This window comes from Vigna umbellata, chromosome 8 (assembly GCF_029865625.1).
Source record: "Vigna umbellata cultivar VRB3 chromosome 8, Vumbellata_1.0, whole genome shotgun sequence".
NCBI lineage: Eukaryota > Viridiplantae > Streptophyta > Magnoliopsida > Fabales > Fabaceae > Vigna > Vigna umbellata.
In genome coordinates this window covers 9,510,682-9,582,770 of record NC_142172.1, presented here as the reverse complement: position 1 = coordinate 9,582,770, position 72,089 = coordinate 9,510,682, and the positions used below count along the sequence as shown (strand labels likewise).

General features: G+C 34.0%; 3 protein-coding genes across 7 annotated transcripts; 1 reads left to right on the top strand and 2 right to left on the bottom strand.

Moving 5' to 3' along the window:
* Window positions 1–24,120: 24,120 nt before the first annotated feature.
* LOC148193999 (glutamate decarboxylase 3-like) lies at window positions 24,121–26,843 on the bottom strand. Of its 3 annotated transcripts, XM_088095871.1 has the most exons (5): window positions 26,291–26,843; window positions 25,605–25,662; window positions 24,885–24,920; window positions 24,485–24,746; window positions 24,121–24,357 (listed from the first exon to the last, which is right to left on the bottom strand). In XM_088095871.1, the coding sequence occupies exons 1-5, from the start codon at window positions 26,326–26,328 to the stop codon at window positions 24,347–24,349; spliced, it is 405 nt and encodes a 134-aa protein (XP_087951997.1). In that variant the 5' UTR covers window positions 26,329–26,843; the 3' UTR covers window positions 24,121–24,346. The 3 variants fall into 3 exon arrangements, with proteins under 3 accessions (XP_087951997.1, XP_087951996.1, XP_087951998.1); XM_088095870.1 differs by having other exon boundaries at window positions 24,121–24,746; window positions 26,291–26,842; XM_088095872.1 differs by lacking the exon at window positions 24,885–24,920 and having other exon boundaries at window positions 24,121–24,746.
* A 2,608-nt stretch (window positions 26,844–29,451) lies between these two features.
* On the top strand, window positions 29,452–32,352 carry LOC124822351 (protein trichome birefringence-like 8). Its single transcript, XM_088097085.1, has 4 exons — window positions 29,452–29,792; window positions 30,551–30,940; window positions 31,154–31,306; window positions 32,004–32,352. Exons 1-4 carry the CDS (start codon window positions 29,452–29,454, stop codon window positions 32,350–32,352), a joined length of 1,233 nt encoding a protein of 410 aa, XP_087953211.1.
* Window positions 32,353–32,396: 44 nt separating this feature from the next.
* On the bottom strand, window positions 32,397–67,208 carry LOC124822354 (LETM1-like protein). Of its 3 annotated transcripts, none has more exons than XM_088096771.1 (18): window positions 67,008–67,188; window positions 65,970–66,441; window positions 64,994–65,085; window positions 63,387–63,551; window positions 62,872–63,259; window positions 60,106–60,224; window positions 59,691–59,763; window positions 59,387–59,607; window positions 59,259–59,303; window positions 54,373–54,433; window positions 42,125–42,319; window positions 40,284–40,384; window positions 40,078–40,165; window positions 38,921–39,067; window positions 34,735–34,857; window positions 34,357–34,530; window positions 32,648–32,707; window positions 32,397–32,539 (listed from the first exon to the last, which is right to left on the bottom strand). In XM_088096771.1, the coding sequence occupies exons 1-18, from the start codon at window positions 67,049–67,051 to the stop codon at window positions 32,426–32,428; spliced, it is 2,682 nt and encodes an 893-aa protein (XP_087952897.1). In that variant the 5' UTR covers window positions 67,052–67,188; the 3' UTR covers window positions 32,397–32,425. The 3 variants fall into 3 exon arrangements, with proteins under 3 accessions (XP_087952897.1, XP_087952898.1, XP_087952899.1); XM_088096772.1 differs by having other exon boundaries at window positions 34,357–34,527; window positions 67,008–67,169; XM_088096773.1 differs by lacking the exons at window positions 34,357–34,530; window positions 34,735–34,857 and having other exon boundaries at window positions 67,008–67,208.
* Window positions 67,209–72,089: the final 4,881 nt, after the last annotated feature.

Sequence of the window (72,089 nt, the reverse complement as noted above, 5' to 3'; positions counted from 1 at the left end):
CGTTTGGTGTAAGGTTTAATATTTGATTAAGTTCTTTTTTTTGTTATTGTTAAGTTTGTGATTTCAGTTTTAATTGTGAAGGTGAATTTTTTTTCGAGTTTTCTATTGGAATTTCTCCACATAGCATTTGAAAATTTTAAACTGAATAGTATTCTTTTAATTTCGTACTGTTTTAAGTGTTATGGGAACATGTTAAATAAAGTTAAAAGATATTTTTTTTCATATGACTATTATTAAAAGCATTAAAGAAGGAGATTGCGACTCTGCAATTTTAGGGTTCGCATAGTGGTGGCGGCCCTAAGGTCTTGCCGTGTTGATGGCGGTGGTGACCTGAAACAGTGGTGGCAAGGTAGGCACTGCTTGTGATGTGAAGAAGAAGTGGTTTGTTGCTATTGCTGCTAGGTCGCGTTTCTAGGTTCTTTTCGTGTAGTTGTGTGTTGATGCTGGTGAGGTAGTGTCGCGACGGCGCTAGCAATGAAGGTGAGGTAGTATAAAAAAACACTTTCAAAATCAATAAATCCACCTCATTGTGTCTTAAGGTGTCCACGTGGGCAGTTAAATGTCATCTCATATGGGTTTTGCACAGTTGGATAGTTGGTCATTAACGATTTAAATGACATTTACAAAAAGAACTAAATTGAACACAAATTACAATCTTTAAGACTACATTGAACATTTTAAAAACAGTATGACCATTTTGAACAAACCTGACAAAAATTGGGACCATCAATGCTATTAAGCCTTTACTCTTTAACTGTTGTTGCCTTATGGGAATATTTAAACTAAACACATATGCAAAGTAATGATCCTCTAGTGTCCTAGTTAAAGGAAGCTATTTTTTCTTCCAACAAGGAACGATGACTATGTCTCAATATTTTTCTATGATAAAGAGTCTTTAGTAAGAAATGGGTGATTTCCAATCATCTCATTCTGCATTCTGAGCACATGATGCCTTTTTCCATGGATTTTAATACCAAATACTCTTATATTAATGTTCAGTTAATGGACTTTATTCCTTTCATAAGTCGTGTGTTTTCTTTAATAATTGACACAAAAAATTAAATAAATAAATAAATATCAATAATTAAAAATGTATATTAAAAAAATTACTAACATCACTTTCAATAATAAACAAAGATTTTACCGATGGATTTTAAAATTTAAATTACTGACAAATTTTCTCGCAGATTTTAAAATTTTAATTACCGACAAAAAATAATTAATAATACGTATTTTATTACCAATATATTTAAATATTTTGATAATATTTCAGTAATTAAAATTTTTAAATTCATCAATAATTTAAATATATCATCTGATTTATTTCTGTCAATAAAATTTAATGTATAATTTGAATATTTTTTATAATATTTAACCACTTTACTAAATATTTCTAATTTAATAAATAATGTTATCTATAATCTCATAATTTATAAACTAAAAGCTTATCACTATTTACTAAAAGAAAATTCACGATCATATAAAGTTTGATTTTTTAAAGGGATACAAATAATTTTCTTTTTTCGCTTTTGGGGTAGGGGTTTACATAGAGCTGTCAAAATGGATTACAACCCGCGAGCCAATTCAGTCCATTACGGGTTTAAGCCGTGTTGAGTTTGAAAAAATTGTATTTTTTTTATGCGGGTCAGATTTAAACCCGACTGATTTAAACTCAGCTCATGCGAGTTGAACCCGTGGTAGACTGGGTTGGTCCAACAACCCACTTATCTAATTTTATTTTATTAAAATTTATTTTTAATTTTATAAAAAAATATTTATTATTATTTTTTTGCTTGAAAAAATTATTTAAATTTCTTATTTTCAAAATTAATTAAGCACCCATGTTGGGAATGAAATTTGTTTAGATTTGAATTATAGAAAGTTTGTAAAAAAATTTTATTTAAAAAAATTGTAATTAAGTGAACTAGTGAGCCAACCCATTTACCACCAACTTGTGGTGGGTTAGACTAGGTTCGAATTTTTCTGTCTCACTAATAAATGAGCCGGGTTGGGTTGGCGAGGGTTACTCCCTCCACCACCACAGGTTGGTCCCGCACCTCCACAACTTTCTTTTATTTCCAAAATTGACCTTATTTAAATATTTATTTTTATTTTTAATTATTTTAATCTAAAATTCTAATCTATTCTTACTTCCTTTCATTCTTCATTGCCCTAGCTCCCACACCCCCACACCATAAAATATTCTCTTCTTTTTCTCTTCCTATTTCCCTTTTTCACTGTGGCAGCCCCACACTCCAACACCCTCGCAGAAACTTTATTTTTTTCTTTCACTTTCTTCTTCCTCTCCTCCTAATACTTTTCTTGTCTTTGATTTTCGTTTCCTCCTCTGTTTTTGATGCTTCCATTGTCACTAAGTTAGCTCCACAGATGGTTGGTTGCCTGAACGAATATGGGAGATCCGTTCGGTCTTGAATGGATCTTGATTTCCGTTGACGGAATCGCATATCCGTGAAAGGAATCCTCACTTGAAGTTGGAAGAGGAAGAAGAAGAAATGTCTGGTGTGAAGAGAGCGTTGAGGTAGTTTACGTTCGAAAGCGGCAAGACCACCGACCGCAACTCGTCAAGACGCATAACGTCGTTTCACAGAGGCGGCGGAGCTAAGCGGCTGCAACCAACCGTAGATCTCAAAAGGAACACCACTTCTTTCGTGGGTATCGTTGAATGGATCGAGTACGATCCTAATCGTTCTTCCGACATCGCACTCGTTCGCTGGCTACAAGGTGTCCACCACCGCCGTCGCGCCAGCGCTGGCCTCGCGGCCTGCTCATCCAAGCTCCTAGCCCTCAATCCCGCTGTCACTAACAGTGGCAACATTCGTGGCATGTCCGAGCTTAATTCGATTTTGCCACGCATTGGAACTTCCACTAGAGAGGTTTTCCTGTCTGCGTTCTCGTCCATGGCCAAGGGAAAGGATACGAAATCTGAATTGGAATCAGTTTCTTTGATCGGATTGTCGCGATGCGGTTGCTGCCTCGAGAGCTCCGTTCTTTGCGCCACGTGGGAAAGGGGAGGAGATGTTGGTGTAGGGAGATTCTCCAAATTCGGTGACGGATGAAAAGAAGTAGTTAGAATATGCTTCTAGTAGTTTGAATGAGAAGGTTGCTGAGAAAGAAAACCTATTGGAAATTTTGAGCGATGACTTAAATCTAACATAAGGTAAATTGCAAAGCACTGAAAGTGATCTCAGGGTTGTTGAATTGAGAGAGAGTGATATAATTGAGAAACTTAAAGCTTATGAAGAAAATCTTGTCATTAGAGGAAGAGATATAGAGGAAACTGCTACAAGACACTCGGAACTTCAATTGTTGCATGAGTCTCTAACGAGAGATGCATAACAGAAACTCCAAGAAGCTATAGAAAAATTCTTGAGAAAATTAAGATTTTGGAGAAACTGATTACACGGGGTGGGGAACAGTCTACATCCTTGAAGAATCAACTTGAATAAAGTATTTAAATTTTTTGGTTTTTTGATATATACAAATAAAAACCATTATTAAAATAAAGTCTAAAATAAAAACAATAAACTAAAATAACAAAAAAAATTAAAAGATGTAACCTTCTACGGATGTCAACATTCGTTCACGGATATCAACATCCGTTGAAGGTGAAACAGATGTTGATATCCATTTTACTAGAAGGGCAAATTTGGTATGGGATGGTGCAGGGAGCATTTGGTGGTGGTGGAGGGAGCAACACTTTGGGTTGGCTCACTAAATGACCAACCCATGGTCAGCCGAGCCGGGTCGGGACCGGATGACTCATTTTGAAAGCTCTAAGTTTACATTGTGTTAATAGCAGTTTTATTCGAAATAATATCTCTTTCAAAACAATCAGTTGCTTAGTTTTATTCAAGAATGAAGATCATAGTATTAGAAAAATCACAAAATCAAATTATCAACTATAGATATTAAATATAGGATTATTAATGGTGAAAATTAAATGAAATATATCATAAGGTTGTGAGTAATTAAATTTGATATTATAAATATTATACATTTATTATGACCACTTAAAATTGATATTATATATAAACACAGATAAGTCATAAGGAAGAGCTAATTACACAACTATTATATATATTTAAGTATTTTATAATTTTCTTTAATTACATTAATAATTTATTTTAGACACTTTATCACTTTTTTTTCTATATAATTTAATTTACGTATTGTTTTCTTTATTTTTTACTATTTCTTTATATGTTCAATAGATCTTATACTATTTTATTTATGAACCTAAGTATTTAAATCATGGGTTAAATATGTTTTTCGTTCCTTAGGTATCACATAATTTTTGTTTTAGTTCCTACTCGAAACTTTGATGGTTTTTAGTCCTCATAGTTTTAAAATTCTTACTGTTAGTACTTAAAATTGGATGACGTTAACTTTTGTTTGACGTGGCTAACGACCAGCCAACTTGTCATGCCACCTGACTACTTTTAATTGACGTGGCAGTAAAGGTGTGGTGGTCGGCCACTTGGTCTGGTGGTCAGCATGGTGGTCTTTGCCCATAACCGTTCGGTCTTTTCCCAACACCGTTCGGTCTTTTCATATATTGCACTTCACCCGTCACCATAACCGTTCGGTCTTTGCCCAACACCGTTCGGTCTTTCATATATTGAACTCCAACCGTCACCATAACTGTTTGGTCTTTGCCCAACACTGTTCGGTCTTTTATATAGTCCGTTTCTATTGCATTGTTCTGTTGATTGTAATAGGACCCACCAGGCCGATCGACCACCAGGCCGAGTGACCGACCACCCACCAGGCCGACCGACCACCACATCTTTATTGCCATGTCAATTAAAAGTAGTCAGGAAAGGTAACATCACACGTGGGTTGACCGTTAGCCACATCTACTAAAAGTTAATATCGTCCAATTTTAAGGACTAATAGTAAGAACTTTAAAACTATGAAGACTAAAAATCATCAAAGTTTCAAGTAGGGACTAAAATCAAAATCGTGTGATACTTAAAGACGAAAAACATATTTAACCTTTAAATTAATAATAATTTAACACATAAAGATATGATAACAAAGTTTACAGCATAAATGACAAAATGTATAAAAGAATACATATCCCTGTCCATACTTTTGATATTACATATTTTGTTGTTTTTACGGAAAACATATTGTTAATAGATTATTTTAATAAATTCCCAGTAACAAGATCAACCTTAGGTCAATTCCTTCCATGACCTGTAGTCTTTTGATAACAAAAACTTCCATGTATATATAGCTTTGGGCACCAGTCTTACTTTTTCTCCATAGAAATATGATTTTTTTTATAAGGCAATATATTTGTATGGAGGTTTACGATAAAATTTAGAATATAATTAAAATATATTAATAATGTTTTGTTCTTATAATAAAATATAATGATAAATGATGGTATAATAAATAGAATGAGTTTTGTAATTGATTAAGATAATAAGAAGCAGTAAAGAAGAAGAAGACGAAGAATGATGGAAGTGAGAAAGTGATGCAGCAGAAGATCCTTGAATAGAAAATGTGTGGATGTGAAGCAGATAAGAAAATCGCCGAGGATAAAGATATGTGGATGTGACATCGATGAATTGACCGAATTAAGAGAAAAGAAAATGGAAAGAGAATGAAAATCCCTGATTTTCATACCAAACTTTCACACAACACTGTTAAAGTAAAAGGCAAAAGAGGGTAAGTAATAAGTAAGTTGTGGCAGTGGGAAAAACAGCAGCAGCAGCAGCAACAGACCAGAGACACAAACAGAGAGACAGACAGAGAGAGTAGCTGCCGTAGGACCCATTCAGGAAACTCTCTGCCACACCAAATTCAAAATAACATATCACAAATTTTTACAATTCTTTAACTTTTATATACATTCTATTTTTCTAAAATAACAATTTAAATCAAATTAAAGTCTTTTTGTACTGTACCTACTGTTGTTTATCTTAATTGCTATGAGACTTTTTCAAAAATATATATTATTTTTATCAATCCAATAAAATTATATTACATTAATTTAAATTTAAATTTGATCCAGTGAAGTCATCTTGGAACCTTTCCTCTTACACTCTTTGTCTGCAAATGGCGCAGGTGGCATCTGTACATGTGCACAAATCTCATGCCTCACTTTCACCAATAATTCCAACTTCAAAAACCTCCTTTCACGTTAATTTCTTCTTCTAAGCTTTCATTATTTACCTTTTCTTCTTTGTACCGTGGGATCAAACCACCTCTTTCTTTTTTTATTCACAATGAAATATCTATAGAAAGAGTGAGATTATTTTAAGAAAATATTATATTTATTCCCAACCACATAAACTTTGTAAGAGTTGCGAAAAAGGATGTAATACATTTTTTTATTAATTAAAAAAATTACAAAATATTATGGGAGAAATGTTTTAGTAATTTAATTGTTTGAAAATAATTATATATATATATATATATATATATATATATATATATATATATATATATATATATATTAATAGACACAAGTGAGAGCATATATATTAATATGCGTAAATGAACATGTTAGAAATGAATTTGACTATATACAAATTTTGAGTGAATGATGGAGATGTGTTTATTTTAATCTGGCATGAGAGAGTGTTAACAACAGGCTATAAAGACCCATTTCCATTACATTGTTGTTCAATACGATTCTCATTTGTACATGTTGTAACCTTATGCATGTTTTGAATGGTTAAAGGATTTACCAATACAATATCACTAATATACAAGTCCAAACTTATATAAAGATTTATATTATTTTTAGTTTAAAATTAATGAGTTTATAGATTTTTTTCTTATATAAAACTTAAAAAAAGAGAATATGTTTATTGCATTTTTTTTAGTTGATCACCAAGATGAAGAATCAATTTTGATACCACTAATGAATATTTTCAAAGAAATTTATCAATTATATAACACTAATGAGACACAAGTTCAAATATTTTATTATATAAAAGATTGATGCTACTTTTATTATAAAACCTTAAAACAATACATTTATAAATTATTTATAATGTGTTTAATTTTTTCATCTTTACTTAATTTTTACTTAATCTCAGACTTAAACTCATACTTAAATTTTCAAGATGTTAAACTCACACTTAAATTTTCAAAATGTGTGGTAACCTCTTATGGATGATTAGCAGAGTGGGTGAGATAGTTTTGGACCACTTTCACACACACCAATTTCAACTCATACATGTTGGAATATTTTAAGAAAAGTAAAATTTGCTTAACAAAGAGTAGATAAAGATATGCTAATCTTGTTTAAAAGAGAAACATTACAATTTATAAAACTTAGGAATAACTTCCCACTAACAACATGGTTTTATAAATAAGCCATGAAAATAACAAATCAACTAAAATTGACTCCTTAAAACTTGGAAAACAATAACAACTAAAAATAACAAATTCTAAATGTAGACATGTTTCAGTTCTGAAACATTTTCCTAACACTCCTCCTTACTTTAGGAGGAGCAAACAACAATCTATTGTCTTAGAAGATCAAACCTACTGATTGGAAGTGGCTTTGTAAACAAAACAACAAGTTGATTTTTAGACTTACACTAAACCAACGTTATTAATCCCTTTTTCTATACTTTCTTAAGAAAAATAATTTGATGTTGAAATGCTTAGTTTTTTCATGAAACACAGGGTTATGAGAAATAACAATAGCAACTTAGTTGTCATAAACAATCTTGATACTTTTTTTCTGCTATAGATTTAGATCCATTAAAATCTTTCTCAGCCATAAAGTTTGATTAACAACAATTGTTGCTACAATAAATTTTACTTCAATAGTGGATTGAGCCGCAACTTCTTGTTTCTTTAAGCTCCATGAGAAAACACTAGATCTAAGAGTAAAACAATAGCCTAAAGTACTTTTCATGTTATTCATGGAGCCTCCTAAATCACTATTAGAGAAACCATCTAATTTAAAATTTTTACTCCATGTGAACTTAACACCAGAATCATTTGTGCCTTTAACATTCTCTTGGTAGCTCTAAGATGTAATTCACTTGCACAGTGCACAAACCTAGACAAAATGCTTACAACATTTAAAATATTAGGATGTTTTGTAGTAAGATACATTAAGCAACTAATTAAAGTTCTAAAGTATCCCTCATTCACTTTATCACTCCATCTTCCTTATTCAGTTTCTCCTTTTGGTTCATAAAAGTGTTGGCTTCTATGCATTCTTCAAATCTAAACTTCTTTAAAATCTCCTTGGCATACTTTTTCTGACAGATAAAGGTTTCATGTTTAACTTGCTTAATTTTCGCTCAAAGGAAGAAAGTCATTAACCTGAGATCTGTCATCTAAAAACCTTCATCATTTTTTGTTTTCTCAAAAACCTTTATCATTTCTTGTTTGAATTCCTGTATCATCCCTACATCATTTTTTTCATCAAAATTTCTTCAACATAAAGTGAAACTATAAAAACATCATTTGTTTGATGTTTAACATAAAAGGTGGCTTCATACTAGTTTTTCTTAAAATCAATGTTAAAAAAATGTTCATCTATCTTATTGTACTAAGCTCACTTAGATGATTTTAATCCATAAAGAGCCTTTTTTAGAAGATACACCTTGTCCTATTCTGCATTCTTCACAAAACCTTCAGGTTGTTCAATATAAATTTCTTCATATAAAATACCATTTAAAAATGTTGGTTTTACATCTAGTTGATACACTTTCCAATTTATTTGAGAAACTACAACAAGTAAAATCCTTATGGTGTTTAATCGAGCATTAGGCACAAAGGTTTCCGAGTAATCCACACTAAAGATTTAAACATAACATTTCACAACATGTCTTGCCTTGTGTTTGTTGATGGAACCATCAAAATTTAACTTGGTTTTGTACACTCATTTGACTTTTATCACCTTCTTATCTTGGTGTCGATCAACTAGATCCCATGTTCTATTTTTCTCAATCATAAACATTTCCTCCTTCATTGTAGCCATCTAATTTTGATCTTTCTTTACTGTTCATAACTCTACAAGTTCGCAAACAATAATGTTTCACCTTTCATAAACATCAGAGAGTGATCTGGTACCTCTCAGAAGTATCATTTACTCATTCATTATTCCAGTTTGACTATTCATCTTTTACAAATCACTGTCTAACATCTTTATCTGGAAATACCCAACAATTTGTTTGAATATTCATTGATGGTGTCAGATTCTTTCATGCTTTGAAGCTCTAATTCTCACCTTAAATCAAGCAACTTAACATCGAATTTTGTCAATATTCGACGTTAATCAATTTCTTTTGTTTTTTTTTAATTAATTATGATCCTTTTTATAACTCTACGAGACCTGAAAAGCAAAAAAATAACAAATTTCAGTGTTTGGTATTTTATAAAGCATGAACTATGAACATATAGTGCAGTATCAACAACAAACAATAATAACCAACAACAAACAAGTTCAATCAAATGACAACAACAACAATAAACAAGTTCAACTAAACAACAACAACAAACAAGTTCAACAAAAAACAACAAACAAGTTCAACAAATAAGTTTTTCAAAACGAAAACAAAAACGAAAACTAACCTTCAAAAGATGGGTTCGTCGGAATAAAGTTTTGTCACAGTGAGAGAGAAAGCAGAATGCGCCTATGAAGGACAAGAGCACGAAAATAATCGGTTAAAACAAACAAAAATAACACATAAAGTAATTAATTAACATGCATTTGTATCGAATGAAAAAAATATTACATGTGATGCTCGTCAAACTTCGTTCCAGAAAAGTTTAAGAAGAGAAGATGGTATCGCGCGCTAAGATAAAGCTAATGAATTTTCAATCTCCCGCTCAAATTTTTATTGAATTCACTAACCTTTTAACGTCGAATTTAAAAGTCATTCGACTTTTTATATCCTTTTGCGTCGAATTACAATTCTAAACGACGTTCAATAATTTCATTTATTTACAAAAATGCCACTGCTCATTTTTAACGTTGGTTATTTAGTGGTTGGACGTTGAACGCGTGACGTTATACACTGCTTTTGTACTAGTGCTCGCTTCTAAATCTGCTTATGAGATATGTTGTGATGTCATCAAAATCATTTGCTTTGTGAATGACTTGGTGATCAATGAACCCATAGACATCATTGTAGCCCAAGTCGTTACTGACACCAAACATATACCTGAAATCAAAAGTTACCTTTGATATAAGTATACTTGACATATAAATCAATTTTATATAAATAATTGCTCATAGACTTACATCACCCATAGCTGAATTAATGTAATATTCAACTCTTCTCTTCCCGACGCAAGCTCCCTGACATCTTGGCTATGCAGGTCTATTGGGACCTTAAAGCCTCTCCCAAATACATTAACATCATATTTAACCTTCATAGGCTCATCTCCAATGATGTCACAAAGTTGCTGCAATGCACCAACATGATTGTCCTCATATAAACGAATCTTCTCTTGTCCATGCATCTGCTGTTACATGGAAAAATAGGATAAGTTTCAACATCAATAACATGGAAAATTTAAAATTGACAAGTGTAAAGTAGAAGTTCATACCGGGGGGTCAGAAACCGAACCAACCAAGTGTTTAGACCAAGCGATAAAAGACTGGAATGCTTGTGCCATAGTGAAAATCTCATTTGTGGGCAGAGGAACTGAGGCATCTGGTATGATAATGTCGTCTACTGAGACCTTCACCTCATCCGTTGATAGCTCCATACCATGAACAACAATCGCTGCCTTAAACAATATTCCACGAGCTACCAACATCGTCCTGGTACCATCGAAAACGTATAGCAGACATGAACTAGCATTGTCCATGTCATCCCCTAGGACGGCTGGTGCTGAACAACTTCCTTTTTCGCTTCTCCTTGTCAAAGTAAAGGTTAGATTAAAAAAATAATAAATTATTGAACATAAATGTTTATTGATTTTACCTGTGGGAGACACAATAGGTTCTTGTACTGGAGATGGCTGCGGGCGCATCCCATAACTCTCAAATTGCTGTTGGAACTGGCGCATAACTTTCTTAGTCACTTCTGTAGTGCCTTCATCATACAATTTTGTCCTAAGCTCCGCCCTTAACTCCGTCCTAACCTCCGCCCTAAGTTTTTTTAAGATCTCTTGTGTCAACCTTTGTTCTTTTTCTTCATTGTATGCATATGAAGTCTGATGAAAAGAACTCCCTAAATAATCTCGAATGCCTATTTTAGTACCAACAGCACGCACATGTCCAGGGTACTTAGGTCGTCCAATTGCAATGGTAGGAATATCCTGGCGACCCTCTGGAGTGAATTGACCTTGGGAGCTCTACTCAACCAAGGAGTCCTGTAACATAAAAAAGCACCATTATTCTTTAAAACGTTTAATGTAGTAGGTATAATGAAACTATTATTGTTTTAGGAATAGTAATAACTTACAATTCTTTCAGATATTTGTCGTGCAGTCTCAGAAGAGTAGTCCCCTGATGATCTTAAACGAGCCAACTTCCACTTCTCATGCCGAGAAGGTGAAGAAGGAGGCTGGGGGTTACCACCCTTAGATGATGGTCTACCTTCTGCCTTTTGCTTGAGGATTTTCTCCTCAAGCTTCCTATACCCACCACGAGATAATAGGTGGGGGTTCTTATTTTGAGCACTTATTCCTTGTGCTTTGCTTCTTGTTGCCTGTCATATATATTGAATTAATTAGTTCATATGATATATATTTGTTAATTAGGAATTGAATAAACATCAACTATACTAACCTGTCATTCCTCTGATGTCCGACTCTGTACAAAGAGGTGCCAAGTCTCCTCATCAATGGCCTTATATTTTTTACATGGAGACTCATTTTTTTTTCCTCCAAATATATATCTCGAGGTGAACTTAGTCTTAAAAGCCCAAAATTTCTCAGCAATAGATGATAAACACTTATTTCTAAGTGTTGCGACATTTGGAATGTCAAATGTCGTATGCATAAACATAATAAAGTTGTATCAGTATAAAATTATCAATATAAACAAATGATATTAATTAACTTACCATAGATCGTTCCATATAATGTTTTGATCAACCTCGGACACATGTTCAAAAGATGGAGTAAGAATATTAATCTTATCACGGGCCAGTACTCCAAGGTATGATCTGAAGGAATCTGCATTTGGGCCAGATGCCACACCAGTAACGACATTAACATCCACAAGTGTCCTTTCACCACTATTTCTTCTGACCATCAGTTGTTTCAACCTGATGGCTCCTCTAGTAGGTCTGGATGAGGGAGCCTCATCTCCTGATGAATGTGGGTGGTAAGCCATATATCTGCCAAAATAAATAACAACATATTAATAAAAGACCTATGTAATAACATATAATTTAACAAAACATGTAATAGGGGTCATATGAAATACTAATAAAAGACTTATGTAATATTAATAAAAAACTTATACACAAATTTGAAATTCATACATAAATAAATCGACTAGTCATATGTATATCCCCTCATTATGATCTGACCGAATTGCATGTACATCGTCAAGTAAACGGTGGTCATCCAAATTTGTCGTTGTTTTCAATGAATGGTTGTGAGCAATATAAATATTAATCAGATTGACTTCATTAACTTCAATTTCTTTTTTGCCTTAAAGAGCGACATACCAACGATTAGACGCAAGATCTTTGACATAAAAAACCTGAGATACTTGATGTACCATGATAAATGGTTCGTCTCGATAACCCACCTTTTGAAAATCAACTAGTGTCATACCCGATTCATCTATTTTCACACCACTCTTATTGTCAAACCACTTACATTTGAACAATGGAACAAAAAACTTAGTGTAATCAACCTCCCATATCTCTTCTATTATACCATAATATTTCATTGATCCAAGTACATGATTTTGATCTTTTGATGTGGAAATTTGGAACGACTCAGTTTCTAGACTAACTCCACTATTTTGTACTGTGCTTTTATCATCCAAAGTTTTCGTATATAATGTGCAATTATTGATTTCATAACCTGTACAACATATGACATCAAACTTTAAACCATTTGCAAGCCACAACAAAGTCTGAAAAGAATGTGGCTCTTTGTCAACTTCAGATTTGAACCAAGACATAAATGTTCTATTATGCTCTATCAACTGTCATTTCTCTGATTGTCGTGGACTTTTATTCTTTACAATGACTTTGTGTGCTTCCAAAAAAGGGATCACCTTATATGTGTTGTTCAATATATAAAGATGTGCTTGTAATAATTCTTCACGGTCTTTGGTCACCACATTCACACTCCGGATGCTTTTACTTGTAGAACATTTATTCAACCATGATGTGCGAGGAACTTCTATTGGATTTTTTGAAGTCATGTAATTTGAACAAAACTCAATACTTTCTTCAGCAATATACCTTTCAATCATTGAACCTTCGGGGCGATACATATATTTAACGCACCCTTTCAAAATCTTCATATAACGCTCAATAGAATGCATCCATCTTAAGTATACCGGTACGCACAACTTGATTTCTCTAACCAAATGAACAAGTAAATGTACCATGATGTCAAAAAAGATGAAGGGAAAAACATCTCTAGTTGACACAAGATGATAACAATCTCGCCTTGAAGTTCATCTAACTTTGTAGGATCGATGACTTTACAACAAATATACGAGAAAAATGAACACAACCTATTTATGGTCTGCCTAACATTTTTGGGTAAAATTCCTCGAATAGTGTTAGCTGCAAAACCATAGGCAAGTGCACCGGTCGCAGCGTAGCAAGTGATAAATATCATTCTCTCCCAAGGGACTTATGCAACACATGACAACTCTTCCTTCCATAACTCATTTAGGCATCAAAGTGTACAAAAAACACAAGAAACTCTTTTTGGTATTTTTATCAAATAGTTGGTGTGCAAGGAATTTAACATAGAGTATTTACAATTTGTTAAGACTAGGATTCATCCATTTCATTCTCATGCATTCACAAACATCTCAATTCCATCCAATAGGTGTTCAATTTCAGTTCTAGGTTCAATTCATATTTCTCAATACATCAAGAACCAAAATTCATGCATGGGTGATCAATCCAAAGCAAGCATTAAGCATAGAAATTGAATACTAACATGAATTGGAAAAGCATATAGCATTAACATCACAAAATACATAAGAATTCCATATTTTACAACTAATCTCAACAAATAGGAAAAGCCCTCCATGGTGGAGAACTTAGGGTTCTACAAAATTGAAGAGATAGGGAAGAAATTGAAACCAAAGAGAGGATGCACAACCTTTCCCAAGGTCTTTGGCAGTTGCTGCATGCTCCATTTGTGCCTCCCCTTCGCATCCCCATCTCCAATTTGTGACCCATCTTCTTCCTCAACCCAAAAGGGGCAAAATCACCATTGATGAAGCTTGAAGACCCAAGGAGGAGTGAGAGAGCTTCCCAACACCCCTAAACACCCTCCAAGGGCCTCTCCCAGTCTCTCTAGGCGAAGAATGAAGTGTAGGAGGAGAAGAATGCTCAAAAGATCGCGATACCCATGTTTAAATAACCCATTTTGACACATCAACACCGTTCGTGCTCAGCCCCCTTCCTGGGACGTCCGACGTGAGAGTTGCACGAAGGCTGGCGCCCAGCCCCCTTTCCGTGGGCGCCCGATTCGAGCACAACAGAAATTAGCTTCTGTGCAGGTGGTGCTCAGCCCCCTGAACCAGGGGGGTCCGGCCTGATTTTTCTGCACTGTATCTTTTTCACTTTTTCTGCAAATATGCTTGCTCCAAAGGCGTCCAACATGGGTATTTGCTTCAAATTGATCTTTTATTGTCCCAAAACATGTTCTCTTGAGTTCTTGCTTGTTTTCCTCCACTAGAATTGCTTCCTATTCATTTATTTCACACACTCAAATAAAGAGATTAGAGGTAAAAGCAAGCATATACTAAATAAACCACTAGAAAACTAGAAAACACACTAAACTTGAGAATAAAACAAGGTAAAAGCTATGAAGGAGTTGATTTATTCACAAAATATATACACAAAAACACGTAAAATCAACCGTTATCAAATAACCACCGGTAACAATTGTTGCATTAACACGTGGAAATCGTGAGACTTCATGCAACCAAACTTTAAGTCTTGCATCGATACTAAACTTTTCATATTTGAAGAGTATCCTTGTGGTACCTGATACTCTTTAAACAAAGGCAAAAACTTATCTTCTTTTGTCTAGACATTGTGTAACATGCAGGAGGCAAATAAGTACGTTTATCAATCTCCCTAGGTGCCAACTCTTCTCGGATCTTCATGTAAACCAAATCCAAACGAGCATTCACTCCATCTTTTGTCTTTCCCTGAATGTTGAGCAGTGTACCAATCAAGCTATCACACACATTCTTCTTTACATGCATCACATCTGTGCAATGTCTAACATCTAACTTTAACTAGTATGGAAGATCAAAGAATATTGATTTCTTCTTCGAAGGGGTCGTTACAGATGACTTCTTGGAAGTTTTCCCAAATACATGACGTATTTTATTAACTTTTTCAAGGATTTGAAGGCTAGTAAGTGGATTTGGTGCTTCGTCCCTCTCTTGATGCTTTTTTTAACCTTCGATATGGATGATTACATTTTGAAAATCTCCAATGACGCAGATACACCGTCTTCCTTCCGTGTTTCAATTGCTGAGCTGCAGTGTTTTCTTCACATATAGGACATGCTTTATGACCGTTGACACTGTATCCTGACAAATTACCATAAGCTGGGAAGTCATTAATGGTGCAAAATAACATTCCACGCATCACAAAAGTTTTAGAAGCGAAGGCATCAAATATTTCAACCCCATCAACCCATAACAACTTCAAGTCTTCAACTAGTGGGCTTAGATAAACATCTATGTCATTTCCAGGCTGCTTTGGACCAGATATCATCATAGACAACATCATATACTTCCTCTTCATGCACAATGCAGGTGATAACTTGTAAATTATCAAAATAACTGACCAACAACTGTGTTTGGTACTTAAATTACCAAATGGATTCATTCCATCAGTTTTTAAACCAAGTCTAAGATTTCTACATTCTTGACCAAATTGGGGGAATTGTTGATCAATATTTTTCCATTGCTTTGAATCAGCTGGATAACGAAGCAGCCCGCCATTTTTTCTCTCATCTGCATGCCATCTAAGGTTTTTAGCATCTTTTGGAAGGTACCAAACTACTTTCAAAGCAGATCCATTTTTTTTTCTATCTGACCATTATCTTTATTATTGTTTTCTGACGTGTATCGTGATAACCCACATTTTGGACACTTTTTCAAAAATTCAAACTCTTTCCTATATAAAATGCAGTCATTGGGACAAGCATGTATCCTTTTATACTCCATACCCATCGGACAAAGAATTTTCTTCGCATCATAATTACGAGTGGGTAGTGTATTTCCTTCTAGAAGCATTTCATTCAACAACATCAACAATTCTCGAAAACTCTTATGAGTCCATCCATTGGTGGCCTTCAAATTCATGAGCTTTAACACCGTTGACAACCATGTGAACTTAGTTGAACCAACATACAAAGGTTTTTTCGCATCAATCGACATCGTCTCATACACATGAGCTTTGGCAAAATTTTCTATGCCAACATCGCGGATCATGTCCTCTAATTTGTCTTCATCCAATCGATCTACTTCCATGGAGAAATCAATAACATTTTCAGTTTGGGAGACAGTCAGAAAATGTATTTCTTCGCCGTGCCATATCCATGTTCTATAGCATCGTAGGAAACTATCATAGATAAGATGTTCCCTAATTTGAGTTGCATTCAACTTTCTTCCATTCAAACAGTTTACACAAGGACATCTAAACTTCATTTCATCATCACTTCTACCTTCATTACGTTGCGCAAATTGTATAAATTCCTCTACTCCTCTCTCATACCCAGCACTAATGCGTGATAAATTAATCGAATTTTGTTCCATACGATCCATACGTAAATATTCTGACTTATATTCTACAAAATTACAATACAAAAAAAAACTTTATTCACCATTTAACGGTAAATTAAGGTTAATTCAATTCAATCATACAATCATACAATAAAAAACATTGAAATAATCACATATTCAACATAAAAATTTTTAAAAATAACATTGTAAAATAAAAAAATTAAACTTTATAATCATACCTTCATACAAAATTATACAATCATACAAAATTATTCAATCATATAAAATTATATCATCATTCAATCACATAATCAATCATACAAAATTATACAATACTATTAAAAAGTAAACTTTAAACATTAATATAAGAACCTCATAGTGTGAAAAGCCAATACCGATAGACAACCCGCGATCAAAACGGTAGAAATTTCAACTCCACAAAATTCAAACCTACACAAATATACAAACAAATATTAGTTTCAGAAATAAAAACAAACAACAAAACACAATTTACCTCTAAGGGGAAGAATTGAAAAAATCAAATCAAAAAATCGTTTCGAACGATTTTGATCGGTTAAAAAGCTTCCTAAACATTGAAAATGGCCACGACACCAAACAAAAGCAAGTTTAAACGGTGAAAAGGATGGAAAATGGAAGCATTCCGTAATGGATGTCGCGTGCTAGAAGAGGAGGCTCTCTGAAACTGTTACGCGTGAGGAAGGCGATACTGTTCCTTTCGCGTTTTCTTTTTTTTAACCTACGAAACGTTATTACCCCGGTTCCCCACTTAACCGAGGCCTATTCTCCTAAAAAAATAAAATTGCATTTGAAATGAGAATATTAAAATTTTTTTCAAACTATATGCTTCGGTTCACCGCTAAACCGAGGATAAATCCTCTGTCAAAAATTACATTTTTATTTAATGTTTACAATTTGTTCAGATCAGGGAATAGGCCTCGGTTCCAAGGGGAACCGAGGCCTATTCCTTGACGGTCTAACTTCCAATTTAATGAAGGACTACATGTGGGAAGTATGTCAGAATTTGCAGGGACCTATGGCATCGGTTCTAAAGAGAACCGAAGCCTAAATATCTGACTGTTTCAACTGCCAACTTTCCATCAGACAACTGACTAGATTGTTAGCGTTTTGCAGGGTTTTCAGCTTCGATTTTGCCACAACCGAGACTTATACTATCCCTAAAATTTCAAAACCGTACCATATTATGCTTTAGTTTCTACTAAACCGAATCATAGTAGATGTGATAATAAGTTTTTTTTATTAGTGATAATATATTTATTTATATTTGAAATCATGTAAATAGTACTCATGAATTATTGAGACTAATCTTTCTATCTATCTATACAACTGCACAAAAGAAATATACGTTTTTTATAACTATTTGGATAATATTTTATATTGAGACCACTTTGTGTTTCAATGAATTAAAGTATTTTTTATTTAATATACTATTACTCTTTCTTCCTTTTATGCAAACAAATTATATTTCCTAATATAATTTCACTTTGGTAGTGTCGAAGAACTGCAGAAAAGGTAGAAGGGTAGAAGAATGATAAAATATTAGGAAGCATACATGAAAGAGAAAAATATATAAAATTTCAGACTTTGCATTCTTTTACAAAATCGAATAAGTCTTCAACTAAAATTCACACATTCAATTATATATTACGATGTAACTTACTAGTATTATTATATTTCATGTTATATAAATGATTATAAGTTTTTGTAATTTACAAAATAATTATAATAATTTTCTTATTTAAATCTTTTTTTTCTACTTTCACATATTTTACAATAGAATATTTCACTTATGTAAAATATAATATATTATTCTGTTTCATTAAGATGTGATGCATGAATAATGATTAATGGCACTGAAATACAAAAAGTATAGGGAACCTAAAAATAGCATCTCTGATGAAAAATGAAAAAGAAAGAATGATATAATGTAAACCAAACTCTGAGGACCCACTCCAACACCTTCCATACTCATATCATAATTAATCATGCAATAACATTACCATCTACACGGTGCTCTCATTAACCAATAAAAAAATAAATTATTACTTATATTTTATATATATTATTAATTTTAACGTCGAAAGTGTTTTTTCAAACCTCCCCACGTGCAAGGAAGATTTTAACACATTAATGGAAGACAATAGGAATCATTATATATAGTAGTTAGTTTTTGTGTTTAAAATAATAAATCATTAATGATAGATAAAGCTGAAATCTAACTTTAAATAACAAATTTCAAAATTTACACAGACCTCTTTGAAAGAAATCTAACTTCTTTGTTAGATTTACCAAAACATACTAAATTTGTTTAAAAAATATTATTTTGTATGGTAATTTATAATATTAAGTGATAATATGAATTTTTTTTTTGTGGTTTATGATGTCAGACTTATTGTATCTCTTATAGGAAAGGGTTAGAGCACCTCACAATTTTGTCGAGGTTATACATAAGAAAGAAAAAAAAAAGACAAAAAGAGTAAAAGAGATTTCTTATTTGCATATACGACAATAGCGTTACAATTTTTATTTTTATTCTATTATTAGGAAAAATAAAAAATTAATTCTATAAAAGACCAATAAAGTAATGGGAGAAGAACAATTATTTATTGGTGTGGGAAGCATGGCATAATTAATACATAAATTGATTTATACATTTTTCATGTAGTTTTTAAGAAATTTATTCTCAACTCGTATAAAAATTAATTTTAATTTGCGAAAAAGATAAAAAAATTTATTTAAGGGAAGTGCTGAGAAAATATGAAATGAATTAGTGGGAAGGGTATAAAATATATTGAGTGGGTGTGGAAGTGGGAAGGTCCCCATATGGTTGCTACTCATTATAGTCACAAATCAAACAAACACATTTGACTTCATCACTATGCAAAGTTCCATTGGATTTCCCTCTCTTAGAGCCTAAAATACTTTCTTACTTGTTATTATTCTTAATATTTTCAAAATTATAGCACTAGTTAGGTAAGAGGCAAGGAAATTGACATATAGCACTAGTTGGCACCAATAACAAACAAGTATATATGTCATGTCTTTGTGTAGCTTTTCTCTAACTTATTAGTTATTTTTATTGAAAATATAAGCTCTCTAGTGTATGTGGTATTTTTATTAGTTAGAAGGTGACTTTTAGGTTACATCCAATATTTCAATTCCTTTAATATATTGCTTCACTTGAGTTCTTAAATAAACCAATATTTAAATCAATTTGTATACTTGCATTCATCCTTAGGAAATAAAAGTGTTTGAGCTATAATTAATACCTCTAAATTAATCCACCAAAATACTTTGTATATATAATATATTATTATTATGTGTTGCTATTTGTTTTTGTTAATGTGTATTGAATTTATCAAATACCAACCCATCTTCCATTTGTATTGGCAGGCACCCTAGTCCATGATATTAACCTCAAATTAGTAATAAAAATTTGAATAAAAAAGATTTTTTTTTGTGGTTTTATAATGGTCTGTGTAGTTTTTTTTCCTTTTAGATAAAGGTCCAAAAGAAGGATACAACCAATGCTACCAATGAAACTTGTTGCCTTATAGTTCCTGAAAATGGGTATTTTCTTGTAATCTCCTATGTTAACTTATATGAAGATATTTGGTTTCTTACTTGATGTTACTAAAAAATTTATAAATTTATTGTTTTAAGATTTTATGATTGAAATTGGTGTCAATTTTGAAACTATTTCTCATTGATATATTGTATTTCTCAATTATCTTCTTGAAAGAAACATCACTTTGTGCAGGGACTGTTGACTTAGTTTATAAGCATTTGGTTAGAATTTGTGTCAACATCTTTATTTGTGGAGAGTGTGAAGCAGCTACTCCTTATTTCCCTTTCCTCTTCACTTGATAGGACTACACTATTATACTCAATTTATGAAGTTTTGAACTTTTCCAATTGTGCTAATTTCATGTCAGTTTCAAGAGATTGTTACTTAAGGGGAGGAATTTCTACTATATCCACATATTTCTTAAAGAAGATACTTTTGGTGAGAAACATTGTATTTATGTTAGATGTCAATATTCACACTTTTTTTAGTTCTTGTACTTATAATATTTTATTATTAAAAGAAAGTGGTCAAATCATTGTTTATAAAAATTTAGTTCTCAAAATATCTGTGTTTTGCTTTATATGCATTGTATTTGTAAAGTTTTCCTTTTAATGTTGAAGGGCGATGAATCTCTTCTACCTTTCTGGTTTTGCATCTCTTGGTGGCCTTTAAGCAAGAAAAAGTTGATGACTTTTGTATCATTTTTTTGTGTTAATATTTTATTTAGGATTGAAGAATAATTGGTTGGTTGTAAAATCTTGTTGACTTAGTGCAAAGGTTGGTTTTGAAATTAAAAAGATTTCAAGAGATTTGTGTGATTGTTGTTTTTGAAGAAAATACAATGCTAGAAGTGTGTGAGTGTACATTTGATTACTACAATGGTGAAAAGCTATAATGAAAAATTTAGATGAGTTTAAGGTTGTGTTTGTAACACCCCAAAAATTAAACATCTCACACACAAAATTATTTCATTAATAATATAAACATCGTATAGTATTACAATCATCCATTTAGGAGTAACATAGTTCACACTGGAAGTACATATTTTTTTTTAAAACATCATTAAAACATTCCTAAATTTATTTATTTTTTTTAAACTACTCTTCATTTTCCTGCTGCTTCCTATTGGTTCGGACGTCGTTCCAGCATCTGCTCCCGTATAACATAAACGTTATACGATCATCGCAAAAATAAGATTTTCCGGCACAAACAAACAAGTAAGGGTGAGCTACCATGCAAAATTCAAAGAAAAGCATTACACTATTATTATACGTAATACATTCACCATAAATTCTTGTAAGATGCAATTATCATACTAGACTCTATTATCCGAATATAATGTTGATGGAAGTCTCGGGTGGTCATGCACTTGTGGTGACATCTACAACACAGTTATGGCCAAATATAATATATCACATCACCCACAAGGTTAGTCCATTAACGTCTATGAACATAGACTAGGACCTCGTACTATTCTCACAACATAACACATCCTTCTCTAATTGAGACTGGACAATTATTAGAATTTTAGGATAACCACCAACAATAGGACCATCAACATCAACATATACACTAATACCATACTATTAGAGTCTCTCCCCGAGACTCATACTATATTTCAAATGCATAATTTCATATCAAACATCACAATATACATTCATAGTAGAATTCATACAAGATAATTATAAACAAATGAAATATTACTATAAATGGTCAGAGAAGAATCAAGTATTTGACAATTATCGAAAATAATCCTAATATAAAAATTCTTGGGAAAACAAGAAGTTGAATCTGGTAGAGCTGGTTAGACAACTTTCAATCCTTCCAAAAATATAATGTAATTAAATAATAAGAACAATAACAGGTCTGGAGAAATAAGAAGTTGAATCTGGCAGAGCCGGTTAGACAACTTCTAATCCTTCCAAAAATAAAAACGAAAAAGGAAAACAATAAAAAGTATGGGGAAACAAGAAGTTGAATCTGGCAGAGCCGGTTAGACAACTTCTAATTCTTCCAAAAATGTAATTAAAATAAATAAGGAAAGAAATAAAAAGTTTGGGGAAACAAGAAGTTGAATCTGGCAGAGCCGCTTAGACAACTCCTCATCCTTCCAAAAGTACAATATAAATAAATAAAGAAAGCAATAAAAAGTTTGGGGAAACAAGAAGTTGAATCTGGCAGAGCCTGTTAGACAACTTCTAATCCATCCAAAAATACAAAAATACACAACTAATAACATACAAATGGCATAACATAATCAACATCACATTTTACAACTATCACACTTGGATCTAAACACAGAAGCAGGTTCTCGTTCAAAATTCAAGATCATACAGAAACAAAATACTTCATATTCAAGATTTAAGATCAAACAAAAGCAAAATAGTACATATGCAAGACTCAAGATAATACAAAACAAAAACTTAAACGTAACTCCCCTTACCTCTATTCCAGACTTAATCTCCTCCTCTGAAACCGTTCTCCGAAAACTTCCAGAATTTCCCCTCTACAACTAGAATTTCTTCCAACTCTCTTCTCTCACAAATTTTTCTAGAATTTTGGTGCAAATTTTCAGCCTCCCCCCTTGGCTATTTATAGCCAAAAAATGTTACTATTCATTTTTTTACTATTCATTTTTACTATTCATTTACTATTACAAAAATATTATTTTAATCACCATTTGCTAAATTCTTATATCTGATTATTCAATTCTACGTGGAGTGTTTACCTCTTCCACAATTTAATTTTTTATTTTTTATTTTTTTTTACTATTCACTTTTTTTTTTTTTAAAAAAAAAAGCCCTCTAAAATTACTCCAATCCTTTATCTTAAATTGTTAATTTTTCTTATCATAAGTTTTATTATTAATTATATTTTCTACCTTTAAAATTATTACTACAAAAAAATAATTGATATTATTTATTACAATAGATAACATTTTTTTTTGACTTTACAGTGTTCGTTTAGGGTGAGACACTATATTTAAGGATTAGGAAGGAAATGATTTACGGGTGATGTAAGGAGAAAATGAAAGGATTAGCTAGATGCAAGGATTTTAGATCTCTCTTCAAGTGAGAGAATTTTGGAATGATAGAGGCACTACAAAAAAAAGGTTATTTAGAGGAGGTTTTTTTTTCGATTTGTGGGGGTTTTCACCCTCCGCAAAATAAATTTCGGGGGTTTTTCAAACCGCCGCAGTTTGAGTCGCCACAAACTATCTGCGGGGGTTTTTTGCGACCCCTGGTATCGCGTTCAATTTGCGGAGGTTTTTCTGCGGAGGGTAAAAACCTCCTCTATTACTGACTATTAATTTGTGGGGGGTTTTAACCTCCTTTATTTTCAACTATTTGATCACAAAAGTTTTCTATATTTTTTGTCAGTTTTTTTATTTGATGATTATTAAAATATATAATATCGTTTTTTGTTTAATGATTATTAAAATATATAATAACTACCTATTTTCACCAATTTCTTTCTTTTCTTCTTTTTTTTTAATTTCAAAATTAAGTAAATTTAATTTATTTTTAAATTATTAAATACCAAACAAATATGATTCCTCTGAATAAAAAATTGATACCATAGAACTTAAACCCTTGAGTAGGAAGGAATTTAGAAAAATAAATTGAGAAACAATTGTATGTTACAGAAGGATAGGCTAGAAGTCAATGTAATCCTATTGCAGAAATAGTTACAAAGAAAGAAATGTTACCCAATTCATAATAAACTAAGTATAGTTTTATCCTAAAACAATATCATAAACTTTCTAAAGGTTACTTCCATCAGATGATTGTCTTGTTCCTAAAGGAGAGTCTGGCTCATTTGCATCACGAGCTTGCTGAAATAATATAAAAAATATTAATAAAATAAACTCAAATACATGTGCTCACATTTTGAAAATAATATATAAAAAATCAATCAAATAGAATAAACATGTTCTATCCAAGATAATTGAAATTTCACACTTGCTCTTGTAGCTTCACACTTGCTCTTGTAGCTCCAAGATAAAGGACAATCAAGGCATGGTTTCCTCAATCCAAGATGTAGCACCAAAGATAGGTTTGATGCCTCAAGTCTCTTTGCCTTATGCTTGTTCTGCCACTTCTTGAATGCAAGTCCTGCCAACATCATAACTTCTAATGAGCCAACAGTTCTTACTCCAACAACATTTCCATCTTCTCCAATTTCAGCATGGAACAAATGTGCTATCATGTTCACGCACCGGTTCTGTTTCCATTCAAAATACAACACTAGAGAGAGTGAAAAAAAATTATTGAGCAAGTCACACCAAAAAAATATAATACATGTTTCATATTCCAAATATAAACACCATTTGTCATGACAGACAAAAGCTCTACATCATACCATTTTGCCCAAGTTCTCCATTATCGATATGTTCATCTACAAAACAATGAAGATTGATTCCATTTATATACTCTTTCAAACTTTATCTCAAGCTAATATAGAACCAAAAAAATTATGGAAAATAAAATCTCTTCTACTGCTTGTTTCTCCTACTACCATAAATAATGAATAGACATAGACAATACTAAAAGTATTGATTTAATCTAGAAAGATAAAACCTAGACAAGAAGTAACAAAACTAGAAAAGTGCTAAATTCATATTCTTTGTAGTTCAATGACATGATGTTAAAGTGGGGAAAAATGTAATAATCAGTTAAAACCAAATCCCTCGGTATAGGAAAGTTGCTAATATGCTTTGATTAAAATTATGTGATTGGCACAAAGATGCTCAAGACTGAAAGCAAAGTAATCATTTATAAAGAAGGAAAACCATTTAGAACATAATCTCTTTACCTGTACTTGAACATTTTTAATATAGGTCCTTTTAATATACCCCAACCCATCCACTAACGGCAACAACATCATTCAACGAAATACATCTAGTAATGAACATGAGGCATGCATTAGACTTGGACGAATATCAACTCTAAAGCTAACATTATGTACTAATATGATTAGTGATGATTAATTATGCACAACGAATACTCAAAACCACATATTATTATTTCATAAGAATTGGCATAGGAGCTCGCAAGAATTATTAAAATAAAAAAATGAGACCTGGAAGAACAGAGTAGAGGCTTGGCAAGTGTCCACCAGTATCAGAAGCTCCTTGAACCTAACAAATCCAGTTATGAATGAGTAAAGAAAAGAGATTACAGTCCAACATTTATAAGCATGCAAAATTGGATTTCTAATTCAATTGTTTGTTTTACAGAACATAGGTAGCTTTTCTTTAATTATTATTCATCTTTATTGTCTTCTGTTTTATACTTTTGTTATGGAGAACTCACTATCCTCTCCTCTCTATGTAAGAAAAAATCATTAGCAGCATATGAAGATTCTATATCTATTATAATAGAGGAGCAAATTATGACAAAGGGAGCTCAAGAAAGGAGTTCCATTTACACCAAATGTCTGTCTGTTATTATAATGTATTTCTTTTCAATACAAACTAAATGGTTAGATATTGATATGAAAAACAGTGTTAACATTAAACGATTTCTGAAATTAATTATGTATTATAAATTACAAAGGTTGGTTCTTACATCAATTATTAATGCATTACACAAAGGAAACACAAACATTGCAAAATGAATTCATTTGATAGAGCAACATTGTAAAAGAATCTATGATTGATTCTAACAAATCTGAGAAATGACACCAACTTCACCAATTATTAACAAGACCACAGAACCAAGTCTCAAATCTCACCTTTCCTAACCCAAACCTTATAGTGTTTATACCTCTTCCGCTGGTGAGAATCACGATCGGCAGTATTCATTTCCCCTGATTTTCCCTTCTCTTCTCCATTTTTTGAGTTAATCGATAAAACCCTAACTCTCTCTTCTTCCTTTTCCTGTGTTGTTGTTCCAAAACCTTCTCCATTTGCTTCTCTCTCTTTCGTGTTAGCTATACAAGAACAGGAGAGTAAGAGGACTGAACGTCGCTGGAGGAGTCAACGGCGATATCGGCTTGGACGAGCTTTCATTGGAGTTCATAGGAGGAGTCGGCGTAGAACTCGATGTCGTCAGAATGTTGTTCCAGAGTTGCGCAGGAGGAGTCGACGAAGAACTCTTAGGAACCCTAATTCGAAACTAAAGAATTATCGTGAGCGAAATGGAAGAACAAAGAAAGGAAGAAAGGGAATGCGATTGATTTTAAGAAGCCTCGAGAGGGAAGAACGATTGCGAAATTTTGAGAGGAGGAAGGGAGTGGGAAATTTGGGAGGGGAGAACAAAAGTCGAAAATTTTGGAGGCACACATGTTTTTGGAATTGGGGAAAAGATAATTACGTGTAAAATATAAAGAGGGAAGAGATATAAAAAAGTTGGAAAGGAAAAAAAAAGTTTTATAATTGAAGATGTTATAAACCTCCTAAATAAGAAATTAAAACCGCCACAATTATTGTCATTTACACTGTTAAGCATAATCATTTCAAATCATGTCAATTTGCGGAGGTTTTTTGTAACCTCCGAAAAAAAACCTCTACTATATATCATTTTTTTTGTAGTGAGGTGAAAATACAATTATACCTTCGTTACATATAATACTTTATTCACGTGCATGGTTTGTGAATGCATATTTTGGATTTTTAGTAGCTTTAAGTAGTGTGAGATTCATGAAGATACAACAAAGATTGACTTTCAGATTAGTTATTTCCCTCTGTGTGTGTGGTGCATGGTTCATGATTAATAACCCTCAATTGGATGATATGTGGTGACTTCCAATTCTGGTTGGAGATCAAATAAGGAGGAACATTCTAGAAAAGGGAATCGATTTTCATACAAGCTGGAACCGATTCCATGGTAAATGCAAAGGATTAGGAATCGATTCCATAGATATGAAGAAAGAGTTAGAAACGATTCCAACATGCTTAGAATTGGATAAGCTACGCGTATAACCGATTTTGACATTGGGTTTGTGTGTTGCAGATTGTAACAATGTTATATTAAAATTTAAGATCAATACAAGAGAAAAGAAAATAAAAACAAGGAGCAGTCGGTCACCATATTTATGAGTTGTTTTGTTGAGCTCGATTAACATTTATTGAACTCGACAAGGACGTCGATAAGCTTGGTCAAATGTCATTAAGTTAGACAAAGACATTATGGTGCTCAACTAAACGTGATTATGACGACTTAGTGGTTATAGTAGTGAAACTTTGATGGCTGTGGGAAAATGTAATTGTTCTTGGTAACTTTAGTATTCATTATTTTGGTTTTAGTCGGTCGAATGAAATTGAATCAAATGCATTATAAACACTAGACATACAGAGAAAAAGACTTTAAAATGCATGCACACGGTAAAATAATTAGTTTATTATTTAATTTATGGGTTAAGATATGTAAACAATAATTTATAGCATTCTGATTGAGGACTTTTGTTTATTTAATTTAGTAGTTTAATTATCTTGTGATACAAATAATAATTTAATTATAATCTTATCAAATAATACATTCACATTTAATACTTATAATCATTAATAATAATAAATAATAATATATTAATTTTTGTTATAGGAATAAAATAATAATCTTATATTTTAATCTATTAAAATACTTTTCAATCTATAATATCAATTATATCACTTAAAAACTTTACTTTTAAATTTATTCGCTTTTACTTCCAAATCTCTTAAAAATAAACATAAACTATACCTTCATATCTATTTATATCTATTTATTCACCACAAGTTCATCTTTAGAAATAAACGCAACCTAAATCTTATATAAAAATAAAGAAGTTAAATACTATATAGAAGAAAAATTATAAAATCCATATAATTGAAATGATATAAATTTGTTAAACTGATGTCTGGTTAGTGTTATTTTTAATAATCATATTTTGAAAACCACGGTTGATTGTGATAATCTAAAACTTGTCTATAGTATTGAGGAAGAAGATTTAGAAAAGAAAACATATTAAAGTCAATTGTGAAAAATTTAATAGTTACAATTACAATCTATTTTTAAAGTATATTATAAATGCATTTAAAATTTATTATTAATTATTGTTTTTTTTAATCAAAGTCTAACATTACATTTTACCTTCTAAATTATTAGTGTTTAACAACCAACATTTAGCATTGCACACCACTATATCAATCCAATAAAAACCAATATTAACAGGGAAATCACAAAAAATTAATACTGCACTTACATAATGAAAGTTACATTGGTTCGATTAACTATTGGATTTTCATATTTAAAACTCAATCAAATTGAATGAAAATAAAAACATACCTCACTTACAAGGAAAGGTGTTCGTATCCCATGTTTGATTGCACTTATATATTGGTTTTCTTATTTCCATTCTCAAATACATTTTAACATGAAAAAAAAGCTTAATAAAAGTGTGCTATTGAAGATAAATTCAAAAAATAAGTTATCTTAAATATTTACAATTAGTATCTTGCAAACTATCGACAGTAAACATAAATATAATATAATCATATTCACTTTTAAATAAAAGGAAAACTGAACTGAAAAAAAAATTATAATAAATAAACTATAAATATTGAAAATAAAAAAACTATAAATATTGAAAATAAAAAAACTTATTCAACTTTTAAAGAAGAAAGCATTGGGCGCAGAAGATGATTTAATTAGTCAAACCAACAATCTGATAATGAGGGAAAATTTAGCCATAGGGAGAATTAAACAAAAGTTGCAGATGCAATTATAATAGTAATAGTTAAGAAACAAAAAATAATGATGAAATCAGGTGAATTCCAGCTTGCTAAGAAGCAGGAGATAAACAAGGGCTAGTTAGACTTTTAAAACGGTGAAATAAGTCGTGCTTCCTTTTCTGATGGATCTTCTTCAATGACTCAGAAAAAGAACCCTCAAAATAAACACCTTAAATTACTTTTTTAAGCCTCACATTGTTTTAATAGAATGCGAAAATGAAGAGAGAATCAACATGGGCACTCTATTTTCTTCTGCTCTTACTCACATCCATATTCTTCTTCAATTTCGTATACCCTTTTGATCGACAATTTCTTTCTCGTCTTGCTTTTTTGTCATCATTATCATCATCATCATATTTCGCTACAAAGAAATCGCCGTTCATCGGAGTCTGTGATTACTCCAGAGGGCACTGGGTTTGGGATGAAACCTACCCACTTCGGTTATACGATGAAAACTGTCCCTTTCTTGATCCAGGATTCCGGTGCCACCAAAACGGACGCAAAAATGAAAGCTTTCGCAAATGGCGATGGCAACCTGATGACTGTGATATTCCCCGGTATGTCATATACGTGGGCATTATGTCATGCACATTGAATGCTACTTTTTGCATGCATCCATGCAGGGCTATGTATGTGTTATCATTCTTTATCAGTTTTCCAGAGACTCTTTCTTTGTATGTGTTTTTGGATATTTTTTTTCATTCTCCATTGATATTTTCCAACATACAACACTTGACCAATTAATTCCCACAATCGTGAACTTTTATCCCAATAAGAAAGTGGGTTCCAAACCGAATTTCGAAGACATTTTTCCCTTTTCTTTTCTTTCTACTCATGAAAAAGTTGGATCTTTCCAAACCCAATTTCTCAGTATAATAGGGGGTCCTTGTCAACTAATCGAACGGTAAAGTATGATATAGGTCTGTAATTTGATTAGTCAAAACAACCACATAATCACATTAAAAATGTAATTATAAGTCGCATGTAGCTTTTTGATGTTCAACTATATAGTTAAAATAGGCGTACCGTTCAGAGAAGGGTTTGGTTGGAAATAGTTAAAATAGGTGTACGGTTCACAGTGCTGAAATAATACAAAAAAGGGTTAAAATACAACGGTTGAACACGAACATGTCGCATTAATTAAAGTTTTGAAAGTTGATAGACATAATTAAGATTTTGTTGGAAGCATATTAACAATGGAGTGAAACTAAGTGTAGCAATAGCAGTTTTGTTTGAATTTGTGTGGTGCTTGTTGGTAAAAGTGACGAGTGGCTGAAAGCAAGTTGTATTGATGGCGTATGGTGATGAAGCTCAGATTCAATGCGAGTGTGGTGCTAGAGAGAAATCGCAATGGACGCATTGTGTTTGCGGGTGATTCTGTGGGAAGAAACCAGTGGGAGTCTTTCCTGTGCATGCTGACAAAAGGAGTTTCTAACCTCTCCAGAATACATGAAGTGAATGGAAATCCCATAAGCAAACACAAAGGGTATCTGGCCATGAGGTTTCAGGAATACAACTTGACAGTAGAATACTACAGAACACCCTTCTTGTGTGTTATAGGTCGTCCACCCATCAACTCATCCAATCATATAAGAAGAACTATCAGGCTTGACGAGTTGCACTGGTATTCCAAACAATGGGTTGGAGCTGATATTCTTATTTTCAATTCCGGACACTGGTGGAACCCAGACAAAACTATCAAGTCGTAGGTCAACCGCAACTATTTCTTTAATAAAGTTAGTCTTGCCAATTTTCTTATCAACTTTCGGACTTATTTCAAAGAGCCTTTTTCTTTCTGAAAAAAAAAACTATTAACTTTTTCTAAAATTATTTTAATTGTTACTTGCTAAATAATATAAAAATAAAGATACTTTAGAATCGAAAATTACAGTCTTACAAGCTCCTTAACATTTTGCAGGGGCAACTACTTCCAGGAAGGAGGGAGGGTAAGGATGATGAACGTGAAAGAAGCATTTTTGAGATCCTTACAGACGTGGAAATCATGGGCATTAAACAATCTAGATCCTAGGAGTTTCGTCTTCTTTCGTAGCTTCTCCCCCGTCCACTTCAGGCAAGTGCATTGACTTGTTTTTTCTGGGCCTGACACTTAAACAAACAACCTTCAAGACAATCTTTGATACGAAATGCCCGAATCACCCTGCAGAAGTTAGTTTTCAAGGGTATAGAGTCGATTTAATTTACCGATATGTCTGTTTGTCAATAATTTTTCATATGAACAAAAAAGATAGATTCGAACTAGTAAGTCAAGTTTGATAGATCAGCATAGTAAAACTCTTTGTTCACAATAGATTAATCGGTAAGAGCATGTTTCATGTAACATGGCATTAATCATTTTAGCCAAACAGTTAATTAACTCAGTTCATAACTATTGCTCAAGTTTACTCATTCAATAATTTTTAGTAAAATAATAGGAAAGAGAATAAAATTAGAGATGATAAATGTGTTTGTTTTCTTCAATTCAAATGTACAAAATTGTAACAAAGCTTCGGAACCTGTGCACCTTGATTACAACGTGTATCCAAACATTCGCAATTAAACTATATAACTAGAAGTTTGACATCAATTATGAGAAATCAGATTTCCCGATTCACCCACTTCCCCCCTTTTTTCCTTCAACAACCAATGTTCAGAAATTTGTTATTGTAAATCTAAAATATATGTATTTGGGGGAGGGAGTTTGGTATGACATGGGCACTGATACAAGCCTTAAATTTTGGACAAGTCTTTACTAAACACTGAAACTGCAGGAATGGCACATGGAATGATGGAGGACAGTGTGACAAACAAACAGAGCCAGAAAATGACCCTACAAAACTTGAAACAGAACCATATCATAACATATTTATATCTGGTGTTGTCAAACAGATGCAATATGAGAGCCGGAAAGCCCAATTTTTGAACATCACATATCTTTCAGAGTTGAGGAAAGATGGTCACCCTTCCAAGTTTCGGGAACCAGGCACTCCACCTAATGCCCCACAGGATTGTAGCCACTGGTGCTTACCAGGAGTGCCAGACACGTGGAATGAACTTCTCTATGCCCAACTCCTGTCTGAGAAATTTGGCATGAACAAAAAATTTCCAGAAAGAGGATAACAAAGCAGTCCGATTTTCATCAGATCACAAAGAATAGTTTTGCTAGCTATACACAAATCGGCCTTGCTTCTCATCATTTATCTTCATCCACTTCCTCATCTGAGCTTATATCATCGACTGCCATTTGCTTTACTTTCTCTAGCTGCCTCAAGAGATCTAACCTTTCTGGTGCATAAGTGGTTGGAATCTGCAAGAAAGAACGCATAGTAAATTCTCTCAGCGTGATTATTATTGGAGAAATGATGTTTGAATAGGAGATTGAAAAAAATGCAGCCGCAAGTCATAGTATGCATACTAGAGCTGGTACATATCTCTGAATAGCAGCCAACATTGCAGCATGCCCCACGGCAGTAACCTGTGCAAAATAAGCATTTCGTCTTAGTAGGTTACACTGGACCATTACACAAAGGAAAGGACCAGATCTAATGTTGGCAAATGATAATTTACCACTCACACATAAAATAGCAATAGGTTTTTAATCTTCCATCTTTTCTGCATCTTCTATAAGCAGTCGTTCTTCATCTTATTTTCCAGTTCAATATTTATAGACGGGAGAGTTAAAGGAGTAAAACGAAGCCCATGCCAAGTTTGGCAGGCTCAGTCTCAGGAAAAAAAAATGGTAGAATCTGTCGATTAGACAGGATCAATAATTAAGTTTATACAAAGATTAATAGGACATGTACACGGAGAAAAGTTATTCTACCCCAAATTGGAGCTATTTACTATTTCAATACTCCTCAAGTTGATGAGCTGATGACAGTCCTTACCAGCGCAGGTTGCTGAAATCACTCTATAGGTAAGCTCTTATAAAGAAAATGTCAAGCAATGGTTTGCCATAAGGAGGTTAAGAGAATATACAGACCCACCGCAAAAAGTTTCCTCCATTAAGGGAGTACATTTGGTTAAGAATTGGAAGAATATTAGGGTTCAAAGATGCTGACGAAGAGATTATATGAAGGGCCGAAGGTACCAACCAATTGGTGGCAGATTGCACTCGGTGAAGCAATAAGAAAAGGGGTGCACTGAAGGTGCCAAATACTGGTACGACAGCAGCAGATAGAGAGCATAACAGGTGGAAAAAGCAGTGATGGAGGCAACAACGAAGGCATCTTTCTTTTTTTGCAGAAGCAAATCCTCCTCCAAAACAAATAAATATTGGGAACTATGATATCATGAAGTATGATGATAACGCAATATATTCTAATAATTATAGATACTATCGGGATATATGGAGGAAAGAGAAAAGATATTTTATGCTAAATTATACCTATTTTTATTTACAAACAGCAATGTCATTCATACACAAAAGAAACCTGGCAGTCTGAATGGAAAAACGAGAAAATCTAGCAATATGTTTTGAACACACTATTATTAGCCGAAATTTATTGGAAACTATAAATTTGGGTTGGCCTCACTTCTCATTTAACGAGCCTCTGTTAATTTTGTAGTTTTCAATAACTTTTAACCAATAATAGACAGTGTTAGAAAGAGTGCGTTGCTAGCAATCCTCTTCAAAATAAACTAAGGGAATTCTCCCTTGAATACAATGCCTAACTTGCAGGCTTGGAGGTTCTACAACTTCTACGACTTGAATATTGATGTAACTAGCTAACTAAATAATGGATATTTATTAAAGCTTTCATCTAATAGCATAACTTTTTGTAGTTACTCCTTGACATTAAAAATTTTAGCTTCTTTAATCCAGTGTTATTGGGTTTAATCTTTGTTACTCACATTGATCTTAAAAAGAAAAGGAGTTTTAATATTAGTATGGTACAGACGGGCTTGCGAATTCTCCATTTTCGCTTGCGTCAGGGGGTGCATCCAAGGTGTAAAACAGACTTGACTAATTAAGAGTTCTACGTTCTTTGTTGCACATTATAAAAAAAGGCTGAACAATATCCATAAGCTAAAACACTTGCATGAGGAGAACAATATGCTTCTCCTTGCTGAACAAGAAACGATTGAGATTAGAAAATGAGAATAATAGTGGGTTCAACTCACTGGAAGAAGCATTAAAACACCAATAGGAATAACCGAAGCCATGTCAGTCAAGGTTCTTTTAAGTGTTTTCTTCTCCTTCTCAGTCAATTCGTCCCCTATAAGTGCCCTTCTAACTAAACCCGTGGCAGCAGCAACATCAATAGCAAGAAGCTGAGTTCCTTGCCAGACATCCTGCTAATTGAATAATAGATTTCAGATCTCAGAAGTTTATAAAGACATAACAGATTACTTAATTCAAAATTTCAACATGGGAGACATTGTCACTATTTTCAGAGGCACAAATGCATATTGTGCCCACCAGTTTTTTAGTCTTTACAGAAAAAACAGGGTACAAAGATAATCCTTCCAAGAAAGAAAAGCCAGGAGGCTAAATCATACCGTTCCTGTTTCTTTTAGTCTGCCAATAGATTTTTCCAGGATATTTTCTTTCTTCTCAACCCTGGCCAACTTAACCCCAGCCTCATCAGTATAACGAGCACCATCATCAATAACTAGTAAATCCTGTAAAAGTGACATTCAATGCGCAATCTAAATCTAACAGAACAGTCAAGGTAAAAATCTTAGTGGAAAGAACATACAGACAGTAGAAATGATCAATGATATCACGGACCTTTAAAATCCGTGAATATGGAACAAAGTGATAGGCCAAAATCAGCTTTAGGCAATTATAGTTGTATATTAAGGATTTATTAGTGTGAAAGATGACGATGATGCATATGGTTGAGAATATGAAGATAGTGATGTAATGTTAATGAATCAGAGTAAGGATAGACTTGATGTTTGTTTTGTTTTAATTATGTCTTTATTAGGTTTGTGGGCTTGGTGTTGTCTTTCCTGCTGGCTGAGCTCCTACCCGACAGACTAAAGCTTCTACCCAATAGAACGCTCATACCTGGCAGGCCGAGCTTCTACCCGGTTGACTAAGCTTCTACCAGGCAGGCCAAGCTTCAACCTGGCAGCACACAGTTTTATGTCTTATGATAAATCTGAATCCTGTCTTGTTGTGTTAATGGCAAAAATTATGCTGCTTGGGAATTTCAATGTAAGCTCTCTGTCAAAGAAAAAAAATTATGGGGTCATATTGATGACCGTGTTCCAAGACCTATCAATGCAACGGATTTAGCAAAATGGGAAACCATAGATGCCCAAATCATGACCTGCATTCTTAGCTCAATTGAGCCTCCATTAATTCTTAATCTTAGGCTTTACAACACTGCTAAGGACACGTGTGATTATTTGAAAAAGGTTTATAATCAAACCAATGCTGCTCGGAGTCGTCGCATCTTTATCACCATGGATGTCACCTTTTATGAAACACAATCCTTTCATGTAGTCCACCACTTCAGGGGGAGAAAACCCTTGAAGTGGATAAACTCTCCTTCTTGTCATTACCATGTTTGCCTTTCCAGGATGCCCAAAATCTGAGCAATGAAGCTAACATAGTCCATAGTGAGGAAGAAGAGAAAGAAGACAATTATTTTGGCAAAAAATATGAAAGAAAACAACCTACTTCGACTCTCGAGCAAGAAAATTTGTCTAATCCGGAAGATTCCTGAAGATAACAATGAGGAGGTAAGTATTAATGAGAATTTACCCATTGCATTGAGAAAGGAAAGAAGATCATGTGCTAAATATCCTATTTCTCAGTATGTTTGCACTAACAATCTCTCTAATAAGCATAGAAGCTTTGTTGCTGCCATTGATGCCACAAAAATTCCTACCTCAGCCCAGGTGACTATCAAACTTGAACATTGGAATCAAGCCATGAAAGAATAGAAGAATGCTTTAGAAAGAAATTCAACTTGGGAAATTGTTGATAAGCCAAGAGACAAGAAGATTGGAGGATGTAGATGGATATTCACAGTGAAACATAAGGCAAATAGGACAATAGAAAGATATAAAGCTAGATAGGTGACAAAAGGATATACCAAAACTTATGGGATTGACTATGAGGAGACGTTTGCCCTAGTAGCAAAGATGAATACAATTCGAGTTATTCTAGCTTTGGCTGGTCATGTTTTTTGGGACTTACACTAGTTGGATGTGAAGAATGCCTTTCTTCATGGAAATCTAAAGAGGAAATGTATATGGAGATTCCCCTTAGGTTTTGAAGTGAAAAATAAAAAAATTAAGGTATGCCTCCTAAAGAAAGCATTGTATGGTCTTAAGCAATCCCCTAGAGCATGGTTTAGAAGATTTACAAGAGCAATGGTTTCCTTGGGATACAAACAAAGCCAACAAGATCAAACTCTATTCATAAAGCACTCTTCTACCAGTAAACTCACTCTATTGCTTGTCTATGTAGATGATATCATTATTGCAGGAGATGATGAATAAGAAAAATTGGCGCGAAAAGAAAAATTGGCAGACCAATTTGAAATGAAAGACCTAGGCAAACTGAAATATTTTCTTGGAATAGAGGTTGCTTACTCCAAGAACGGAATTTTCATCTCCCAAAGAAAATATGTACTTGATCTCCTCAAAGAAACAGGAAAGTTGGGATGTAGAACCTCCAACAGTTCCTATAGAACAAAATCATTGGAAGTGAAGAAAGTGCTCCTGTAGAGAAGGCCCAATATCAGAGATTGGTAAGAAAATTGATTTATCTATCACACACAAGACCAAACATTGCTTATACAGTGAGTGTAGTGATGCTGACTATGCATGTTCTATACTGACAAAAAATTACTTCTGGGTTGTGTGTTTCTTGAAGATAGTCTGGTAATATGGAGGAGCAAAAAGCAAGATAGAGTATCTCGTTCTAGTGCAAAAGTTGAATTCCGAACTCTTGCTCAAGGAATGTGTGAAGGACTTGGAAGAAAACCATTTTGGATGATCTTAAAGTTAAGGTGGACAACCCTATGCAACTACACTGTGACAATAACTCTATTATGAGCATTGGCCATAATCCAGTATAACATGATAGGATCAAACACATTGAGATTGAAAGAGAATTCATCAAAGACTGAGGTTCTGTGATTACAACTCATGTTCCTACAGAACTTCAAATAGCAAGTATTTTTACAAAAGGGCTCCCTCTAGGTAGATTTCAAGATCTTGTAGGCAAGTTGGAAATGATTGATATTCATTTACCAACTTGAGGGAGAGTGTTGTAATTAGAGGAAATATCTATAGAATATTTTTAATTAGAGAAAATATCTATAGAATCTTCCTAATTAGAGAAAATATTTGTAGCATCTTCTAGATTATTTTTTTCCGTAAATTATTCCTTATTTCCCTTTATTAGAAGATTAGATTGTTACAAATAGAGGTAGGGAGAATGTAATTGATATGAATGAAAATAATAAAGTCACTCTTTTTCAGGTGTTTCATATCAAGACCAGCTTTTGATGCGTAGTTTTTGGAAGTAACTCTTTAGGATGCAGGAACGTAGCTTCACATGAAGACGAACTATTATCAACAAACGGGTAGACAGACAAAGCTTGACAATAGGTGCTTAGAGATGTATTTGTGCATAAAACCTATCTAGTTTGGTATCCAACATGTTTGGATTGTCAGTGGTTGACCACTTCTAATAGGATATAGGGTGTTAGGATAGAAGGCAGGGAGAAGCGGGTTGAGCCGAACAGTAGGAGGTAGGGAGCCGAACGGCAGGAGGCAAGGGAATAGAACAATGGGAGACAAGGGGAAACAAGCCGAACGGTAGGAGGCAGGGAAAAGCAAGCCAAACGGTAGAAGATGGTGAAGAGCTTGTAGCAATTAAGATGGACGGGAAATATTTATATTAAATAAAGATATATTCTAGGGAAATATTTATATTAAATAAAGATATATTCTACAGGGAATATTTATATTAAATAAAGATATATTCTACGAGGAATATTTATATTAAATAAAGATATATTCTAAGGAAATATTCAGTATAAGATGGGCGGGAATATTTAATATAAATAGAGCTAGAGTCTATTATTAGGGTTATGCTTTTGATTATTGAATTGACGACTACAATCCTCTGAGGGAGGTTATGCTCCCAACTATCCTTTGTTTAGAGAATTCTATTACCATTAATAAGAGAAATTCATTATTTCATTATCTTTTCTGCCTACTGTGATCGTGGTTAATTAGGTTTCCTACTCAGAAACCTAACAACATCATTTGTGGATACAAAGACTATAAATCATTAATAAGTAACTGGTGGAACAGAAAGAAAGATTAAAAAGAAAGGATGACGTAAATAACAAAACATGCATGTATCCCAAGCCAAAAGCAACAGTTAAGTTTAAAAAATCTCAAGTCTTTCCGCAGCAATATGCGAAAAAAGAAAATTTGAACATAAAGCTTATAAACTAGTGAGTAAATGCTTGGATAGAAAGAGAAGTAGGATAAGGCAGCAGCACAGTTAGGGTAATTATTGACAATGCAGCTACAAACAACAACAAAGCTTTATCCCACTAAGTGAGAACAGCTACATGGGTCACAACATCATTTGGCAATGGTCAAAGACCAAATCTTCAGAATTATTTACCAATGCACTTAGTAAGAAAAACTTTTGTAAGCAATATAAAATCATAAACTTGTAACTTATTGAGTGTTTCAGACGTACTTCATTATTTTCTGACTGATAGGCACTTCTTTGAACCCGTTTCTCAAGTTCTATAAGCTCATTTCGCAGAAGCTCAAAGCGGCGGATTTCATTGGATTCTTGGTCCACAACCCCTACGTTTGGTGCAGGCTGTTCGATATTATTTTCCTTCAATCAAGATAGCAAATCCATGTTACTAAAGTTCCACAAAGTATCCACTCACTAATTGTAACAGACAACTTTTTACAACTAGACTAAATGAAGTACAGGCCAATTCAAGATAGGAATTAATAGGCAATAAAACTCATGCAGAACAAGTTATTTTCACATTGTAAACTTTTAAGTAACAATAGTCAACCACTTTTGCAAGGTCTAAGCAAAAGGTATAAAAAGATTAGTTTATAAATTCTTAAGATAGGCCTTTTGAGGTCAACTTTCACTTCTCCATATGTGACCAGCAGCAGTTTCTTTTTCTGTTTCACTAATCTAACATACAATTGACCAGTAAAATTGAGCTAGTCCCCCATCCTTGAATGGCCTCAGAGGCTCATCCTCAAGTGCCTGAGAGGGGTAGGTTTCATTACGAAGTGCTACACAAGGCTGCTCCATAGATCCAGAAGCAGGATGATAGAAAGGCGTGTGCCTCTGGTGACTCAAGTGCCTTGAGAAAGGGTGGGTTGCAAGATCTATAGAGTGGTTATGTCTCCTTGATGCAGTGAATCAGTTGTGTCAAGCAATTGCAGCAATTTGACCAACTATCCAGACTAATATAATACCTAACAGGTGTCTAGTCTAATGGGGTTTCAACTTTTATCTGTGTTGAATACCTAGTCAATAATTTTAATTGACTATGCTATTTATCACCTAAATATAATCAAACATTATATTTAGACATAACCAGATAGAATCTTTAGTGTGCTACCGATCAAACATTGATTTTTAATTCTCAGTTCAATTATCAAAAGATATTATGATACGACAAGATAAGAGAACTGAAGAACGTATAATAATAATAAATAGTATAACACAATTACAATGAAAATATGCTAATACATTATTTATTACTCATGACAATAAAAGAAAAAGCATTATAGACATTTGAGTTATGTTGCCCCAATGCCACTATAGATACGGAGAGGATATTAACAACATCAAATTATAAATACACTAATGCGTACATAAGGTTCCAGATCAGATTCTAAACCGGGCTTTTTGGTGACAGGACCTCCAAAGATGCTCCAAAATCCCCGCGATTTTCCAACATTTCTGAAGAAAAACCATGTTCTTCTCAAATAAATATAAAAACAGGACAATAAAACACTCGAAAAAAAAAAGTAATAGATGCCAGTTGAGCTCTCAGAAATAGGCAACTAGATATTCATACCTTTTGTTCCTGTCTACCCTTACATTAGCATTCTTTCTGCTTTTCCCTTTCACATACTCGTCTTCTTCAACTGGTGTGTAGTTCCGGCCACTGTTAACCCCCTGAATGAGTATAATAGAAATATTATAACAGTAAAAAAGAAACTCAAAGGAAAAAGTACGTGACTAGTGTACCAGGTAGTCAAGCAACACAATGAACTATTGTACAAAGAAATTGTTACAAGTACAGAAATATGGATCGTATCAGTGTAAGAACAGATATGAAGATCGTATCTTTATAATTAGAAATATCAAGATCATATCTTTATAATTAGAAATATCAAGATCGTATTTGCATCATTAGTGATATTATTTTATTATCACATTTATATATTCTCATGGCCTTCACTATCACAATCCATCAACACTTGTTTGCACATTTGCTATATTTCTAATGATAATTCGTGCACAATTAGGAGATCCCGGGTTGACCAAATTGCAGAAGATGGTGCTTAGTTTATAAAGTTGTCTAGTTTGAATTGTGTTAGGTAAACACATTTGACTGTCTTGTTATAGCATCTTTTGTTATAGCATTCAATTTCCAAACTCCTATTAATATCAACTTCTAAATGTTCATTTTTATCTTCCAAATACATGTTTAATATCATATTGGTTCTCTATTTGTAAGTAAAATGGAAAAATGACCCTTCAATGTCAATCAAAGCCATCAAACCGGTCGATTAGTTCTATTATTCTAATCTTTCAATGAACCAAAAAACAATATAACTGCAATTTAGGAACCAAATCAATGAGTCTTATATGCAACAAATGTAACAAGTGTCAATTACATATTTATAATCCTAACTTCTATAATTGGACCACTCACTAGTTAATTTATGGATTTGTTCATAACTATGAACAAATACCAACAAACAATACATATACAATATTATAAAAAATATAACAATATTAAAGGCAAAAAATTTAGCACTAGAAACTAAAATAGTTTTCATCTTTCAGGGTAAGAGGCAAAAGAAATTCTTAAAAAGTAAACATTAAACTTAACTCAATTTCACAAAATAAGTTTAGTAAGGTGAGGTTTATATACACTCATTGTAATTTGATCATATATGTAGTCAATGTTTCGATGTGGGATCTCCTGTACACCTCACTAAGGACTGGATTAGATATTTGTAGGTGGTTTGATAGTGATCTAATAGCAGGTGATAAAATATGCCCAACAAGCTTTGTTAGGATAGGTTCTAATACCATCTTCGAAAGTGGACTTAAATACTCATCCTCACAAAATCGATTTAGTAAAGTAAGATTTACACTTACTTATATGCTATAATGATCTTATCTCTAATCGATGTGTGAGCTCTAACAACATCAACATAAGAGAAAGGACAGTGTTGTAGATTGTGTATTTCCATGATTTACCTCGTATACATTATATCATTATCAAAATTTACTTCCATCATTCTTTTACAAAATTTAAGTAGACATCTTTCCACATTATATGTAATTAGGACTTATTTTCATTTTTGTAGCAATCCGGTTTGTTGGCCAGAATTCTATGATAGTTTTTATCATCGAAGGCTTTCTATATAGCAACCAGCATTGCACAGTTTGGATTATTAGTGTCTGAATGAAGCTAGTTAAAGGTTAGTTTAACAGTTGTCACCAGCCTAAGCAGTTGTATTATAATATCTTATTACATCATTCACAAATTAGAAATTGATATTAAGTTCTTAATCTCTTTTATCTAGTGAAAGTTATGGAAATTAAACTTCAAGGTAAATATCCATTATGTATAGTTTCAAAGAATTGATCAAGGAGGTTAGTGAGGAGTGGACGGTGTACCTCATGAAGAGAATCAGCTTTTGCTCTAAAAGACACCACCAGGAATTCAGCTTCTTTCCAAAGTTTTCGTATTTTCTCCAAGTCAGAACAGGCTGCTTTCAAATGCTCTTTTCCAGAACTAGAGCTTATTGATACATGAAACTCTTCAAGCAACTTTTCAAGTCTTATCACAGCTTCTTCAACACTTTTCAGTGCCTAAAATTATATGCCAAATAGAATGCACAAACAAGAATGAGATACATGAAAACAATAGGTTTGAGAACCATCTAAAGTATGAAGCAAGAATATTAATAAAGATATCCCTTTGTATATATTAGTCTGTTTTATAGACAGGACATTGTTGTATACTATTTCCTTTAATAGACAAGAATCAAATTTCATAACTAGGAGACATGATTACTAGTATGTTTTGTACTTATGCATAGGAATCATTGACCCTTAATTACACAAATTCAGAGGGTACTGTCAAAATATGTGAATTTATTACACAATTAATATAGCAATTATGTGTAATCCCGCAATTATGTGTAATCCCTAAAATTAAGGGATTAGGATTAGTAATTATTGGGCAGATTTCTTTTTATTAAGATTAGGTATTATTGGGTAGATATCTCCTTATTTAGAGACTTTATTTCAGGAGATTTTTTACCTTAATTAGACAATGGTTTGTTTCTTTTTAAACACCTATGTATTGTTTCAAAAGAATGAACGAGAGAATTATTAATTCCATCATCCTACTTCTGTTTACAACATGGTATCAGAGCTCTAGCTTTTTCCTTAAGCCCTAGTCTTTGTTTCTTGTCTCACGGCCTTCATTTCCGTTCCTCAACTATTGCTTGCCTTCATTGCCATTCTCGTCCAAAACAAGGGGCAGCCTTACTTGCTGCTGTTGTTCTTTCCGCTGTGTTAACCTAACCTCCGATTACACCTCCGATTACAATGTCTGGCACTACATCAAGTAGAGAAGTCTTTAGTTCTTCACACAAAAATGGAGAACTTCAAGGTCTCCGAGTATCATACAGGTTGGATAGAAAAAAATTTCTCAAACGGTCCCAGTTTGTTAGAACCTATCTCAAGGGAAAAGGATGCATGGTTCATCTCCTTGAAAATGGTCCAAGCATGGAGGATCCAGCATTCGTAGCATGGGATGAAAAAGATTCCATGATTATGTCTTGGTTGTGGGACTCCATGGAAGCTATACCATCAGCGATACTTGTATGCTTCTTAATACAACTACAGATATTTGGGACTCCATAAACCACACATATTCTAAAGCCAATGATGCTACCCAAGTATATGAAATCAAAATAAAAATTGCAGGCACAAAACAGGGAAGCAAAGGAATCACAGAATATGCGGCACTGTTGTAGAATCTATGGCAGGAACTTGATCACTATAGAGTTTTTGAATTGATGTGTGTTGAGGATGCAATCCTCTTGAAGAATTTCACAGAGAAGGATCATGTGTATGATTTTCTTGCAGGACTAAATCCTAAATTTGATCAAGTTAGAGTGCAAATTCTTGGGAGAAAGGATACTCCTTCACTAGAAGAAACCATCTCTTTTGTTCGTGCAGAAGAGAGTCGGAGGAGTGTAATGCTTGAGTCTCAACCAATAGATGGGTCTGCTCTACTTACCAAACCTGAACTGGTGCAGAAAGGAAATGAGCAAACTACTAATTCTCTATGGAAGGGAAACAAAGATAATTTATGCTGCACCTATCGTCAGAAACCGAGACACACAAGGGAGAAATGTTGGAAATTGCATGGCAAACCTCCAGGAAAGGAGTGGGTGAATCGTGGAGGACAACAAAAGTCCCGAGTGCACGTAACTCAAACAAAGATTAAAGAATCTCCACCAGTAGACAGTTTCAATATGGAAGAAATAAAGAAATTGAAGAAGCTATTGGGAATATGGAGGAATCCTCTAGATCATGTTCTCTTGTTTTCTTAGGTAAAACTTCTTGTATGAATACCTCATATAATGTGAACTCTTGGATTGTGGATTCGGGAGCTACAGATCATATGACACATTTATTCCACTTGTTTCATTCTTATACACCCTCACCAAGTAATAGAAAAATTATTGTTGCCAATGGGTTAGTAGCTACTGTTGCAAGATATGGTAATATCCAAGTAAACCCCAACCTTATGCTTAAAAATGTTCTCCATGTTCCCAAACTCTCAGCCAATCTTCTCTCCATAAAGAAACAATCTTCTCTCCATAAAGAAACTAACCTCTGATCTCAATTGTTTTGCAATGTTTTTCCATCTCTATGCGCTTTTCAGGAACAGGACTCGAGGAGGAGGATTGAACTTGCTAAAGAAAAAGATGGTCTTTACTACTTGGAAGTATCTTAAGAATCCCAAACCAACCAAGCAAAATCCCTTCACAGTATAACAAATAAGGATGAACTATGGTTGTATCACTATCGTCTAGGAAATCCATCATTTAAGGTGCTACAATTTATGTTTCCTCATTTGTATGAAAACTTAGATATCTCAAAACTTCATTGTGAAACTTGTGAATTAGCCAAGCACACTCGTGCATCTTTTCCCAACAACAATAATAGAAGCTCTCAACCTTTTCAATTGATTCATAGTGATATATGGGGACTATCTACGATACCTAATATTTCTGCGGCCCGCTGGTTTGTAACATTTATTGATGATTGCACTAGGGTTACTTGGCTCTATTTGCTTAAACAAAAATCTCATGTCAGCACTATCATTCCCATATTTCACTCAATGATTAGAAATTTGGAGTTAATATTAAAAGGTTTAGGACCAATAATGTTAGAGATTATTTCAACCAAACCATATCCTCGTATTTCCAATCTAATTGGATCATCCATGAATCTTCATTTGTTTATACCCCACAAAAAAATGGAGTGGCAGAAAGAAAAAAATGAGCATTTACTCCATAACTCGGGCTCTTCTTTTTCAAGGGAATGTTCCAAAAAATTATTGGGCAGAAGTTGTTCTTACTACATCCTATCTTATTAATAGACTTCCCTGACATGGCCTAAGTAATAAGAGTCCAATAGAAGTCCTAAATAATTTCTTTCCTCACTTTAATAAATCAAATGGACTGATTCCTAGAATATTTGGATGTACAGCCTTTGCACATGTCCCTGTTCAAGCTAGAGATAAACGCTAGAGATAAACTGGACCCCAGGGCTGTTAAATGTAATTTTTTAGGATATTCAGCCACACAGAAAAGGTATAAATGTTATGATCCTATCATTAAAAAATGGTATATCTCAGCTGATGTTACTTTCCTTGAAACTAAACCTTTTTTTAACAAAACCAATCCTACATAACAATGTCTAGAAGACCCTCATGAAAATACTGAGTTCCTAACTCTACCATATATCACAACCAACAGATTTGAGCCTCCAACTATACAACATAATTCTGGACGAGGATCAGAAGCTGAAATGGATACAGATATCCCCATTGAAGCAACTGGAATAGAAGTTGACAATCCTCCGAGATTTAACAAGGTTTACACCAGGAGAAAGAAAATTCCAGAGGTGATGCAAGCCCATGAATCCAATCCAAGTTCTTCACCAGAAAATGAAGAAATACCTGAACTAGAAAATAAGATTGACCTTCCAATAGCCAGCCGAATAGGTACTAGAAATTGCACTAAAAAACCTCTTTATCCTCTTACAAATTATGTTTCTTATGATATCAACTAACCATAAAAGCTTTATTGTAAACTTGAATTTTGTGGTTATACCAAATAATATTATTGAAGCACTAGCAAAGAAAGAATGGAGATATGCTATGCAAGTGGAAATGACAGCACTAGAGAAGAATAACACTTGGGAAATTGTGGATAAACCCAAAGAAAAGAAAATTGTTGACTGTAAGTGGATATTCACAGTAAAATATAATGTTGATGACTCACTTGAACGATACAAAGCAAGATTGGTGGCCAAAGGATACACTCAAGCATATGGAATAGACTATGAAGAGACGTTTGTACCAGTTGCTAAAATGAATTCTTAGCTGCTCATTTTGATTGGAAACTACTACAGTATGATCTTAAAAATGTCTTTCTTCATGGAGACCTAGAGGAAGAAATCTACATGAATATCCCAGAGGGGGTTGAAGGAGATAGACAAAATAAGGTGTGCAGACTTAAGAAGGCACTGTATGGACTGAAACAATCTCCTAGAAAATGGTTTGGGAGGTTCTCAAAAGTGATGATGGGATTTGGCTACAAACAAAGCCAAGGAGACCACACATTGGTCGTAAAACATTCAGAAAAGGGGAAGGTAACAATTCTTTTGGTGTATGTGGATGATATTATAGTAACTAGGAATGATGAAAAAGAAAAGCAAAAATTGAAACAAAGACTAGTCTAAGAATTTGATCTCAAAGAGCTTGGAAAACTGAAATATTTTCTAGGAATTGAAGTAGCATACTCTACCATGGAATCTTTATATCCCAACAAAAATACATAACCGATTTGTTGGCTGAGACAAAGACTATTGGATGCAGACCCACAACCAGTCCAATGGACCCCAATCACAAGCTGAGTAAATCTGGAGATGAACCAGAAGTAGAAAAAAGGATGTACCAGAGGCTATTCAAAAAATTAATATATTTGGCACATACCCAACCAGATATTGCTCATTCGGTAAGTGTAAGAAGTCAATTTATGCATGAACCAAAGGAGTCTCACCTTCGGTATGTGAATTATTATGGATAAAATTATTTTGGATGATTTGAAAGTTGATTTGAAGGGTCCCATGAAACTGTACTGTGATAATAAATCAGCAACAAAAATTGCACATAATCAGGTTCAACATGACCGAACAACACGTTGAAATAGATAGACACTTCATCAAAGAAAAAGTAGACGAAGGTTTAATATGCATGGCATATGTCCCATCTAGGCAACAAGTAGCTTATGTGTTAACAAAAGGTCTCAATAGCCCTATCTTCCAAGATCTTATAAGCAGCTGATGTGTTAACAAAAGGTCTCAATAGCCCTATCTTCCAAGATCTTATAAGCAAGCTCGGAATGACCAATATCTATTCCTCAGCTTGAGGGGGGTGTCAGAATATGTGAATTTATTACACAATTAATATAGAAATTATGTGTAATCCCGCAATTATATGTAATCCCTAAAATTAAGGGATTAGAATTAGTAATTATTGGGCAGATTTCTTTTTATTAAGATTAGGTATTATTGGGTACATATCTCCTGATTTAGAGACTTTATTTCAGGAGATTTTTACCTTAATTAGACAATGGTTTGTTTCTTTTTAAACACCTATGTATTGTTTCAAAAGAATGAACGAGAGAATTATTAATTCCAGCATCCTACTTCTGTTTACAACAGGTACAATGATTAAAAATAATTTAATTTTCCTTTTTAGATTATCTTGTATTATACTATATAAGAGAACATTTCTATGTTATAATTATAGAAAAAGCCTCACATCTTTTATAATAAAAAGTATAAATTATATATGTATTATTATTAGAAAAAATTTTATTTATTATTGTATCACTGTATCTTTATAACTAGAGGAAACTATTTTCCAATATAAATAGAGCACCTGTTTTGTTTCAGAAACACAGTTTCATCTTATTGTCTCTATTTTCTACAGTTCAACATGGTATGTAGAGTCTCCTGCCATGTTGGCCCAATGGTTACCGTCTCCTATGAAAAGCTTCTTGCAAACACTTTTTTCCAGTCACTCATTATTCTAGTGATATCTCCGGCAACTTTTTGGGCAACCACAAGGCCAAGATTACCCAACAACAATCTACACACTAACACAAATGTCAGTCATGACAAATCTGCAACTCTTGCCCATGAATGGCAAAGCTGGCAATGGCACCTGCCTCTAGGCAACCTATAACACAGGTGGTTGTGGCTCCATCAGACATCATTTCACGGTGTAATCTGAGTTTTTCTCTCCAGTGATTATTTCATCTTTTTTACAGATTTCAAGAATGTCTTCTAACACCCAGAACAGATTCTCTCATCTATTCTAACCATATTGTTAGTATTGAGAAGATGGATGAGTCAAACTGTTAAAATTAGGCTTCCAAAACTGGGTTCTGGTTAAGTGGGATGAGCCACAAATTCCATCTCACTACAATTGTTAAATCTATTCTTGCAAAGCTACGCGAACAATGTATAATGATTGATTCTCAAGTTTGTAGTATTATTAAATCCATTTTCCACACCTCACTTAAACCTATTTTCCATCCCCATTTGACATGTGCATCAATTTGGAGTAAGGCACATTCCCTTTATACAAATCAACAACGTCAGTACAGTGTGTGCCAAGATCTCTTGATACTTCCTCTTGCTTCATAACATTTTTGGGCCCTATGTCTGCTTATCTTGGGTGGGTTGTGCTACCTTATATGATATAATGGCTTCTACCACCATATACAAATGTATAAAAGAAACTAGAAAACCATAGTACATTTTTATGACTTTGGCGTTGCATAGATTGCTACAAGGTACGTTGTTATACATTATCAGATTTTGGGATCACTAGTAAACCTTACTTTGACTTTCGCAATGTTTTTGTTCCATGGTATTCCTCCAAAGATAAGCACGAAGACACATATTGTTTGAAGGGAACAATATTACATTTGAATCACACAGCAATAGTTCTCAACACTTTTGCACATATAATTCTAAAAATCATTCAAAATGTGAGCTTTGTCAACACACTGGACTTATCATTTATAGTGTTGGAAGCTATATGGGAAACCCCCTTGTTAGCTCAAGTTTGTCCAAATTTCTATTGTTAAGTCAGTTGTTGCTCCTACATTATAAGTTGTCATCCTCATATGACTCCAGTAACATATAGACTTTATGAAATGGTACAAGACTCACCATTCCATTAGTAACATTGCCTTGATGGCACACACCAGTAAAGCATTTGCTCATCTCTCTCTATCTCCTTCTCTAGGTCCTTGGGTCATTGACTTTAGTGCAACCAATCATGTATATATCCTTTTACTTTACTACTGACAATTTGTCTTCTATCACTGCTGCCAATGGTTCACAATACAAGGTTGCGGCATGCACTAACCAACCCCTCCCATATCTTATTGTTGACCTTGTTCTTTATGTCTCTAATTGCCTATTTATTTACTTTCCCTCCCATATCTTACTGTTGACCTTGTTCTTTATGTCTCTAATTTCCTATTTATTTACTTTCCCTCCCATATCTTACTGTTGACCTTGTTCTATATGTCTCTAATTGCCTATTTATTTACTTTCTATTTCCTAATTGACCCAATCCAATGACATTATCTTCACCATTACTAAAAAATTGTTGAATCTAATGCAACAACGAGAAATAACTTGAAACTGCAAATGAAACTGAACTGTATGATACTTCTCATTAACCTTAGAATGAAAATACGGAACAGGTTTTATACAAAGATAACATACTAAACAAATAACAGAAAACTGAATACAGTATTTTTGGTTTGACTAACTAATTCTCCTCCTCAAACCAAAAGCATCAACCACACCAATTTGTTCTGAGATATTTGAACCTTTCATATTTCAAAGCTTTTGTTAGAATATCCACAAGCTGCACCTCAGACCTTCAGTGTTCAACAATCAATGTTATTCCACAAGATGGGACATCGAGCAAGACGATTAGCGTCAGATTACATGACCTTTACCATCTCTCTCCACCATCAATACGTGCATCTACAATCTCTCCAATGATAATTCATGTACAATTAGGACATTCCAAGTTGACAAATTGTAGAAGGTGGTGCCAAGTTTGAACTTTTTCTATTGAAATCTAACTAAATCTTAGTGATAATGCTTATGAACATGTCTCAAATTCTAAGAGTTCATGACATCCAATGATATTTTTCATCAAACTTGACATCCTCATATCAACAAAATGGAGTAGATGAACCTAACAACAAACATAACCTGAAAACAAACATGTTACTGAAATTACTCGGACAGTTTTTCACAGTCATGTTCCTCGCAGGTTTTGGGAGATGTTGTCCTAATAGCATGTTGTCTCCTTAGCCAGATGTCATCATCCATTCTTAATGATCATGTACCCACTCTATTTTTCTTCATTTCCCTCATTATAATCTTCTTCCACATTTTTTGGTATCACATGTTTTACACATAACCTAATAACACCTTGTGAAGATAAATTTCACTTAGGGTTCAAATGTATCTTCGATGGATATCATCATTCTCAAAAAGGGTATTTGTGGTTTTCTCCTAATCTTAATCAGTACTCAGTTTTTGTTGATGTCTCTCTCTATGTTTGTCACATAGTATACTAATGAAGACATATGCAGTCACTTTCCCACCTCGTGATGCTTTTCCACCACATCTTCAAGTATATAAACACAACCCATGACCTACTTCATCCTAGGGCAAGACTATTCTTCAACGAATAATGACAAAGTACAGGTCATGAATGATCCTTTCCCAACATTATCTCCGGCCTCCTCTAAAAATGACAAGTCTATTGCCATTTGAAAAGGTATACATTCTACCCCCATTATATTAACCTCAATTATCATTGACTTTCCACCAAACACTATTCTTGTTGCTAATTCTCCAAGTGAAGTTTTATCTTATTTCAGGTGGCAACAATTGATGATTGATGACATATTTTTCCCTTCAAAGTAGTGATACTTAAGAGTTTGTTCCTCATCCATTTGGAATATCACTTGAAGACGTCCAATTCGACCACCACATCCTTGCTTCCTACCATCTCTTCCACTAGGTATTGCCATTGCCAAAGTTTCAACAACTTAAACTAAAGTTTCATCTTTTATTGAGGTAGGCACAAGAAATCTAATGATTAAGCTCTCCACCTAAGGTATTTAATCACTAGCCAGAATTTGATCGAATACACAATTAAAATCTAAATGTAAACTTCTCAAAATCAAAACCATGTAAAACTTATCAAGTTTTTTGTTGACATCCTCCAATGAGTCAGCCACAAGGAATCTCTTCATTTCTTCTATAATACCCAAGTTTTTCCTACATGAGAGATAATAAATAGTTGGTATGTTTGAGGGAGGCTAGGGCTTAAAGATATTTTCAGCCTAAAAATCTTCGATGTTTTTCCTACATCGAAGAGACACTAAAATCATTAGCAAAGATATTTTCAGCCTTCTTCTGAAAAGAAGAGCATGTCTTAAAGGATCTAAGTATTTCTAAGACATATCTGGTTCATTCAAAACTAAATTTTAAAGATTCAATAAATTTTGATATATAGTTATAGTCATAAGTTGTAAGTTTAATAGTAAGAACCTAATCAAAATATCTAATATTTATTAAGGTTATCTAATTTTATGATAAACTAAAATCAAATTAATCAATCATAACTGTTAAAAGGAATCAGTTATAGTTAGCTTCCTATTATAATAATGAATATCCCATCAGTCATAAATAATATATATTATATACTATAAAATATATATATACCATATTTATATAGAAACAATTAAAAATGGCGGGACATAAGGTCATGGCCTAATTGGCCTCATTGTACACGGCACCACCCAACCATGGATATTTTGCCTTGCTTGTTAGTGCTGTGACTCATCTGGTAATCCTTTAGCCTTTGTCTCACAGTCCTTCTCTCTTAGAGACTAGATATTTGACTTTAGTATCTTTGATCATATGAATGGTAACCAATGATTTTTCTCTGAGTTGTCCTTCTCAGATTCGTTGCCTTCTATTACCCTCACAAATGACTCATACATAAAAGTTCACGGCATTGATCAATACCACCTACTTCATAAACTCCTTTTACACTCTGTTTTGTTTGTCCCTAGTAGTCCATTTAATTTAATTTTTATTAGCAAACTCAGCTGTTCTCTTCACTTTTTTGTGTTGTTTGTTAATAATTGTTAAACTCTAGAGAAGAGAGAAACATTGAGTTGAAACTGTGTTTATAACACAGCACAGGTACTCTATTTATATTGGAAAAAAGGATTCAATACAATAAAAAGAAGAGATTTGATATCCTTTGTAAGGTTCCTATTTCAAGAACCTAAGGTAAACGCACACTAAACACACCAGAAACTTCTGTATAACTCTCGTTGTATTATCCACAAACACGAATACAATTTTGAATACAACTAGAGAGCTTAACCACACCAGAAACTTCTGTATAACTCTCGTTGTATTATCCACAAACACAAATACAATTTTGAATACAACTAGAGAGCTTAACCTCCCCCTACAGGAGTCACGCTTCCTGTACAGCTCACAAAACAACCCCCCCCCCCTCGTCTCTATTCAATTATTCACCCTTTTATACTACCCATCCCGCCTTTCCTAACTGTTATCGCAGTTAGGCTAACTAACTTCTAATTACTTCTCTTTCTCCTCTCATATACACGTAACTTCCTAACATTAACCTCCCCTTCTTCAGCAACCTTGTCCTCAAGGTTGAAATTAAAATCAGGATACTGATCTTGGATAGTCAACACGTCTTCCCACGTAGCTCTTTCGCTGCCACCCTCCTGCCACTGAACCAGGATCTGTTGTATTTTCTCATTCCCTTGTTGTCGTTGCCTCGTCCCCAACACTCCCACTGGCCAATATGTAGGCCCCTCTGCTTGTAGCTCAGCTGGTAGGTCCTTCTCAACCTTCTTTGTTCCCATTGCTTTTTTAAGTTGTGACACATGAAAGACTGCATGTATACGTGCATTTTCTGGCAGCTGTAGTCGGAATGCCGCTGGTCCGACCTGCCGGATCGAGAGAGGGGTTGACGGAGATGGCGAGCAAAACGGAGGGAAGGTTGGAGACCCTTGAAATTATTGTAGAAGGGATTAAGGCGGAAACCGTTGCGATACGACAGGACATGCAGTAGATGATGCGACTCATGGGAGGAGGAGCGAACAATCAAGATGGAAGGTCTGACGGAAGCAGTAATTCAGTGAACGATAATCAAGAGAAATGTGATCAAGGTAGCTTCCAACATAATTGGCAGAAACGGGTGGACCTATCGGCGTTTGAGGGAATGGAGCCGCACAGTTGGATTAATTGGGCAAAACGTTTCTTCGACATCCAGAAGGTAGCGGAGGATGACAAGGTGGAACTTGCCTACATTAGCATGGAAGGTAGTGCGAGTTATTGGTTTAAGGTCGAACCAAATGTTAGGTTCCTAATTCAAGAACCTAAGGTAAACGCACACTAAACACACCAGGAACTTCTGTATAACTGTCGTTGTATTATCCACAAACACGAGTACAATGCCTGGATACAGCTAGAGAGCTTAACCTCCCCCCTACAGGAGTCACGCTTCCTCTTCCTGTACAACTCACAAAACAACCCCCCCTCGTCTCTATTCAATTATTCACCCTTTTATACTACCCATCCCGCCTTTCCTAACTGTTATCGCAGTTAGGCTAACTAACTTCTAATTACTTCTCTTTCTCCTCTCATATACACGTAACTTCCTAACATCCTCTAATAACAAAGATATGATTCAAGAATATATAAAAAAGATTCTAACAATACGGATGTAATCTAGATATTCCTGATTATATAGGATTAGTTCTTTATTTCTATAATTATATCAATATTCTTGATTATATAGGTTCAGCTTCTTATATCTATAATTATAACAACATTCCTGATTACATAGGATCACTACATTATTTTGTATATTTATAACAACTATTTTGTTCTAGAATAGGATGGATGGACAAACGATAGGACTGGGACATGAGTATTGGGGATTGTATTGGCTATCACCATCCGTTGGTTGTCTTCGTTGCTATGCTAAACTTTCTCATTAATGCCTTGGTCACCCTATCCTAGAAAATTTGTACTTTTAGTTCTTAGTGTTTCTGCCCTTAAGTCATTAATTGTGCTTTATGTCAATTAGGAAAACATATTTGTCACTCTATACTCCTCAAGTCAATAGGACTTAGTTTCTTATCCTATCCGACCATAACCTCGTAGGGAAGATGAAGTTTCAATTTATACAATGAAGTTCTGAAAATACAAATGAAGAAAGACTAAATACTGTGAGGAAGAGAGAAAGAGTACAATTTCTTTAGTGAAACTGATTGATTGTACAGTACTTAGGCTCTACAGAATAACTATCTATCTACAAAATCTTAACAGACTAAGCGGTTCCAGAACATCTATATTATATATAGACTCTTCATAGACTAAGTGACGCATATTATTAACTTGAAAGCGGCACTTGGATCAAATTCAAATTTTGAAAGTGGGAATCAAACCTCGTCAAGAGATCTATGTCCATGATCTATTTTAGTGGCTTCAGCCTCCAGGGCGTTTTCCCTGCATTACAATTTACAAAAGTATAAGTGATACAATCTTTGGAATAAAAATCTCTACAAAAGTTTAGTTTCACAATTCCAGGAATTCTAGTAACGCTATAAAATATAAAATACATTGTATAAACTACCTTCAAAAAAACTGTTTCCCCATACAAGCAAATTAATTCAACATCACATGGTATCGGCATTGTTTGCACGTGGGTCCCAGTGCAAAAAACAAGCACACCAGTAGGTAACACATTGATTTTCAACATCCCCCAAGTAAATTAAAATTTAATTTATATTTTATTAGGTTAAATTTAAATAAACTTAAAATTTAATTTATATTTAATTTAATTCATATTAAATTTTATATTCTTTTGTAATTTTATTTTAAAATTTTATAAAATATATTTTTATAAATATTCATGAGTATCCATGGATATCTACGGATTTTTTAAAACCTATGGCAGATATTTTTTAAATAGATATTCGATAGGTAATGTGATGGGTATTTTTTGTTATGGGTCGAGTAGTGAATAGGTATTACTCATGTCCAACCAAACCTGTTGTCATCCCTACTATTAGAACCATTAAAATCCACTCAAAGACCCGTCTTAGTGGATTACATGTGTCAAGGAAGGGGATCTGAAAATCAGATGGTGGAAGGCAGGTGTGAGCAGCTGATTAGTCGTTCGGTTTTCACGTTGGAAGAAAAACTCTAAGTTTTTAAAATTTCACGCCACTTTCTACATGCACCCTTCTTCCCTAGATTTCTGAAAATTCCATTCTCTCCTCCTTCTCTCTAAAAAGCTCTTACTTCTCTCTAAGGATTCTCATCGTTTCTTCCTCCGATCATCACTCAGGCACCATTTCCACTCTTTCGGTGTCAAGGGCTTTCGATTGAACCGATCGGTTTGTGAAGCTGAGCTGGTAAGTTCTTCTCTTCACTCAGTCGTGTGGTTTTCTGGACATGCAAATTAAGTTTTGGTTTCATGTGTTGATCACTCTTCTAAAAATGAGTAGTTTTGATAGTATTTTGGTTTTTACTTGGTTTAGTTTTGGAGATTTGTTGAGCGTTGAGGGTAGAAGGATTTGTAGAGGTGAACCAGTAATCATACCTGTGAGCGTTCGGTCACGTTAGAGGTAAGGGAAGCTTATATAATTTGAATTTTATTCTCGTTCTTGAATGTTGGCATGCTTGATTGATTGTTGGATGAAATATGAAGTATGATTGTTACTATGTTTTGGCTGTATGAAGATAAATGCTGAGGAATGAATTAATAAGAGTATGTAATTCCATATGAAGATTGATGTTCGTCACTGAAGGTCTTTGACCGTTCGGTTTTCTCGTGGACTCGGTTGGAACTGGATTCTTTCATTTGGATGGAATTCCAGTTGAGGACCGAGCGTCTTCGTTTAGTAATATATATATATATATATATATATATATATATATATATGTATATATATATATATAAGCGTTCAACCAAGGATATTCGTTCCTTGGTATTCTGTTATAAATTAAAGTATATCTATATGTAATTGTATATTTCGTTCGTCCTTGAACATTAGTTAAATGATATCTTATATTTATCAAGCCGTTATTCTATAAATTAAGTAGTGCTCGGTCTTACATCAAGCGCTCGTACTATGTAATGCTCGGTCTTACACCAAGTACTCGTACTAAGTGTTAGGTCTTACACCAAGTGCTCGTTCTCCTTTCTATAATCTATCTTGATAATAAGAGCGTTCATCGAAACTCAACAATGTTCTCTCTCCACCGTGCTCGGTCTTAGACTGGCATTCGATTTTGTTGATGATCAACTCATAAAAAAGCTAAGTATTTATAGCATTCGGTTCCTTCATATGATTCCTTTAAGTACTATCATTTGATGTCTTACAGTGTCTGTCTCCATTGGTTTCGGCCTAGAGTCTTAGTACTCGGCCTAGGCTTTACTGTGTTCGGTCTAAACGCTCATGAGTCAGCTCATTAAATTGGCTCACTTTGTAAATATCATTCGCTTCTATTAGTCCGTGTGAAATATTATTGTAATCGGTCTCTTCCCAACCCCGATAGTCACTCTCTCGGTTTTGATCCGTTTTGGACTAGAAACCTCTCGGTCTCACTCCAAGTGTTCGGTCTCGTTCGGGGTTGAAGATTTAGTTCGGTATTTGGTATCCTAAGGGATCTTTGTTCAAATTGGTTCAGTTGAGGTTTAATACTGAAAGATGATGGAGTACGATATGGATGAAACGTATTTGATTATGAAAGAGTATTCCGGAGAGGAATATCTCATGAATGAATATTGGAATCGGAGAGGAATATCTCATGAATGAATATTGGAATTGGTAAAGTATGAATATGGGCACGCTAAGCTGGCAGTTCATCCTGATATTCCATGATTACTCGTTCTCACGTAGAGAAGGGTAAGTCATGTATGGGAATGGCAGGAGATCCTAGTCCTTATGGTTAATTTGGACAGATAGGAACTAACCTCGGGTGGCAACTGTTGAGGGTTTCCCAGTTACCACATCACCCGGGTGCACGAACGTCGTAGCTACATAGAATTCATACAGTCCGGACAGTCAGAGTCTAGTATTAGGCTTTGCATGAAAGAGTTAATGATTTTATCTGATTTAATTGATTGTGTGTAATATATGTCGATACATGAATTAAATTACATAAGCTTACCCTATTTTTCTGTCTTGTCTGTTTTGTACGTTCCGTTGTTGTCCTGTCGCAATGATCATCCATGTGGATGTGAGCAGAAGGAGACGAGCTGCTTCCAGCAGCTCTGGAAAAAGAAAGTTTAGTCGAGGTAGAAGTTAAAACCGAACAGTCGAACCATTCGGTCAGTATTTAGTTTAATTGTACGATGATCGTTCGATCATCTTTTCCCTTTTTCTTTTGTATGACCTTTCGGTATAGATCTTTTGTAAACCGTTCGGTCAGGATTGAGTAATTGTACAGTTTTAACTTTCTAGTTATTCTGTAAAGTCGTTCGGCCATAAGCGTACATCCTATCTTATGTAAGACTGATCTGTAGTATTATTAACATGTGATTATTCTATTATATAGTTTTATACTGTATTTTTGGGATGTTACACCTACTAATAACAAAGATAAGATACTAAAAAAGTAAAAATGTTCCTAACAATACATGTATATTCTTGATTATATATGATTTACTCCTTATTTCTATGATTATAACACTTCCTCTCAAGCTAGATCATACAAACTAATGTGACCAACTTGTGGCAAATATATTTGATCCTTAATCCTCTAACAGATTTTGTGAATATGTCAACCAACTATTTACTAGAGTTGACAAATCTAGTGGTGATGTCTCTAAACTGACAATCATCCTCAATATGTTTCGTCCTAATGAAAGACAAGATTAGAGGCAATGTATAGCGTTGCTTGGTTGTAACAAATAAGGTAGGAGTTATTTTAGCCATATGAACTCACAAGTCACTAATGTCATCACTATGTATTCTACTTCTATACTCGATCTTGACCTTTTCCATTTCATCTTCACTTATTGCAAAGACTCTACTCCATAATGGAAAACTAATAAAAAGACTATCTTTATTACAAGTGTTATGTTTATATTGGAGGAAGTGTACTCATGACCTTGAAGAAAGAGGGAATGATATAATCTAGACTGGTCAATATAATTTTGGGTATTTTTGCAAATTTTGTTATGTTTTTAATTAAGCGTTCACTTGCTAGAATATAAAGAATAAAGAAGATGGACTGATTTGCATGATAGACCTACAAAAGTATATCATCTAATACTATTTTCTACATGTTGATGAAAACTTAGAGCCCAATTTGAAGAAAACATGACAAGGCGAAATTGGCATTACGCATTATCTAGAAGAAGCATTGAGGGGCTGAAGTTTAAGTAGTTGGGCTAAGTAATTGCTTAAGCCAATTTTTCATCATTGTTAATGTAATTTTCGCATTTATTTTTATTTCAATATTTCATGTCTTTTAGGATGGTCTAGGTCAGTTTTTTAGTATTCTTAGGTGAACTATAGTGGAAGATAAGTGCTAGTGGGAATTTATTTCTAGGTGGAGTCTTGACGGGTATGTACCACTCGTTGCCATCTAAGCTTTATTGATATGAACATTATGTAAGAAGTTGGGACATATATATGAATTCTGAAAGAAAATTAAGTTCTCTTTGTAAGAACTTTATGGATTCTGAGTTATAAGAACACATTTGATCTTATTAGAGTACATGTGGCAATCGACCCTATAAGTTTAGCACTAACCTCATCTTTTTGAGTTATCACTAACCTCATCTTTCTTGACTATAGCATCAATATTCTTTCCCAAACTAAATATAAGAGTAGTAATTCTTCCCTTTTCTCATCATAAATTCAACTCCTTTTATGTGATTATGGTTATCCAATTTAAATAAAAGTAAATTCTTTTCTAAAAGAAGAGGTCTTTGCGGATAAAATTTAGCAATGCGATAACAGATATTTTATTGAAAAAATGAAGTTTTTACTATGAAAGCTATGGCACATGAAATACATATTTGACCAGTTACAAAGACAAACAACAAAGCACCTATGACAACCTTTCAAACATTCTTGGTGAATATTTTGACAAGACTATAAAACAAAAGCATATGCAATTGTAACATGCAGTCACTACACTGGTTTCATTCAGTTGTTCTTATGCAGCTTTCAGCTATCGATTAATATCCTGGTCTTTATTTTACCCCAAAACAATGTATGGTTTTGATGCCTAAATATCAGTGTTGACGAATGTGAATGCAACTATTTGAGTGAAAATATATAGTAAATATAGAATTCCATTCATAGCTAACCTAATCATCCCAAGTTCTTCCATACATTCCATCAGCTTCTTGTGCCTAAAATAAAAGAAAAAAACACATAAGAATTTATTTAATTGGTAGTGTTTTGTCAAACCATAAAAAAGCATGGTTCAAGTTACCCCGTTGACAGAAACTCAGCTGCTTTAACATTTGAAGGGCTCTCTGGCCATGTACTGTATTTAATAAAGCTCTGAATCCAATGAGAGCAAGCATCAAAAGCTTGGGGCACTGCATCAGGATTTGGAGGACCTTCTTGTTTATTTCTATGCATATGAGACTGTTTTGAAACACTGGTGATTCCAGGATAAAAAGGAAGCCAATCCAACTCTTCACAAACTACCTACGCAGTCAACAGGCCTTTAGCAGTTAAAATAACTAAATGATTAAGCATGTCTGCCAACTTTAATGACCATAAATACTAACCTCCACATAAAATTGATATGAACTAATTGATGAGAGCTGAGGGTAGTATAAAATACTGCCTCCAATAAGATACCTGCACCAAACAGTCGTGAAAAAAAAAAAGAAATACATAAATATTCATAGAAAGCATAAACAGAGTTAATAATAAATATTTGAGTTTGAATTTGATGGGAAAAGAAAGAAGACATACTCTTGCAGTGATATGGTGCATAAAGTCACTAACCTAAAACACTTACTTATTCTAATTATCTAAGCCAAGCACTAGTTTAGTACTCTAAAAGACACTACAGAAAAAGAAACACACATACAAACACACAAAACCCTAAACCCTAAAAGCCACTAATATGATAAGACTCCTAAAACAATAAGAAAAATACTTTTTTAACAACAGGGAAAACATATAAACAAGTTGTACCTGATGAAATCTTCGATTGGATCATCCAGAGTTTCAAAACCGTTTGTCAAAAGAAATGACCTTGTACTTCTGCCTAAAGCAATAAAGAACCCAAAAACAGCCAAATCCTTCTCCAAGACCTGCACTAAACCAACTTTCAATTCAAGCTTTTTATAGCAACAAAGCACTAACATGAGCACTAACATGAACGAAAGAGGACTTGTTACATTCAACTAAACTCATCTCTTCGGTCCTTTTTTATTCCATTCACTGATTTTTTTTTTCTTTTGAAACATTTTGATGATTATGCGATAGATTTTTATTGATATTTGTAGATTCCTTCCATGTTTCCTACTTTACTTTATTCAAGAGATTACTGTATCATATCTTCGATCTAAGGATTACTTTCCTTTTCTGTACACGATGTATTATCGAAGAGATTGTTGTATCATATCTTATATGGAGATAATGAGGCAGAAAAATATTGTTGATGCGGTTTTGCTACATATGGAGCAGTGATAGTTTCACCCAAGGGAGGCAATTTCAAAATGAGAACACAGGGTTTGACCGCTAACATTCTCTAGCAATAACACAGTTAATTCATGTTCTGATCAAGGCCAAGAAAAGTATAGATCACATATATATATGGCATTGATTATTTAATGTAAATTAAGAAGTATAGGCTTCAATGTGGTTTTAGTCATTCAAGTTTGGGTTACTTTTTCTTTTAGTGCTCCAAATTAAAAGTTGCACTTTTTAGTCCATGAATTTCAAAAATTGTTCTTTTTGATCCCTCAGCACTAACGGTATTATTCTTGTTGCTGACATGGCTAGCGATGTCTACATCAACAATAACAAGTATAACTAAAATACTGATGTGGAAATTCAATTTTCAAATTTTCGGCTAAAATATTTTTTAATCTCTCAAATTTAGGTCAAATTTTATTTTAGCCAATCAAATTAAAAAATAAATTAATTAATAGCTCTAATTCAAGACTAAATGTGAAAATTTTGTTTCATTCAACTCCTTTATGTAAAAAATTAAGGGATGGAAAATTCAAAAAAAAAAATTGACTCATAATCTGTGTCAACCTTTTTGTTATATGAATAGGTTTAAGTGACCAACAATGTTTTCTAACAACTTTGAATCAGTTCATGTACATCCCTTTTATTGATCATTGGATGATTATATCCGTGTCCTAAGATAGCTTCAAAACACTCCAAGACAAGACAGGGTCTACTATATGAAGATAAAAGGAATACCCAACTATTTGGGTATTATGATGTTGATTGAGCTGCATCCCTATGGAAAGACATTATACTTTTCATTCGAGATATTATTACTTGGAAAGGCAAGAAACAAAATGTAGTTGAATCTGAATATTATTTCTTGTTCAATCAATTGTTGAAGTTGGATAAAAGGCAATGGCATCTTCCACTTGTGAGCTTGAGTGGGTTAAACAGTTCCCCTAAGAATTAAATTTTGTGAGATTCAACAAATGAAGATGATAATCAAGAAGCTCGTCACATTGCTTCTAATCTTGTGTTCTATGATAGGATCAAATACATATAGATGGATTGTCATTTTATTAGAGAAAAGTTGTTATCAAAGGAGATTGGTACCAAATTTGACAGATCCAATAATCAACTTGTTCATGTATTAACCAAATTGTTGAGAGGGCCTCAAATTGAATTTATTTGTTTCAAGCTTAGTGCATACAATTTGTATGCTCTAACTTGAGAGGCAATGTTAGAATAGGTTCAAAATAGCCTAAGTAAGCTTTATTATAAGTTATTTTGGTTTGTACCTATCTCTGCCTAGGGTCCTAGATTTCCCTTTACTTGTTTTTTACTCTTTCCTTCCTTTTATTGTATCAGATCAGTTTCCATATAACTATGAAAACCTAAGGGAGGCTCTTCAAGCTCTTTAATACGTATATGTGTGTGTATTCCCTTTTTATTTTTCTCAAGTAGAGACTTAAAATGTCGATTTTTCATTTGAAAGACTAAAAAAATACTTTTTAAATTTGGGGAACTAAAATAAAATTTGACCTAAAATTTTAGGAATAAAATATATTTTAGCGAGAACTAAAAAACTAACTTTCAAAGATATGTGATATCCTCTAATAACAAAGATATTATTAAGTAATAAATAAAAATGTACTTAATAATACACATATAACCTAGATATTCTTGATTATATGGGATCAGCTCCTTATTTATATAAATGTACAGTTGACATGGATGTTGTTAGCCACACTAGCAAATAGTGTAATGCCGTGAGTGACAAGGGACCAAAAAGATCATTTTCTGAAATTTGGAGACTAACAAAAGCAATTTTTAGTATAACTAAAAATGACCTATATTTGAGGGACTGAACATATTTAAGCCAGAAATATATTAGAAAAGAAGTCATCCCCCTATCTCCCTTGGAGTTGGCTACTCTGCCACAATCCGGGATTGATAACTAAGATGAGGCAGTTATTTGTGTATTAATTTCAGAATAAGAAATTATAGCTCATGATGTGACAGTTTTAGTGTTACACAAGTTGAATTTCACATTTGTAGAAGGTAATTAAGATGTGAGATTGTAACTTTTAGTGTTTTGATTGAAGGAATCCTCATAAGGTGAAACTTCCTGTTTGTTCAAGTTTGTACTCAACCGAGCCTCAAAAACACAAGTTTCCATAATTTTTTTCTAAATTCAGTATTCTTGGACATTTAATCCAGCATGACCTCTCTAGAGTGGACAAAAGCAAGCACTCTTCGAAATTGAAGATAACTAACCTCAATACTTTCCGATGTTGTCAATCTTGACCATATTTTCTCCTTATCAATAGCTTGTTGCAGCTGCCTCTGAGCAAGATTTACCCAGAAAACAACCTCTTCTGAACCCCACTTCTCTTTAGCTCTACATGATGAAGCCCGAGGACCAAAATGTACAAGAAACTCTCTATGCAGACCAATGTTTTTTATGGAATTATAAGCTTGACTTACAGGAATCAAACCAACTAGCATGTCCATCAAACTACCGGTTATTTCTGTGATCATTGAAAAGAATTGTGAACAAGAAACTTTTGATGGACCAAGTTTAGCAATTGCAGAAATACACGTTAGTGCTAGCAGAAGAAGTGATAAGTCACTTCCACTGCTTACACCCACATTTTTTCCAGACCTGTAAATTCAGTTAAAAGATCATTAATGCATTTGAAAAAAATAATAATGATAATGATATCAAAGAAAAAAAACTGATCAGTAACAGTTAATATCTCAATATATAGATAAGTTAAGAGAAATCATACAAAGCAGTGGCAACAGAAAAGCGTCCATCCCCTTGTAACTTGTCAACAAAGGATGTCACTACAGCTGGAACTTGCTCAGACCAAAACCATTCATATGCTTCAGGGTGCTTGGCTGATAATTTTTCTCTAATTAAACTCTCCAGGGGAGAAGATAGCCTTAGCAAACTGAATCAATGCAACATTTGCAAAAGTTTTAGGCTCAAAGCTCTAAGGAGTAGTATAAAATATTAAAATTAAACAAACATAAAAAAAGAAAAAATATCCATGAATCGTTTTGGTGAATCAAGCACTATAAGGCAATCAAAATGGTTTAGAAATTTACAAGTATACAAACATTTTGTATAGTTAAAATTAGTATGTTTGATTTGAAACTTCCACATGAAAGTTAAAGCAGAAGTTACTTACTGCTACCTTAAACTTTCATTCCAAAATTCAAACCAGATTGTTCTGATATGAATTGGCTAAGAAGCAAAACACTTACCTGAATGATAGATAGAGTCTGGTGAAATAAAATATGAGTGACAAAATATATACTCCTTTTTAAACCCACTTTCTAAATTTTACATACGTTAATAAGTCTCATAAAAATAAGAGGCATTATCTTTTAATATTTATATTATACATTTAGCTGACTTTTCTTAAAGTTAAAAAAATTATACAATTTAAATAATATTAGTGTGTCCATAAATTTAGTGGTGTTGGCTCAAGTACCCAGTAGAAGTGTCAGCTTAAGTGTCCAAATTCACACAAATACTTTTTCAATTTGACACCTAACAAGATGTCTCAAATTCAGAAAGAATAATATATTTCTTCTGTATTTCAATATTGAGGCCATTGGTCCTATTAATACATGAGTCTATTGTTTATTTTAGGAAATATATAGAACTAATTCTAAGAAGAAATCCCTTTGTAATTATGGGATTGTTTTTAAATACATCATCCTAGTTTCCATAGCAAGATACAACTGCAATAAAGAATAAAACTACATCAAGGATAAAATTAAAAACCTTCCAAAATTACATAATGAGGAGCACAGTTTTGATAATAAGTGTTTGAGACATGTTAGACAAGTGTTGAGGACATGTTAGTGTCAAACATTTCCAACAAGAACAATTTAAACAAGAGACTTGTCCATGCTTCATAGGGAACTGGACCCCGGAAACACTTTTGAACAGCATGGGATACAGTTATAAATCCAACAGTGTGTAGTCTTTAAACAACTTTTCCATATTTTGCTCCAACATGAAAAATAAGGGGAAAAGTACCTGTCACTAAAAATTAAAATCAAAGGATCTTGATCCCCTCAAATTCATTAAAAACTTAGATTTCATAATAAAGACAAAAGTAATGCTTTTAAACTTTAGAATTTGATAATAAGATGTAAAATAGCTGTAGAAAACACACTCTGATATAAGATATAAAATGACCAAACCACTTATGTTATTATTTATGAAATAATTACTGTACATCTATCACAAGTTTACTCAACACACAAATTGAAGCTTAAAATTTTAATTCCTTCTGATGAATAAGTCAGACGTATTATTGTTTGCAAAGTTCAATGGAAGCAGGTAAGAATGAAACGAAATACGAAGAAACATTGCTACCTCCTTTGAACAAATATATTGACATTTCTGTCTCTACCATCGCTTTGAGATGAAATTTCACTTGCAGCATGCAGTAAGGAGTACACAGCAGCCTGAGAGAATTTATGTAACCTGTTTCTCAGTTGTTCTAGAATTTTGAAATTTTAAAAACAATGAGCTCAAGTGACTTGTGAGTTATGACTAATGAGGTCACAGCATTGTCTTAGCAAAGGCAATAGAAGAAATATGACTCAGATTAATTTATAATGAAGCATTCATATTACAGCAATATATAATTAGTTTCCATCAGTGCAAATGTTGTTCATTAGGAAGCTAATTTTAAAAAAGAAAAATAATGACGATGAAGCCAAATTCTCTAGTCCTATCCTTTAAGAAGACAGTGTGATAAATTATATAAAGACTCAACTACCTATAAAAAATATTGAAAAATAAAAAACAGAAGTATGTTTAACATACAAAGAAACACTATCTTTTGAAATGAAAAGTGTTCTCTTTATAAATGATATCAAGAAAGGAATGAAATTGATAGGACTGTTCCCATATGTAAACAATAGAAAGTAACAGATGATGACAATGAATTATATGTTTTGTTGTTTTTAGTAATATCCAAGAAGCGTGTTTTAATTGAATTTTCATAATTGCAATTATAATTTTCACAGGTGCATGCCTAATAATGGAGAGTTTCTTCTAGAAACCACAATTGTTCTTATTTGTTGACAAATGTTGGTGCATATTTTAGTCAGAATATCCACAAAGGCATGCAAAATAAAACCTATTGTCCACTCTTCTTACTTATACAATTTATCTAGCTTGTGTTTGTCTATGTTCGCATGAATTAGACAACGGCATGCTTTCAAAAGGCTGTCAGTCAAAATTTAGTATTCACAGATGCGTGTTGAACTTACACGTGATATATGGCCCAAATTATACAACCTAACAAAAGTCATGGTAATATCTGACACGGTAAATGCCATACCTGACAAGACAGTGCCTTCACCCATGCATTTTGGTCAACCCCAAGCCAGGCTGTTGAAAACCAGGACATTCGTGAGAATGATTTATGCTCTTTAATTGCCAGTTCATAAACCCTGGCTGCATCATATAAAGCTTGGACAAGTCCTTCACAAAACTCTTCATCTTCCAGTGACCTATTCAGTTTCACCCTCATTTTTTCTAAACCAGTACCGGTGCTAGTTTGAAGACTCCCATTGGTAGTGACACTGTCATCAGAGGAGGCAAACGGTAGCAGATGCACCCTCCTTCTAGGGTTAGAAAACACCAAATAACACTTTCTACAACCTAAACCAGGATTGCCGCTCAATAAAAAATCATATCGTATGAGGCATCCCTTTCTTGAACTCCCCCATTTACTCAATAGTAGGCAATCTAACTTGGACACTTTTTTCCCTGCGTAAGGGGAGCCATTTGAAAGCCAACAATTCGAAGAGCTGCCAGTAGATTTACAATTAACACCAGCACATAAACGATGAATCATATACAAAAACTCAGCTCAAAGAGAATGCAGTAAATACGAAAACCAAATACACTATGTCTTGAAGAGGTGGTGCAACGGATATGGTAATTACGAATTACATCCTTCTGTCATTCAACTCTCTCAAACTCGATAACAAAACATAGCCGTATCATTATTACCTTTATTACCTAAAGAAATTGCAAGAAAACCATCATCGCAAGCCATAAATAGTCTCAACTATTTCATTCTTCACGGATTAAAAACGCTCATTTCCATGCTGCAACAGGCAAAGTGATAAATACGGAAATGAAGAAACACTTCCCGAACTACAATTACCGTCACAAATTCGGTCAAGAAACATCAGCGAAAAGCTATATACGCAACAAGCAAATGATTCGATTATGAACATTAAACTACATGGAAAACCTAGGCGCCTCCACACTCAGCAAAGAACCGTAATTCGTAACCAGCAAGAGAAAGAAGGAATGAAAGAAAGATAGAATGGAAGAAAGAAAGAGTGAAGGAGAAATCGATCATCACCTTAACGAGAGAAAGTTATTGCTGCCGCGCAATGTTACTGCCATGTAGTGTGGTGCAGAACCCGAGAGAAGATTGAGTTGTAGTTAGCGCAGAGAAAGAGAGGGAAAAAAAGAAACAGTGAAATAAAATGGTGGAAGAGGTTATTTGGGCAAACGGACACGGAAGAGAAAAGGAGGGGAAGGATGACGTGGCGAGACGGGTGCTTTATCCGTATACGTGGAGAGTCCGTAAATCACACACCATTGGGTCTTCCATTACTTGCCACCGGGCACGAACCTCTCGGTCCATATAAACATGGAAAATGATAAGTTAACAAAGGGCATATTAGTAATTAGGTTTATAATATGAAATTTGAAGATTTTGAATAAAAGTGGAAGAAGGAAGGAAGATGTAAATTCGCTATAATATTGTTAAATAAATTACTCGTCTATTAATTAAATAAAAACTTTTTATATAATTTATATAATTTAGATGGTGACAAACATACACAAGTATATTATAGAAGTATATCTCTATGAACATCTCTCAAACGCTACAATGACTAAGCATATTTTCAATGAGATGGTATTAAAATAGTTATATTATTATTTTTGGTTATAATTTGTCTCATATAAAAATTGTGTAATGACATAATTATAGTAAAACTTTTTGTGAGAACCTGAAAATAGAGCTCAAGGGGTACCTTAAGTTAATAGGACCAGATTTAAAACAAAAGGGCTTTTCAAACCTCCTGGTCCATTAACTCCAGCACACCATTCTCTCTCTAAGAACTCAGATTCTCTTTTCTCTGCCTTCTCTCTACAACCTCACATCCTTCTCTCTTCAATCTCCTTTCACTAAGCCAGTAGATTTCGTTTTAGGTGGTGCTCAAACGTCCGCGACGTAGAGGGCTTCAAAACCATCCGATCAGTTTTGGATTCTAAGTTGGTAAGTCCCTCCATGCAACCTCCTCTTTATTGTTCTTGAATGGAGACGTATATTCTTATTGGTTGCATGTGCTTTCTTGCTTTCCCTTCTTCCATTTCTACTCAGTTCTAACTCTAGGAGTTGTTTCCATCACCATTTTGGTGGTTGTAGGGTATTGTTCGGGTTCTCGCTGTGAGAGGTACCGTTAGGGCATTTCAGTGAGTTGTGCGGTTTTACTCCAAGGTAAGGGGAGCTAGACATTCTTTTGATTTTTAGTGTGTGGTGTGCATGTGTGTTGAAATCTGAACTGATATGCTGTTTGGAGTGGTATTTCACTTGTTAGGGTATGATGCATTATGTGAACTTGACTGTATAATCTGTGATGCCGGAATTAGTGACTGTGTAATTATTTGCATGAAGTGGATATCTGAAATTGGGTATGTTGGGTGTATGTGTTCTGTTGAAGGGGTACTCAAGTGGAAGGTAAGATTAGTACGCATTGTTTTGAGTAAACTAGTAGAGTTTTGGGTCACCTTGAGAGGAAATGAGGTAATGATTTTGGGGAGTAGGGGTTATGTGCACATTTGGGCTATTGGGACCTCTTAGGCAAGTCAATTGTGACTTGTTAGGATCATAAAACTGGACTAGAACATGTTAGAAGTGGTAAAATTGAAATTGGGTCCTTAAGTATAGAAATTGATGTTTTAAAAGATAAAACTTGATCTTAATCACTTTAGATTAGTAATGGGGAGGTTTAAGATCATCTAAGCAGGTGTAATTGAGCTTAATACACGAATTAGAGGTCTTAGAAGTTGGCCAAGAGGCCTACAAATGGTAAGGGCTGGTGTGAGTGTGTGATTCTGCAGAATTTGCGTTCTGTAGATGATGCAGCTCGCATAGCGAGACCCTATAGAGAGTGCTCACTGTTTGAGTCATTCGTTGTGCGAGCTGGTGCGCTGTGCAAATGACCAAAGGGTGTTGCTCTCAGTTTGTGGATTCGCCTGGCGAATCCTGTCGCTATGCAACTGGTGGTGGTCTGGAACCACTGCCCTTTTAATTCGAAGAGCGAGAGTGATGAAAGCAGCTTCGCTCTTCAAGAATGAGCAGCTTCTCGGACCAGAGGTGGCAGCGGAATTGGAAAACGCAGATGCAGTTAGAGGCGCACGGAAGGTGTTTGATGAATTGTTTGGTGCGATTTTGGAGTGTGTAGGCAAAGGTTCTAACTCAGTAGGTTTTCCAAAGGGGAAAGGAGCTAGAGGAGGTGCTAGATAACAAAGCACAGAGGTAAACTTGAGAGTAATAGCTGGAAATTGGCAACATTTATTTACTTCAATTCAAGTTACATTTACAAGTGATGAAACTCTCTATTTATAGAAGAAGGAGAGCTTCTAAAACGTATTGTGCAAGTTATTTTAAAGATGTACATGTTGTAAAACAGATGGAGGAAGCTTGGGAAGCAAGCTATAGTTGCCAACTCAGCAAAGCAAATGAAGAAGATGGAGTTGCTGTCTTTGGGCGCTGAACGTAGTGCAAAGGCCGTGGGCACCAACCGTCCATTTGTGATTCTTTGGTTTTCTTACGTGGCAGCCTTTTTGAGTTGCATAGACATGGTTCCTCCCTTTTATTAATATTCTACAAAAGCAATGTAAAAGTATTTAGCAAAGAGAAGAGGACTTAGTAAGTAATACTCCATAAAAGTAAGGTAGTGAGTGTTCCCTCTTCCTCTTGGATTCTCTTGGACATGGCTCCTGTTAAAGGTCTTATGTTAAGCTTAGATGGTCCTCCATCAGAGAGGGGCGCAAAGCGAGAGGGTTTAGGGGTGTGCTCTCTGTCTAGGCCCTCACATGGCGACCTGGGTTCGCTATGCGAGAAGAACTGAGGCCTGTAGCCTCAGCGAGTTAATTCGCATAGCGAGTTAAGTGGGTGCGCTATGCGAGGGACATGTGGTACAACACCTCAACGAGTTAGTTCGCTTTGCGAGTGGGGGTGCGCTATGCGAATCCTTTGAGTCTAGACTTCTCTTTTGTTCTCTTTTCGGTTGAATCAAGTGTGTGAAATGTTGGGAATGCATAGTATGATGTGGTAATGTCATTATATTGAAAGTATGTAAGTGTATGAGACATGTTTGGTGAATGAAAGTGTGTGGTTTAAAAGTATGGTTGATGGACGTAATTCCATGGATCTCTAAGGAGGTTATATGGTAGTGCCCTATAGTATTGGACGTAATTCCATGATCTTCATGGAGAAGATTCATGGTGGTGCCGTTAGTGTTTAGAATTATTTGCATGGTAGCTTAGTCTTTGGGGTTATCCTGGAACTACAATGGTCGATCATTCTCAAGTAAAGAGGATTGAACTATGTCGTGAGTAGTAGCAGGAGGTCCTAGTCTTGGGTGCTTCTAGTATGGCCCAAGGTGAGTGATAACGGACTAACCTCGTGAGTGTGGTAGGGGGAAACCCATTAGCAACGGCTTTGCAAAGCAGTAGAGGCCACCACGAGTGCACGACCCGTCATAGCTCGGCAATCATTCTAAGTCCGGACGAGTCAAGTTTAAGTGCAACAAGTCATGTTTGTGTAGTATAGTGTATCTGTCTTTACTTGCATGTTGCATGTGACTGTTATAACATGATTCTTATATCTAGCTCACCCTTGCTTCTATGTTTGTGTTTTGCTTGGGTATGCTTTTCTTTTGCAATGATCATCCACTTGGATGTGAGCAAAGGTGGATGAGGTGTCCCTAGAGCAAGCTTTGGAGGAAGATGATGCAACAACTTAGTTGTTTAGGATTTCCTTGTGATTCCTATCCTTTTGAAATACTCTATTTGCGTTTAAGTTTTAAATTAGGACTCAATTTGGGATGACTGTAAGCTTAATACCTTATTTGCACGTCTACTCTAACTGTTCTCTTATATTAAAATGTGGACTTACTTTATTATATATTCCTATATAATCTGGGACGTTACACTTTTTATATCGAGTTAGAATGAATATAGAAAGTAAGTGTGTTAACATTTTTATAATTAAAAAAATAGAACTTTTTATACTGATTCTAATCGATATATAAAATGAACGTAGTAACATTTTTATAATAAAAAATCATATTAATTCTACTTATAATTTGTATAGAAAGTAGTCTTTTTTATAGGTTTAATTGATTTTTTTGTCCTTAGTTTCATTGCAGTGTGTCAAGTTGATCCCACTTTTAAAAAAAAATCAATTTCGTCCACACTTGGTAAAATTTGCCTCAATCAAGTCTTTTCCGTTAAAAACAAATAAACAGAGTTAAGTGTTTGATGATATGGCAGAAGACAATATTAACTTATTATTTTGTGGGAATATTGGCTGTGACGTGTAAGTGACCTAGAGGTTGACGTGGAAAGCAAATCATGATAGAAGACAATTGGGGAAAAATTAAACCTTAATAAAATTAGGGGTTTTTTGAAGGAAAGCAAATTAGGGTATTTATGATAGTGCGTTGTTGAGTTCGTCATCGAAGACATTTCATCATCTACATTACAAACAAGGCTTAAATGCTTATTTCGTCCCCATGTTAAGAGGTGAATTTCTGTTTAGTACCCGGTTTTAAAAATGTAGACATTGGGTCTCAAAATTGTCAAAATTGTATGAATTGAGTCCCTTCCGTTAAATGGGCACAAACGGAGTTAACTCCCAACTGACGTGGCGGAGAAATCTTCATTTTTTTTCTTCTCTCTCCTCTGATTTTCCTGAAATGCCCCAGCTTTTTCTCTCTTTCCTATATATTTATTAGTTCCTTCGCTTGTCTCACTTGCCCTTGCTCGTCTCACTCGCTTGGATTATCCTCCAACAACTTCACCGGTCAAATTCCTTTTTTCGTCAACAACTTAACCCACCTCACTGGCCTCTTCTTGGAACACAACGCCAGCAAGAAACGTAGATCTCTGTGGCTCGCCGTTGAAGGCTTGCAACCCCTTCTTCCCGGCTCCGGCGCCGTCTCCCTCCTCCAATTCGACCCCGGCCATGAGAGAACTGGTGTTCCGTGGAAGTAGTTGGGAAGTCGAAAAAGTCAGAGAAAAAATGGTCCATTGTGGCAGATGAGTGAGAAGTTGAAGATTGGGAACAGATGGAGTTTGATTCAGATAAGGTGAGATTTGGTTCCTCAAATAGAAAAGAGAAGTTATTTTTGGTGACATCAGA

Excerpts from the sequence above, each read along its gene's own strand:
- LOC148193999 (XM_088095870.1), bottom strand. The coding sequence starts at position 26,328 with ATGAATACTGCCGATCGTGATTCTCACCAGCGGAAGAG. Across the intron at positions 25,663-26,290 it reads GATTCTCACCAGCGGAAGAG|GTTCAAGGAGCTTCTGATAC; the intron begins GTATAAACACTA and ends TGGATTTGTTAG. Across the intron at positions 24,921-25,604 it reads CCTCTACTCTGTTCTTCCAG|ATGAACATATCGATAATGGA; the intron begins GTCTCATTTTTT and ends ATTGTTTTGTAG.
- LOC124822351 (XM_088097085.1), top strand. The coding sequence starts at position 29,452 with ATGAAGAGAGAATCAACATGGGCACTCTATTTTCTTCTGCTCTTACTC. Across the intron at positions 29,793-30,550 it reads GATGACTGTGATATTCCCCG|ATTCAATGCGAGTGTGGTGC; the intron begins GTATGTCATATA and ends GATGAAGCTCAG. Across the intron at positions 30,941-31,153 it reads CCAGACAAAACTATCAAGTC|GGGCAACTACTTCCAGGAAG; the intron begins GTAGGTCAACCG and ends AACATTTTGCAG.
- LOC124822354 (XM_088096771.1), bottom strand. The coding sequence starts at position 67,051 with ATGGCAGTAACATTGCGCGGCAGCAATAACTTTCTCTCGTTAAG. Across the intron at positions 60,225-62,871 it reads CAACATCGGAAAGTATTGAG|GTCTTGGAGAAGGATTTGGC; the intron begins GTTAGTTATCTT and ends GGTTTAGTGCAG. Across the intron at positions 32,708-34,356 it reads GTGTTTTAATGCTTCTTCCA|GTTACTGCCGTGGGGCATGC; the intron begins GTGAGTTGAACC and ends TATTTTGCACAG.